Here is a 71038-nt window from a genome sequence, read left to right on the forward strand (position 1 = left end):
CTGAGAGCTCTACCAGGCTACTGGAATTGGAGAGAGTTCCCCAGAGACTGAGGAAAGGGGAAAACAAAGTCTGCACAGACCAATGCCTTTTGTCCCAGGGAAACAGATCTCTCCATGGAGGATGAAAGAGACGTTTGCCCCAAGAATGAATTAGCCCATAAGTTACTGGTCTTGATTTAATGGAAACTCATCTTTTTCCCTCCTGCTCTTGAACTCTCAGTGGCTTTGGAGGCTGATATATCATCATCATTGCCAACCACAACATCTTCCATGTCAGCCCTGACTGCATACACTGGCTTTTGCTGTTTCTACCTCCTGAATGTCCCCTTCTTGTCTCCTAACCAAATCCTAGCCTTTGTCCTTGGAGCCACCAACTCAAGAGATGCCTCCCTCTTCTGAACTTGCCACATCATCCAAAGACATTTTTACAGTAACGACTGTGTGCTCAGCTCCATGGAGAGAGACAAAGATATGCCAGTATAAGAAGGTGCATTCGATTTGACCTGAAATGCCATTTCAGAGAGGTGACTTAATGGCTTCTTGAAGGTTCGAGTTCGTGCTGAAGAAAGCACTTCACACACACTTCTACTGTGGTCCCCAGGGTTGTCTAGGGACTAAGTGAGAAGATACATAGGAAAAGAAGGCAGAGAATGTGTGGTTAAGTTTTTATGTGTTTAGACCTCCCCAGATCTCTGTCAGGTAAATACTAGTTTACAGACAAGGAAACTGGTGTTCAGAGAGGCAAAGTGGCCTCCCAAGATCACAGCCACCAGTAAGAGATCTGCAGAAGCCAGATTTAAATTGTCCAACTCTCCTGTCTTCTTTCCACCCGTTCCCTAATAAACTACCCCCCATTATTAAGTGATGACTCACACTACAGAAACGTCTCCTAATTAAATTTGAAAATAGGAAAAGCATTTGGTATGTACTCTGAGGAGGCTAGCCTTAGAATTGCTTCCATACCAAAAGTTTGTTCTCTAGCTATTTACAGCTGGATTCTTTAATTTTTTTTTATTTCTTGATGCTCCTCATGAGTGGAATATCAGAAGATAGAAGATGACCAGTTTCTACCCTTGCCTTCCTTCCTAAGATGCCTCAAACCCTTTGTGTAATAAGGACATAGAAATCCATTGATCTGTCAATTAAGAACCTATTGATGAATTTAATACCTTCCCACTTCTACCAGATATGCTTGTTTGGGACAGCTATTGACCCAAACTGCAGTCCTAGACTAGTAAAGTCCTAGTGAAGTCCTAGACTCCATCCTACAAAACACAATGACAATCCAGGGGGTAACTTGCTCTGTTTTATAGCCAACAGTCTGAGAACGCATCTGTTGTCAAGCTCCAAATCAAACCACTAAAACTGTGGAAAAAAATATGGGCTCCTTCCCTTTTCTTCCACATAGAGTTGAGATAAAATAAGCTGAGTTTGAATATCCCTGTTTCCTCTTCTTTAAGCTGAGTGACCTAAGGGATGAACCTTCTCAAAGCCTCAGCATCCCCCCCCCCCCCCCCCCGCCCAGTAGGATGGTGGGCTGTGCCAGGTTGGTCCTTTTGGAATTGGCTGTGACACTACAAGTGTCTCTCACTCTGAGTCCAGCCCCCAGTAGAAACTCAAGCAATTTTTGAGAGATTTAATTGAGTAGACTGAAAAGGCAGGGCCAATCTGGTGTTGCCTCCTGGCCATGTGTCCTCCAGCAAGCTCATGATCACGCTGAGCCTCAAATTCTTTTGTAAAATGGACCAGATGATGCCAGCTTTAGAAAGTCATGAGGATGGGACAGGCTAAGGTAAATGAATGGCACTTAGTGGTGGTTGACCCCTCCTTTTCTTTATCTAACAAAGGACAGACTCATTTCCCATGGAAGCCAATGCACAGATTTCAGCCTCCTGAGCCTCCCTCAGTGGCCCCAGCTTTGATTGCACTCAAGAAAGCCTCTGGGCTGGATGGTTGATAAAAGGGAGATCAGAGGTACTGATGTCTGGAACTCTGTGACCCCTTCCCTGGAAGAGGAGAAATCACCCCATTTTGGGGGAAATGCTGTTGGTCAGCTCACTTGAAATAAAATCCAGCTATGATGACCAACAGGGCCTGATGCTCTCTAGCTCAAACTGGCCTCTTCATCTTCCCTTTCCCTGATTCATCCCCACTAACCTTCTTGTTGATCCTCAGGGTTTTTGCACAGCTGTTCCCTCTGCCTGGAGTGCTATTCTCCCAAGTCATCAAAAGGCTTGCTCCTCTACTTCCTTCAGGGTTCTGCTTAAATGTCGTCTTGTCAAAGGGGACTTCCCTGACTACCATCTTGCCAGGTTATTCCCAACATTGCTGCTCTGCTCTATTTTTCTTTGTGGCACTTATATCTCCTGCATAGTATGTATTTATTTGTTTGTTGTCTGCCTACCACAGCCAGAATGTGAGCTCCATGAGGGCAAGATGTGATCTGGCTCAAAGTTGTGTCTCATTCCCTAGAATAGTGATTGATGGATGGCAGGTTCTCAGTAACAATTGAATAAATGGATAGATGGGTGAATGGGTGAATAGGAGGACAGAAGGATAAATGGACTGGACTATGATGGATAGATAGGAGTGTAGGAGGAGGGGCTATTAGAGATGGGTGGATGGATAGACAGGAGAATGGGAGGTTGGGTCAATAGGTCAATGGGTCAATGGGTTGATGTGTGGATGGTGGATGGGGAGATAGATGAATGTGAAGATGGTGGGTGGGTAGATGGGAAAATAGGTGCACAGGAGTATGAAATAATAAATTGATGGGTTGGGACACCTGGGTGGTACAGTTGATTGAGCGTCTGCCTTTGGCTCAGGTCATGATCCCAGGGTCCTGGGATTGAGTCCTGCGTTGGGCTTCTTGCTCAGCAGGAAACCTGCTTCTCCCTCTGCCTTCTGTTCCCCCTGCTTGTGCTCTCTCTCTCTCTCTCTCTCTCTCTCTCTGATAAATAAATAAATAAATAAAATCTTTTTAAAAATTGATGAGTCAATGGATGGATTAGGGAATAGGTTTATGGGTCAATGGGTTGGTGGGTTGTTAAGTGAATGCTAGGTGAGAAGATAGAGGGATGGGAAAATGATGGGTTGGTGGATGGGAAGAGGGGTAGATGGGAGGAAAGAAGGATGGGTTGATGGGTCAACTGATGGATGGAAAGATGGGCTCCTGATTTGAGAGGGTCAATGGATAGAGTAAAGAGAGTTCTGGACTTGGAATCAGACAGACCTGGGTTTTTGTTCTGATACTCTCCCCACTCCTCATTTGATCATGCTCTCTGAGCCTCTGTTGCCACATCTGCAAAATACACAAACGTTTTCTTTGCATCAAGTGTCTAGCAATTACTATGTACCAAGTGCAATGCTGAATGCCTTTAACCCCCTCAACAACCCTAAGATGAGATGGCTGAGGCCAAAGTAAAAGACATGGTCTGACTGTGGATATATGTTAGCAAAGACCAAGCAAGAACCCAAGCAGTTCACCTGATACCAAGATCCAGGTGTTTGTGAATGTGGAGGGATGAACAAAGGAGACTATATTATTATTATTATTATTATTATTAATTTTATTGATTATCAGGGATAGGAATTGACCAGGAAGTACCATTTGTGGTGATTTGAGATACATTTGGGGCCTTCCTATGGCTCTGGGTCATCCTTTATACCTTGATCTTCCAAGAGGATGGCCAGAGGAGAGCTGAGGGTATGCCAGCCAGGTAAAATCAAGGGACATCAGCAGGAAGCATTGCTTTCTCTGACTTTGTCTTCAAGTGGGAGACCAGACAGCCAAGACTAAAGCAGTGGGGATGGGAAAGAGGAGAGGTGGGTGGCAAAAATATTAGGAAGGGAGGTAGGATAGGACCAGTGACTCACTTGATTTGAGAGTCTGAGAGAGGGTAGAGCCTACACACGAATCTGGTAACTGGACAGAGGGTAGGACCACTTCCCCCAACAAAGGGAGGTCTACATCAAGCTGAAGTCATCCTGGCTCCCCAGCCATAGATCATTCACTGAAACTGTGTGATGATTCAGAGAGGCAGCCCAGTAGTTAGGAACAGGGCTTTGGAACCAGAGGGACTGGTGGTCAAGTGCTAGGTAGGTCTGTCTCTGTTCCAGGCAAGATGCTTCCTCTCTCTGAGCTCTGATTTCCTCAAATGAGAGATGTAGATAGAAGTCATTGCTGTCCCTCAAGGATGTTATGAGGATTCAGTGAGGCTTCTTGTGCAGATTCAATGAGGCTCTGTAGAGTGACCACAGATAGTACAGGAAACCAGCCACCACACTGCGAGGGGACACAAGCAACCTTGTGGCGGGGAACTAAGATCCCAGCCAGCAGCACTAGTTCTCCGGCCATAAGAGTAAGCCACCTTGGAGGAAGGTCTTCTTCTCCCAGCCAGACCCTAGGATCTGTGCAGTCCCAGCCAAATTCTGCACTGCCACATCCTGAAGGACCCCAAGCCACAACCACCCCGTTAAACCATTCCCAAGTTCCTGGCCCCCAGAAGCTATGTGAGATAACACATAATTGTTGGTGTCCTATGCCAGGGGTCAGTGAACTTTTTCTATAAAAGTTTAGATAGCAAATATTTTAGTCTTTGCAGGCCATGTGGTCTCTATCATTGTAGTGAAAAGTGGACCATAGACAATACAGAAATACATGTAGTCATGTTCCAGTAAAACTTTATAAAAACATCTCCACCTGTCCCAGCTCTCAGACCTATGCACAAAGAAATTGCTAACCTAACTGTGTTCTGGAAGAACAAACTAAGTAAAACTCAAGACAGTATTTGTGCCACAAGAGGGGAGCTGTCTCCTGGGGCTGTGGAAACACTCCAAGGATTAATGTGATCTGGAAGCTTCCTGAAGGAGGAGGACTTGAGCTGAACTCTGGATGATAGGTATAACTCAGATGAACATTAAGCACAAGGACAATCATTTCATGCCAGAGGGAACAGCATGAATAAAGGATGGAAGGGTAGGCACACAGTGGAAAGTTGTGTGCATGTGGGTCTTGACTGCCTGGTAAGGGGCTCAGCTGTCATCCTGGAGACCATGGCCTCTCAAACAGAGGCAAATGGGCTTTAATAATGGGCTCTGGGGAGAAAAGCTGTGACTTTCATAAAATTAGTGACCCAGAGACAATGAAGACACTGGAGTATGGTGAAGATTTATACTTTATTTTAAACAGAAGAGGGGGTATCTTGGTTTGAGTTCCCCAAAGCAGACATCTAGATGGGGAATCAAACAAGTGGTTAATTTGGGAGGGATTCAGTGAAACACAGGAAAGTGAGGCCTGGAAAAAAAGACAACCAAAATGATACATAATCAAACAGGTTACTTATGTGGGCTTTGCGAGATCCATCCCACCTGGATCTCAACTGCAGACCCCTGGATGAGCATGAAGAACATAGCTTAGCGGTATCCCAACTAAAGACAGGAAGCTAGGCATATATCCAATTCCCACTGATCACTGGCTGGGACTCTTGGCTCTGTTCATTCCCAAGCTCCTCTGGCCTTGGTGGAGACCTGCAGGTGTTTGCAGGAGGCTCCTTGAGCAGAGAAAGTCAAGTACTGAGGGAGCAATGACAGCAAGTGTCATAGGTAGGGTGACAAAATTAGTGGGTTAGGAAGAATGCTTGAGTGCCCGGCGTAGGACGGCACAGAGGGCAGGAGGAGCCCTCAGAGCCTGAGACATAGGGAGGTGGCTGCAGACACTTGGGGCCAGGCTGGAGAAGAGGGACTGAGGGCCAGCTTGGCTGCACAGATGCAGTGAGTGGGTGGATGGCTGCCTCCCAGAGCAATAAGCCAGAAGGGGAAGAAGCTGAGTCTGGCCCCAGACACCCTGGGCTTGAAGTGCCCATAGGACCTCCCGCGGAGCCGTCAGATCACAGATGGAGGGAGAACACAGCCCAGACAGACTCAGAAATGCAGCAAGTGTGCAGCAAGTGTGCAGCAAGGAGCAGGAAAGGCAAGATGAATTTGCAAAGGAGGAAGAAAGAGAGAAAGTGGTTTGGGAAGAGCGCCATTCTGAGCTGATGCCCATCAAGGGCTTCACATGGACTCTCAAGCCTTTGGTGGTGGAGTTACCAGCTTTGTTATCCCCCTTTCAGATGGCATTTATATGGGTTTATGTAAATGCCTGGTGAGGTGTGGCTGCAAGTAAACATTTGTTTAATTAGTTAGTGGATGTTCTTAACCCCATTTTACAGATGGAGTAACAGAGGCTCAGAGAGGTGAAGTGACCTTCCTCCTGTTCTGCCCGAACAAGATATCACATTCTGTGTTTCTAGTAGGTGTAAGTGTCCCCGAGAACATCTGGAAGGTGTCCAGCAGGGCAGAGGTTGGGGAGAAGAGTGGCTAAGCTACACCTAGGAGCAGGAACTAGAGAGGCCAAGCTTCCAGACAGAGTGGAGAGAGGAGAGTGAGAACACAGCCACCACAGGTGTGGGCAGAGCTTCTGAGATGTTTTGTTAGAAGGGAGAAGTGGAACGAAGGCTGGAGCAAAGATGGATAAAGAGGACAGACTTCAGGCTGACGGGGCATGGGGACAGGGCTGGGCGGGGCTGGGGCTCTGCAGGAGGGTGTGAGGGCTCACAGCTGGGGTTCAGGCTCACTCAGGACCATGAGCAGCAATCCTTCCCTCCACCTCACACCAATGAGGACCAATTAGGGACACGCAGAGAAGAGGAAGTCAGGGCTGGTGGCTGACACCTGAGGCAAGGGCTGCCAGGCATCCTCCACATCCAATCTCCCTTTCTCCTGGGTAATAACATTTCCCCTGCCTTTTAGCTGAGCCCATGGCTGCCTGTGGAATATTACATTTCCCAGCCTCCCCTGGGACTGGACATGGCCATGTCCCAACCACACTGGCTAGAATATGGATGTGTTGGGGGCTATCTCAGGCAGCCCCCAAGGAGCCATGGGTCTACCACGTGAAATGAGTAGATACCATGGAGACTTTCTGCAGCTAAGGGAGAGAGCTACACCAGCACCTCAATGAAATCATTCCTATCCCGGCTCTCTGTTCTTATACAGAAGCTAGCCACCCAAGTGAGCACGGCTTCCCACTGCCTACCCACTACTGGGGGATGGGGAATGCCTCTCTCCTAGTTCTCCCCCTACCCCTGGACATTTTCCATAACTGACCCATCATCTGCCTTTCTCCCCAACCCCCAACCAGCCAGACTGTCCCTTCCAGGAGGGCAGGGACATCACCAAACTCACAGCTAAACACGAAGGCCAGCACAGGGCCTAGGGCGTGAGAGGCCCCTCATACACAGACCAGGTCCTTGCTTTCAGGGCCACAGCCAGCAAGACCACAAACCCCATTTTACAGATGGCCAGGAGCTGGGGGCTTCACCACACACTCGTAGCACCCCTGGTCAGGAGTTGTTCCTCGGGGCATGAACTTACCAGAACTGCCAGCCCACCGGAGGGAGGCTGTTCCCTGGGCTCTGGCCAGCAGGTACCTGGATGGTGAATGCCGAGCTGGTATGTGCAGGGCAGTCACTGAAGGATCTAGAGAAGCCACAAGGAGGAGACCTGGAAGGTAATACCTTGGCCAGGACCTTTTGGGAGCTGAACCCGTAAGTCTAGAGGGATTGGAGTAGGTAATGGGAGCCACAGGGAAATGGGGGACTGGTCCTGGGACTCAGGGACCGAGGAAGCCCAGAGTGGTGGTGCCTATTACTTCCTCCTCGGTCCAACGTTGGCTGAGCCATTGGAATAAAGTGGCTAAGGACTCAGTGGGTGGGGGGAGGCTGTGGGTCCAGAGGGTCCTTGGGCTGGGAGGCCGAGGCCAGAGAAGGCGGGCAAGCTGGAGACAGATCTGTGTCCTCTCAGATCTGTGTCCTTAGGTCTCATTTCCCCACCTGTGAAATGGTTTGTTGTGAGGATTAAAAGAAAGAGTGGAAGGACCCAGAACTCTAGACTTTCTAATGCCAGCGTCCCATCTTGTCTCTCCCCTGTCCAGTGCCCCTTAGCGGCTGCTGATGGCTTTCAGAGAAGGTTGGAAACTACAGCACATTTTCCTTGATAAGAAGGACTCCTCCCTATCTGTCCTGAGCCCGGCTCTCTGGCATCTTCCCCTTCCCATCTCCCTAGAACACACTCAGACAAGGTCCTGCTCCCAACCCTACCACCCCTACGACTGCTCTGCCCCCCTTCCCACATACCCCTCACTCTCTCTGCTCCAGCCACTCTGCCTCCCTTCACTGCCTTGGCCTCAAGTTCATTCCGGCCTCCTGCCCTTTGCCTCTGTGATTCCCGTTGCCTGGAATGCTCTGCCCAGATCTCCACACAGCTTGCTCCCTCACCTCATTCAGATTTCTTCCGTGTCCCCTCTCAGAGCAACCTTCCCTGCCCCGACCTGGTCCAACTCCAGCTTTCTTCACTGCACTCACCATCACCAAGGTCACTTTCCACATGGACGTGGTTATGGCTCCCGGTCTCCCCCAGGGCCAGAAGCTCCAGAAAGGCCAGATCTGAATCTAGTGTACCGTTGTTGAGTCCTGGGCATGTGGTCCAGCCCTTAGGAAGTATGTGTTCAATGAGTGACTGGGTTAAGTCCTGCGAGCTGCTCAGGACCCAGCTCAGACATTGGCTCCTGCAGGCACCTTTCCAGCATCTTGTCTGATCTCCCACAACCCTTCCTACGTGCCTGGATTTGAGATGTGCCCCGACTTGGTTGTGATTTCTCCTCTTTCTCTGTCTCCCCACCAGTCTATGAGGGCCTCATGTCTTTAACTCTCACTGCTCCCTGGCGCACACTTGGTGCTTGGTTACGATGAATCCATCAATTCATCAGTTATCAGCCAGTAATGGTCAGAATCTAGATGGAGAATATGGGGCAAGAAAACCTAGAGGTCCCGGGGCCCTCACTGCTCTTCAGGTGCAGTAACTTTTCTAACACTGCCCCTGCATGTGGTAAGAATGCATGAAATATTTTTTGAACAGATGCTAATAGCTCCCACTGATGAGGCATTTACTCTGTGCCAAGCAGAGTTCTAAGTGCTTTGCCTGGGGTAACTCATTTAATCCTCACCTAACTTGATTACATCTCCCATTTCACAGATAAGGAAACAGGCTCAGAGGAGTTGTGCAACTTGCCTAAGGTCACACAGGTAGTAAGTAGGAGAGTGAGACCTGAACCCGGCAGCTTGACTCCGAGTCCACGTGCCACCAGCTTCTGCTGCCTCTCAGCCGACACACAATGCATACACATCATCACAAGGTCTGCAACTGCTATTAGGCACACCTGCTCAGTGTCAGACGTGGGCTGGATGCTCGGGGGCCTCCTGCTCTTTTGATCTCCAGAGTCCTCCTTGGGTGAATGGCACTGCCTCCATTTCAAAGGCGAGAAAAGCAAGGCTCAGAGTTAAGGGCATGTAGCAAGTAAGAGGCTCCGGATCTTGGCTCCTTCCATAGTGGGGGCATCTGGAGGCCTGGAAATGGGCTTTTCTCCTCCATCTTTCTGCACTCCGTTCTCTATCTCTGTGCCCCAGGGCCACATCTGTGTCCACGCAGAGCCAAGGCTGGCCCCATACCCCTGTCCCCAGCCCACCAGAGACCTGCCCAACCTTTGTTACAAAAACCTTCTCTTTGTCCTTCCCTTCTCTCCTGCAGCTAATGACTGAGAGATCAACTTGATTGTGGACATATTTTGGAAATATTTTCACTGTTTAAAAAAATTTTCCTTTGTTTGAAAGAGAGCTACAGCTCCAACCGCAGGGGGAGGAAAAACCTTATCCCCAGAGGACCAGGGCTGCACATGTAAAGCCAGAAACGACTATATTAAACAATCAAAACTGAAAACCACCCAAACAACAGAACTCCTCAGAGTTCTGGCGTCAGTAGGACATGGGTCTTTGAGGCTGCCCCCCGGATAGGGCTGGGGGCTTTGCAAACATATGAGATGGGGGTCTGGCTTCTGTGAACGGATTGTAAATCCTGCTGTGGTGCCTGGACCTTCTCCTGATGGTGATGAGAGAAGTTCTTCTCTCTGTCATTTCCTGAGTGATGGACTGGAGTCTGGGGAAGATGGGCAATTGGGTTCAGATAACAGATCCAGACTGGGGCTACAGGTAGAGTTCCAGGTTAGAGACCCCACAGAGCTAGGGCTCAGTACAGAACCAGTATCATGAGTCAGTATGGAACCAGGAGTATGACTCAGTCTATAACAAGGATCAGAGCTCACAGAGTGCCTGGGTGGCTTAGTTGGTTAAGCAACTGCCTTTGGCTCAGGTCATAATCCTGGAGTCCTGGGATCAAGTCCTGCATCAGGCTCCCTTCTCAGCGGGGAGTCTGCTTCTCCCTCTGACCCTCCCCCTTCTCATGCTCTCTCTCTCAAATAAATAAATAAAATCTTAAAAAAAAAAAAAAAAGATCAGAGCTCAGTCTGCCTCAGGGTCAGGCTCAGTCTAAGCTCAAGACCAGGGCTCAGTCTGAAGCTAGAGTCAAGGCCTAGCGGGAAACAACATTCAGGGTCTGTCTGAAACCAAGATGTGGCTAGTCTGGGGCTCAGACCATAGCACAAATGGGATCAGAACCCCACCTAGGCCCAGGATTTTATTTGGTCTAGGATCAGGGTCAAGCTTCAGTGTGTGATGAATGACCAGGACTCAGTCTACTATGAGTCAGGGTTCTATGTGTAACCAGAATCAGGATGCATCTTGGGTTTTCAAACCCCCAAAAAAGAAACACCTGACACCACAGGTGAGTCTGTTCACCTTCTAGGCCTCAGTTTCCTCTTCTGTGAGCTGGGGATAATTATAACCCCCATCCTGAATACTTCCATAGTTAAATGTCAAGCCAAACGAAATAGCGGATGTCAGCAATCCTTGCAAACTGCAGGGTGTCGGGCAGATGTTTATATAAACACCCCAGGAGAAACCCCAAAGAAGGATCGTGGAAAAGTCCAAATGTCACTAAGCCTCCTACTCCACTTTCTATCCTAGTTTCTCTTCCGCCCTGTAAAACTAATAATAGCTAACAGTTACACAGCACGGCCTTGTCTTGGGCACTCTTCTCCAAGCTTTATGTATATCTAATTTAATCTTCAAACAAGCCTATGAAGTAGGTACTGACTTTATCCCTATTTTCAGATGGGGAAACTGAGGCAGAGATAGGTTAAGTACTTTGCTTAAAGTCACACTTAGTATGTAGAAAATCTCTGATTTGAACCTTAGGTTCTTTGGCTCCCAAGTTCATGCTGAGTGTAGGCACTGGGGATGGGGGACGAGTCTGGGGGATTCTTCCTGGAGCAGACAGACAGGGGTGAGAGGTGCAAGTCAGCAGCAGGCCGGGCAATGACCCGTGGCCTCCAGCAGCTGCCTTTCCCCAGGAGGCCGTCTCTTAGCAGACCCCACTCCCACCAGGGGACATAAAAGGCTGGGGGAGGAGTTGGCGGGTGGCATTAAGGCATCTCTTTAAACTTGTTTGTTTATGGAAAGAAATTTCAGGCCAGCTGCTGAAAACCTGTATTTTATGGGTAATTTTTCAATTTATTTCACACTGGTATTAAAAACAACAACCCAACCCACCACGGAGGCTGCGATTCCACCAGGGTTGGCGAAGGAGGGGCAGCTGGCCTAAAGCAGCTCCTTTGTTTGCCTGAACAACCCAGGGACCAGGCTGTTTGCCCTCCCTTGGGAAAAACCAGATGAGGTGAAGAATCAGGACAGGATGAGGTAGAGGTTCCGGTTTAACAAGAGAACAAGACAAAGTCCAGCAAAGGAAGGTGGAAGATTCAATGCTAGTCTTTTGTTGGAGGGGAAACTGAGACACAGATAATGAATATTACTAGTGAGAATTTATTCTGGATTGGACATTGTATTTACCTGCACTACCCCATGCAAAGTCATGAAAATTAAGATATTATCTTTCTTTGGGGTTGCTGTGAAGCAAACACTGAGACAAAGATTGGAGTTCAAGAAGTTTATTTGGGAATTGATCCTGGGAAATGTGGGGCTGGGAATAAATTGTGAAACAGGGTGGGAGGCCAGCCCATGAAGGGCAGGACATCAAGACAGGTACCACTGGGACATCTGGAGCTCTCTACTCTGCTGGGGAGTTCTGGAAAAGAGCACAGAACAAGCCTAGGCTATCCCACCTGTTGAAGGAGGAAGTTGGGGTCATTGTCCATCATTGGTTATCACCACTCTACCACTGAGTCCATCCTCAAGGTTTTCTTTTTTCTATTTTCCAATTATTGCATTGTTCAGTTTTATACTTTCAATTTGGCTCTTTTTAAAATAACTTTTTTTCTTTGTTGAGATTTTCTATGTTTTCATTAATTTCAAAAGAATTTATAATTTCTTGCCAAAGCACTTTTTGGATGGCTGCTTTAAAGTCTTTGTCAGATGATCCCAACATCTGAATCATCCTGGTTTCAGCATTAGTGGATTGTCTTTTCTCATTCAAACTGTGGTTTGAGCTAGCATATTAGGCAACTTCAGGCCCTATTTAAGTCTTTTATTTTGGCTGGCAGTCCCACTTTTTAAGTGTAGTATGTAGGTTCTTATATACTTTTGGAGGCTGGAGTTACAATGACCATTTAGTTTCCAGAACCCTTGCATTTCTATTCTGGTGTGCTTTGTACTTCTGGTTCTACTGGGGTTAGTATTAGCTTGATACCAAAACCAGACAAAGATAGTACAAACATTATATACAGGTCAATGTTTTTCATGAATATAGATGTGAAAGTCCTTAATAAAATATTATCAAGTAGAATTCAGCAAGATATATAAAGAATCCTACACCATGGCCAAATGGGGTTTATTCTAGGGAGGGAAGGCTAGTTCAATATTCAAAAATCAATCAATGCACTACATCAACAGGCTAAAGAAGAAAAATCGCATGATTATATCAATAATGGATGCAAAAAAATTTTTTTTACAAAATTCAACACCCATTCCTGATTGAAAACTCTCAGAAAAATAGCAATAGAGAGGAAATTTCTCAACTTGTTAAGAGCATCCAAAAACAAACAAACAAACAAAAAAACCCTACAGCCAACCTCATATTTAATGATGAAAGACTGAATGCTTTCTCACTAAGGTTGGGAACAAGGCAAGGATGTCTTCTCCCATCACACTTATTCACTACAGTGCTAGAAGTTCTAGCCAATACAAGAAGGAAAAGGCAATAAAAGGATCACAAATCAGAACGAAAGAAAGAATACTGTCCCTATTTTCAGAAGACATGTTATCTTTGTTGGAAAACCCTATAAATGTGCAAAAATACTTCTTAAACTAATAAGTTCAGCAAGGTGTCAGGGTGCAAGATCAATACATAAAAAATCAGTTGTATTTCTGTAAACTAGGGATGAAAACATGGTGCAACAAAATTGAAAATACAATACAATTTACAATCATTTTTTAAAAGGGAAGAAAAATTCTTAGGTGCAAATCAAATAAAAATTTTAGGACTTGAAAATGGCAAAACACTGATTCTTTAAAAAATCGAAGAAGATATAAATAAATGGAGAGATATACCATGTTCATGGATGGAAGACTCAATATAGTCAAGATGTTAATTCTCCCCAAATTGATATACATGTGTAATGCAATTCTGATAAAATTCCCAGCAAGATTTTTTATAAGTATAGGCAAAATTATTATAAAATTTATATTGAAAGGCAAAAGAACTAGAATAGCTAAAACAGTTTTGAGAAAGGATAAGGTGGATGAGATCAGATTACCCAAATTCAAGATTTCAGTAATCAGGACAGTGAGGTATTGGCAGACAGAACAACACATAGTTTGCAGAACAGAATAGATAACCCAGAAATAGATTCACACAAATATGCCCAATTAATTTTTGACAAAGGAACAAAAACAATTCAGTGAAGATAAGACAGCCTCTTCAACAAATCATACTGGATCACTTGAACATCCACAGGCAAAAAAAGAACCTTGATGTAGACCTCATTCTTTATGCAAAAATCAATTCAAAATGGATTGTGAACTTAAATATAAAAAGATATAACTTCTAGAAAAAAGATAGAAGAAAATCTTTGAGACTTGAGACTAGGCAAATGTTCTTAGATTTGATACCAAAAGAATAATCCATAAAAGGAAAAACTGACAAGGTGAACCTTATCAAAATTAGATACCTTTGCTCTGTAAAAGATGCTGGAAAGAAGATGAAGGGATAAATTATAGACTAGGAGAAAATACTAGCAAATCATATACCCAACAAAGGACTTCTGTATGAAATAAAGAACTCTTAAAATGCAACAGTAAAAGTAAAAAATTACAATCAGAAAGTGCAAAAGACCTGGCGATTCACAGACCTGTACCCCTGGGGCCAATAATACATTGTATGTTTATAAAAAAATTTTAAAAATATTTTAAAAAGAAGTGCAAAAGACATGCACAGACATTTTGCTAAAGACGATATACAGAAAGTTGTAGACAAACATCCATTGTAGCCTTGTACTTAATAACCAAAAACTGGAAGTTATCTAAATGTCTTTCAGAGAATGAATGACTAAAGAAACTCTAGTACATTCATACAATGGAATATTACTCAGCATTAAAATGCAACTATTTTTCTTCTAAAGATTTTATTTATTTATTTATTTATTTATTTTCCAGAGAGATAGAGAATGAGAACACAAGCAGGAGGAAGGGCAAGCAGAGGGAGAAGCAGGCTCCACCCTGAGCAGGGAGCCCAGAGCCCAACGTAGGGCTCTATCCCAGGACCCTGAGATGATGACCTGAGTTGAAGGCAGATACTTAACCGACTGAGCCACCCAGGTGCCCCTAAAATGCAACTGTTAATCATCAAAAACTTGGACGAAACTCAAGAAATTCAGCTGAATAGAGAAAGCCAATCTCAAAAGGACACCTGCTACAAGATTCCATTATGTAACATCATTGTAGAAATGGGGAACAGATTGGTGGTTGTTAGGGGTTGAGGTATAAAGGAGAGAGTGGATGGAGTCAAAAGGGGGTAACAAGGGAGTTTTTTGCCAGTGCAGTTGAGTATCTTGATGTGGTGGTGGTTACACAAAGCTGTACATGAAATAAAATTCCATCCCAGGAAACTCTGCAATCCCTGGCAAACTGGGACAACTGGTCACTCTATCAGGAGCCCTTGCAGCCCCAAGAAAAATGAAGAAAATCCAGGTCCTCTGGCTGCTTAGGAAAAAGAACGTGTAGTGGTCAGAACCAACACAGGCAAGAACTACTGCCTCTTTAAGGCAAGAACGAGAGTGGTCCAGTGTGATAGAATGGCCCAATGTTCACCAAACTCTTTTGGTTTTCTTCCTGAGCACGTGGCTAGACTGCATTTCCCAGCCACCCTTGCAGGTAGGTGTGGCTATGTGACTGAATTCTGGCCCGTGGGAGGTGGAAGGACATCGGTACCCCCCATAGACGATCTTCCATGCCTTGCCCCATCCACAGCAAGCCTTAAGCCATGTACTGAGAGCAGAGCACAAGCTGGAAGGAACCTGAGACCCAGCTGTCCATGCAGGGGAAGGATTTGCTGATCCAGAACACCCAGTAGGACTGTCATGTGCTGTAGCCATTATATCAGTCTTCATCTATTTGTGACAGTGTCCTGCGGTTCCTTAACTGATGCCCCTAGTGTGCACACCTCCTGGGATGACCCTGGCCTTGATGTCCTCTCTGGATGCTTGTCTTGAGGGTGACCAGATGGCAGGCTAAGATTCCCAGACAGCCTCCTATAGCTAGAGAGACCCCGAAACCGTCTGTACATCTCAGAGCCGAGTAGAGGTCTGAGTTCTGGCTCACAGAATCTGAGAAATAGCAGATTCTGAAAGGATTGTAAGACTCTCAGAAAACACAAAAACCCATCCGTGCCACTGAACAGGGGAAACTGAGCCCAAGACAGCAGGAGGTGCCTGAGGTCCTACAGGGAATCAGTGGGTGAGTGAGCCCTCATTCATCCATTCTTTTATTCATTCCACACATATTTATTAAGCACTTTCTGTGTTAAGCATACAGATAATATAGAAGATTCCTGCCCTCGTAGAACTTACAAACAAGCCAACTGCAAACACAAACAAGACTATGTACTTGGTACTGTGGAGAATAAAGCAAAGTAAGGGGGTAAAGGAAATGTTCGGCTTTATCTGGAGCGGTCAGAGGGGTCCTCTTTGAGGAGGTAACCTTGAGCGGAGACAGGTCCTGAAGATATCTCAGGAAGGATTTTCCAGATGGCGGGAATAGCAAAAAGCCCTGCTGAGGGCACACAGCAGAGTCTGATAGAGAGGAGGCTGGGCAGCTGGAGCATGGGGAGTGGGAAGAGAAGGACTGAGAGGCTACAGCCTGCAGAGCTGGGTGTCTGTCCAATAGCCATGGCCTTGGCACACACCACCACCCCCATCCATGCCACCATGTGCATCGCTCTTCCCCAGCCCTGCTCACCCCAGGGCTATCCTGCTCTGGACTCTGGAGATTTCAGGACTGGGGGTGGTTGGATAGGGGCTGACTTTCCAACTTCCTCCTCCAGATCTTCTAGGGTTACCTCATTTCTCCCCGTACCTGAATTCCATGTAGAAACCAGGAGACTCCTCCATCCAGAGAGCTCATCCGTTCATTCGTTCTACAACATCCAGTGTGCCTCAGGGCTCCAGGGATCCAGATATAACCTCATCTCTGGCCTCCCAAGAGTTGACAATGTAGAGTGAGGGACAGAGACATCAATAGTTACCACCTAGGGCCAAGCTGTGATAAAGAGATTGTGGGAGCCCAGAGAAAGAACTGAACGTGGCCTGAGAATCCAGGAAGGCTTCCTGGATGAGGGGCATATCCAGGGCGGGGTCCTGAATGAGTCAGCGAAGAAAGGGGATGGGATGTGTAGGCCAATATTTCATGGAGAAGCCACACAGGAAAGGCTCAGAGGGATGGAGGGCCTGGAGGCGTGGAGGGCCTGGGACTCACTGAGGATGGAGAGAATGGGTTGAAGGTGACAAGCCACACACATAAGAAGAGGAAAGGACAGTTTTTCAGCAAGAGACTGTCCAAACTAAGCTCCACTGTGTCCTGAGTAGTGGCCCAGAGGGCAGGCGCTGGACACAGACAGGGCGCTGACCTGCTGTGTGTGGCCTTGGGCAAGTCACTGGCCTCTCTGAGCTTCTTTCCTCCCTGTAAAGTGGGGCTGATCAGAGTAGACCCTCACTGGGTGACTTTGAAGATGATATTATGTGTAAAGTGCTTAGCACAACCCCAAGCACACAGGCATCAAAAATGATAGTTACCATTATTATTACTGGTATTGGTTAAGGTGGGGAGTGTGACCGAGGCAGGAGTGCACTGTCTGCTGGGTAGGTGGAGGGATCCGGCTGTGAAAGGGTTAAAACGGCCTGAGCTGCTCCCCATCCAGTAGATAAGGTTGGAGGAAACACAGTCCAGTGAATTTATGAGGTGCCGGTTACTTGGCATCAAAAGATTAGGGGCTCCCCGCAGGCCGCGCAGGAAACATGCAGGGTCCGAGGCCAGAAGGGTCCCGGGACTCTCTTGAAAGAACAAGGCAGAGCAGAGAGGGTGCACACCAGACGGTCAGGCCTCAGGGTAAGGGACTGTGAGACACAGAGAAAACAAGAGGAAGTTCAGGAGTGGCCCCCAAAGGGCCAGGCGCAGGAGCCAGGAGCGACAGAGGAGGGAGAAAATCGGTAGCAGGCGGGGAGTGGGGTGTCAGGGGTGCCGAGAGCGCCGGGATGGGGGTCACCTGGCGGTCGCGCGTTTGTACCTGCGTCTGGCCGACCGGCGGCGGGTCTGTGAGTGGAGCAGTGCAGGGGGCGGAACTACGCCAGACCGCGGACTGCCGGACGGACCGACCTCCGGACCCCCGCCGGGCGACCCCCGCCCCCCGCCGCGCGCGCCGTCCGAGCGGGTTAACGCGCCGCCCCGCGCGCCGGCTCCTCCCAGCCAGGGCAGTGTCCCGGCTCCGCAGACGCCCTCACTCGACCTGGCAGCCAGCCCCTGGGCAGACGGCGCGTGCCTGGCGGCGGTACCGAGCCCTCGCCCCGCGGATGTGCCCGCGCGCCGGGAGCAGCCATCGGGCCTCCGGGGAAAGCCCCGCGCGCCAGCCCCGACCAGGCTGCCCAGATGCGGGCGCCACTCTGCCTGTTGCTGCTCCTCGCCCACGCCGTGGACATGCTCCCAGCGAGCCGAAGGAAGAAGCAAGGTACCAGGGGCAGCGGGCTGGTGGCAGGGCGCGCACAGCGGGGCAAACTGGGCGATGGCCCTTGGAACATCAGCATGGTGTCCCAGCACCATGGACCACTCACACCTCCAATGGCCCACTTTACAGACAGGGAGACTGAGGCCCGGGGCACCTGTCTAGCAAGCTGGCTTGCTCTCCAAGGAAGGAAGGGGCTGGTAGGGCTCTGTCACTGACCCACTCCCTATAGTAGCAGCATTGCTGAGAAGGAGGGTGGCTCTGTGCAAAGACAGGAGGCCCCAAGTGCCAGGTCAGAAGACACTGGGACTAAAGGACAGAATTAGTGGCTTAGAAGCCATGCTAAGAATCCATGCTGAACGGAGAAAAAACATATACAGTGTTGGGCTGGGAGTCCAGATGGCCCAGTCTGAGGCCCATCATTGACCCTGACTCACCTTGTCAGCTTCCGAGAGGCAGTATTCCTTCATGGGCCCCCTCTGGCAAGGATATGAGCTTTGGGAATTCAGGGAGACCTGAGACCAGAATTCAAGTCCATTTGTTCTGAGATGACCCAGTGGAAGCCCCAGAGTCCCCCCAGTTTTTCCATCTTGACTTCCTGGGAACATTCGGAAGATAAATCAAGGTCAAACTAGAAATGTAGCTGGGGCCCATAGGAGCCCCTGGCTCCCTCAGGGTCCTATGCCACAGTCGCTCACTGTGAGAGTCAGAATGTCCTCAAGAGGTGCGTTTGAGGTCATTGCTGCAGAGTGGGGGTCGGCAGAGCCCGCCCAGCTGAGGAGGATGAGCAGGGGAGCAAGTCTCCCAAGCTGGTACCAGTCTGAGAGGCAACCTTGGAATCCCAGCCACTGTGCCAAGGTTTTCTCTCATTAAGGGAATCCCTACCACTTCCTTATGACAGCTGGGTGCCAAGGCTTTACAGGTTAAGGAACTTTGCTAAGCTGTCCTGCAAGGTCCGAACAAAACTACATGGGAATAAGAAAGAGAGTCTGCCTTCTAGAAGCTTCTAGTTCGTTTGAGTGAAAAGCCCTGCATGGACACAGTCACTCCTGGAGTGGAACAGGAAGCAGAGAGGGGCTTTGGGAAAATGCGGAGGTGGGATTGGGTGGGGGTGACCGACCCAAAGGGCTCCCATCCCTGGTGTGACTGGATGGAGGGACCCAGGGGTCTGAGCAGTGGGTGGGCTTAAGGGAACTGGGGCAGGTTTGGGACTTTGTGGGAATGTTCCTCCGTGAATGGCCCTTGGATGGTGTCTTCCCCAGTGACCAGCTGAGTGACCTTGGGGAAGTCACTTTGCCTCTCTGAGCCTGGGTTTACCCATCCGACAGTCTTTTAGAATATCTCTGAGATTTTTCTCAGTTTTAAAACAGACGGAAGAAATAAAAATAAAAACTTTCTCCTCATTGACTCCCCTTTAACAAAAGGAATGATAATCTGGAACATTGGGCTCACAGACAGATGTGGGCAAGACTGAATGTGTATGTTTGTTAAGTGAGTAACCAAGTACACGGGCTCCTAGGGGCACTTGTTGGTACCAGTCATCTTCATTTCCTGTGTGTGGTGTCCCTGGCTACTCACAACAGCCTCACAGGGGTGAGGGGAAGGGCGGGCAGGGCAATGCTTATGTTCTGGATGAGGATTCAGAGAGGGAAACTGATTTGTCCAAGGTTGCACAGCAGGTAAGTAGCAACGCAGGCTGGAATCCCACTGTGTCTGTCAGGATGGCTCCTGAGCTGTGTTGGCCTTCCCTTCCCCCTTCCCAGAATCTCCATTTCCCCAACTGAAGAGGAGTTGGTTGGGGAGATCTTTAAGATGCTTCACAGCTCTAGGGGCGCCTGGGTGGCTCAGTGGGTTAAGCCGCTGCCTTCGGCTCAGGTCATGATCTCAGAGTCCTGGGATCAAGCCCCGCATCGGGCTCTCTGCTCAGCAGGGAGCCTGCTTCCTCCTCTCTCTCTGCCTGCCTCTCTGCCTGCTTGTGATCTGTCAAATAAATAAATAAATAAAATCTTTAAAAAAAAAAAAAAAAGATGCTTCACAGCTCTAAAAAGACGCCCCCCCACACACACACACACAGATTAAAGAAAAAGAAAACCTCCACTCCCTCTCCCCATCCCCCATTGCTCGGTGAAGAGGTTGGACATGGCTGTTCCCGATGCTGCCCCTGTTTGGGAAAGGGGCTCTTGGCGCCCCTCCCCACAGTAATTGATGTCTTACATATAGGACATAAACATGTCCCCTCCAGCATTTCCTGAGAGAGGCTTGCAGCTCTACTCATCAGTCAGGTACAATGGAGAGAGCCTTGGATTTCACTCCCACCCTGGGGCCCCTTTGCACCCAGACAGTGGACTCCCATGCTCCTGCCAACACCCTCAGTTTCCCATTGGCTCTGGGTGGGGGGAAGGAGGGGTAGGAAAACCCTTCCTATAGCATATTCGGCAAGTGGTCTTAGGAGTCCTGACCAAATAGGTTTGAGAAATGCTGGGTTTAGCAGATTTCTCCACTGCAGGACTTATCAGAGCATTCATGGTAAAGCAGTGGGGCTAGACAGCAGGACGTTTCCCAAACTAATTATGCAGCAGAGGGCCATTTTTCATGAGACAGCTACTTGGAAAACTCCACACGACATCCCTGAGGGTCTTAGCGGCTTTGACATTTTGCTGTCACTGTAGAAGGAGACTGTGTCCTGAAGACACCTAGGCCCTGGCCATGCTCCATCATCCATCCTTTCACCTGTTCATTCAACAACCGCTACAGGGTGGCCTCTGTGCCAGGCTCTGTGCTGGAAAGCTTGGAGACACCAAGGTCTAAAGACCCGGGGCCTGCCCTTAAGCAGCTGTCACGGTGGACGGATACCCCTTCCCTGACTTCCCCAACCTCCCCTCCATCCCCGAGTCCTGGGCCTCGGTCTTCGGCCTGCTCTGCAAGGCCCAGCAGCTGCCCAGCCCAAGCCACCACCCGCGGGGCTGGGCACCCGCAGACCCGCGCTTCCTCAAGCCTGGCGTCACTGTTTTCCGATGAAACCCAATTTTTCTGTTTCTTTCCTTCTTTTTTTCTTTAATTTTTCTGTTCCTAAGACAAGAAAGAATGAAAGAAAAAGCTTGAGAAAGGTTCTTGGATCTCAAGTGTCTCTTACAAAACAACATGTTGATTAATTAAGTGTAAATGAATCAGAACCAGATGGAAACATTTCTCTTGAGACATGCTGGGGTGTCTGGGCAATGGGACAGTCAGGGAGCGTGAGGGATCTCCGGACTGCACCCCCCCAAACCCTGATACAGAGCTTCATTTAGGCAACAAGAAAAAGGAAGGCTGTGACAGACTTCCCAGTAGGTGCTTTGTAAAGATTCTACCGCTTCTCCCTCCCATTTGACAGCAGGCTGGGGTGCTCTCTGGATTGGGGAGAAAGGGGCTTTCATGTGGGTTGAGTCTCACTTCTGCCCTTGTCCCCTCAGTGAGTCTCTTTTTCTTCATCTATAAAAAGACTGTGGCAGCAGCTCCCTTGGGTGGGATGAGTACGATCATTCTTTATAAATTGCAAAGTTCCGCATGGACCTCAGGGCAGGCAGCACTGTCCCACTGTCCCCTGTGTGTAGCAGGGATGCTGAGACCCAGCAAACAGGTGCCTGAGGCAGTGGCAGAGTTGGGAAAGGACCCTGGCTTCTTGTCTGCAGGGCTGGGCCGGGGCCAGGCAGGCCCAGAACAAGGGGCATCTCCCTCGCTACCGGCCTCCAGGTGACACCAGGTAAAGACGCCCGTCAGAGGCAGCTCTGGAAGGGGAACCAGTTGCTAAAGGATGGAGTAAGGGGTGTTACCCATACCCAGAGGGCTCGGGAAAGGCACTGCGTGTCAGTAGAAGGCTACCAGCAGAATGCAAGTCATTTTTGCCCCTTTGGGTCTGGGTTTCTTCATAAAATAGGTCTGCTTGAGAAAAGGAAACCAGTATGTTTGGCACTCAGTAAACTTATCTCTGATCCCATGCCCTCTCGCTCTGCGGCCAGTTCTAGAGCCAAACTTGGGCTTGAAGGAGATGCTGCTTTCATCTCATACATCCCCCATCCTTGGGAGAACCCACCTCCCTCGGCAGGGATGGGAACCACCCAGTCCCCACCCAGTCACCAAAGGAGAGCCTTGAGGCCACTTAGCGAGGGCTGGCCACGTGCCAGGAGCTCTGCACCATGGGAATCCTCGCTATCACACTGCCTAGTGGACACCCATTTCCCAGACAAGGGAACTGAGGCTCAGAAAGTCCGCTGACCTATCCAGGAACATTGGGGCCACGGACCCAGCATCTTGGAAGCTCCAGAGCCTGTGCGTAGAAATATATTTGGGTCTTGTTGATGACTTGCCAGGGGCTGCAAGGATGATGGCATCTGAGAGGGGCCTCATCACAGGGATTTTGTCAGGAGAGGTGGGAGCAGGGACAGGGCTGGGGACTCCAGCAGGAGGAAGAAAGGGTCTGGTCAGGTGGAAAAGGCCAAAGGGGTTGTGTGGCCAGAGGAAGAGAGGTCCAACTGCAGACAGGGTGAGAATCCAGTCACAGAGGGGCCTTGGATGCCACTGGCATATCACCTTTATCCCAAAGAAATACTCCCTGAGCCCCTCCTCCAGGCCAGGCTCTGGTCTCGGTGTTGACAAGGATGGTAGAGATGCGCTCCGCCGTCCCCGTCTGTCAGAGGGCTCGGTCTCTCCTTGAGATGTCAATTACAGACCCATCAGGAAGACTGACACAGACAGGACCCCACTGCCCCTCAAGACAGCCTTCAGTGGCAGGTCTGGGGTGTTCCTGGTCTCAGCTGAGCCATCTGACACTCAACAAGGGGACATTGCTTGGCTAAGGTCACTTTACCTGTTTCCTTCTCCTGTCTTTGCGTCCATCAATCAGTTCACTGTTTATTCACCCATTTTTCCGTCTAGTGAGAAAACAGACTCTGGTATGAATGCAAGGTTTTCAAACTGAGGTTTGCAACCCCTCAGCAGATCAGGGAATTAATTTAGTAAGTACAGCCGAACAGTGAATGAAGTGGAGTACAGTGCAGCCGAACAGAACACGACAGTGTAGGATAGAAAATATGGGGGGGGGGGGGGGGGGTGTCAGCAAACTTTCTTTGTAGAGGGCCAGACAGTAAATACTTCCGGCTTTACAGGCCACCAATGCCATGTCCCATACTCTTCTTTGTTGTTGTTGTTGGAAACCCTTCTCAGTTCACAGGCCATATGAAGAGGCCAAGGGCCAGATTTGGCCCAGAGGCTAGAGGTAGCTAACCTCCTTTTTGGAAAATATCAGAACGTATTGCAAGTATTAAGATTAAATATTACTTTGAGAGGTGTGTTTCCATTTACACGTATAGGTTGAGTGTGTGTACGAGGAAGCGAGTGTGCATGCTCGTGTGTGTGCACATAGATGGGTGTGAGAGCATGGGAGTGTTTGTACTGATGTTTGTTTTCGGAATGTTGTGTGTGAACTGATAATATGGGAATTTTTACCGCCGTCAAGGAAGTGTGGAGGCTGTCGGATCAGCTGAGCCCAATACAGTCTTTGTAAATCTCTCAGAGACAGGTTCCAGGAGGTCCCTGTATCACAGATGGGGACACTAAGGCCCCATGGGTCCCAGAACAGAGGGCCTGTGAACCCAGGGAGCCCGGCTGCAGAGTTCCACCTGCGACACCAGATTGCCTCAATGAGCAGAAATGGTCCCTGACACATTGTGCAAGCTGTATGCTTATTTTTGGTGGACTTGAATTTGGTGGCCTTGTCCTTCTCAAGGCATGTGGCTTGTAGCCCCAGAAGACAGAGCAATCAGTCAGAGTCCTAAATATCCTTCTTCATCAGACACTCCTGAGCAGCCAGTGGGCCCCAGACATCGTGGGAGCCTTTCTCACTGATCCTGCCGGGCCAGCGTGGTTGCTCCCTCTGCCCTTCCAGAAAAGGAATGCTGGTTGAGAGAGGGGACATGATTTGTCCCAGGTCACGTAGGAAACAGATGTGTGGCCTCGGTCTTCCAGGTTCCAGACCCACATGGGGGCAAATCCTGTCTACTACAGACTTCTCTGGAAAACCCACGCAATGCCATGAACCGCCCTGTGGGTCACACAGCACTTTACACTTTGCGGAAGGGTTCCACTTTCCTTTTTTATAGAATAATGGAATGCTAGGGCTGAAAAGGCCAGTTGAGACCTTTGAGACCAAGACTTGTACAAATGGAGGTTCAAGCAGGGCAGTACCTCACCCCACCCCCAACCCCCAGGACCCGGCACCCATCACCACAAGAGGCCAGCCTGGGCTTGGGAGCCTCCAACGGGCCCCTGGAGTGACCTGTGTGCCCCACAGGTTCTGTGGCTTGGCTGTGTGCTTCCATGAGCGGGAGCCAGCTGAGGCCCCGGGCCAGACTGGAGCCATCACAGCCTTGAGGCCCATCCTTCCCTTAGAACGGCAGGCTGTGGACCCTGGCCAGACACAGGAGGCCCTGGGCATGGTGGATACCCAGGACCAGGCCCCTCGTGCATTTCCACACACATGCATGTTCCTAAAAACATACATTTTTTTTCTTTAAAAATACTGAATTTTCATTGGCATCCAAGGTTTTTAAGTCTGTTTTTGATCTGGTTTTACTGTCAAAAGATTACTCTATGCCAGATGCTGTTACCTGTTATTTTATTTTATTTAACAACATCAGGCACTGTTCTAAATACTTTATATGTATGAACTGGTTAAATTTTCTTAATAAACCTATGAGGCAGGTCCTATTATTATCCCCGTTCCACAGATGAGAAGACTGAGGCACAGAGAGGTTAACTAACTTGCCCAAGGTCACGCAGCCCAGGTTCAAATCCTGCCTGGTCTCAGAGCCCGCGCTCTACTGAGCTCAGTTGTCTCCCAGCCTTACTTAATCCTCATAGGTTGCTGTGAGGACTATTATCCATATTTTACAGTGGAGGAAACTGATTTAAGAGGAGGGGGTGTTAGTTGAAGAGTATGAAATTGCCATTTTTATAGGTCAAAAACAGCCCAAATATTAGCAATTTCATATACTTCAATCCACTAGCTTGGCAAAGTAAGTTTGGCAAAACCAGGATTTAAACCCAGACAATTAATTCCAAAGGAGGGTGCATAACCACCCCGCCAGGCCTTCTCCCAGTTTGGCCACAGAATAGCCCAGGAGGTGGTGTGACCCTATTTATTCTACAGAGGAGGCCTTCCAAGCTCCGAGAGAGCAATTGACTTGCCAAGGGCACAGAGCCAGGATGGGGAGAGGTTGAGATGTGCCTCCAGGTCTCCATGGGCTAGAGCCTCCTTTCTTGGCCTGTGCAGCCAGCGGTGCCATTCAGACAAACGCCTTCAGCCCCAACCCTGGGGATCCCTCCAGGTCCCTCAGGGAATGATCTGGTTCCCATCGAGGGTGGGTGAGGCCCTCCTTTTGGGCATGGCTGCTGCAGGCTGGGCCACCACCGCCTGCCCTGGGATGATTTCTTGGAATCACACCACATGATTCACAGGGCCCCCTTCTCTGTGGTCCCCGCTGGGGGCCCCAGTCTGCCATTATGGTGGGGGTTCTGTTTCACCAGCTCAAAAGAAAGGCATTCCCGAGCCTGGGGGACCCAGACCACATGGGGAAAACCACTCACTTTTGCCAGAAGCCTCCACTTTCCCTGAAGCCCAACAGCGGTGCCCACATCCGCAGGGGTGGAGACTCGCAGGGAAGGAATGTCACGGCTGCCCTTCCGGAGCCTGCCCTGGTGTTGGCACAGGGGCACGGCTGTCTCTAGCAAGCCCCAGATGAGCAGGGGGTGGCCAGCAGGCTGTCACGAAGGCCGTGGGCTCTGCCACTCACTAGCTGAGTGACCTTGGGCATGTCATCTCTCCCTTCTGTGCCTCCGTTGGCTGACTTGTAAAAGACATTTCTAGCAAATAGGGGGAGCTCTCAAGAGTTCCAGCGCCAGGCAAGGAGGGTGGGATTTGGGCTGTGACACACCTGGGCTGAGCTCCCATCTCCACTCCTGCCGTGCTTGGGTGAAAATATTCCATTACCGAATCTCAGTGTCATCTGTCAGCACCCTGGGAAAGATCAGAGCATCTATATCATACGGTTGTTTTGAAGATCAAGGTTATGCATGTACCCCACCTGAGAGATAGTGGGTGTTCAATTAATGGTGGTAACCCTCATGCGCCATGGGAGGTTGGCTCTTGCTAGCATCCAGAACATTCCAGCCTGATGTCAGACCTGTCCCTGCCTGTGTTTGGAAGTCCTCAGGAGCCCAGATTCAGAGGGTAGAGTGGTCCTAAATGCTGTGTGACTGTGACATAGGATTATCCTCTCTGAGCCTCTGTTCACTTCTCTATGAAACCAGCCCTCAGAGGACAGCAGTGAGGACGGAAGGTTGTTTGTGGTACGTGTTCATGGTGCTGGCATGTTTTAAATGTATAAATGATGTGATGGCTGTTTGTGGATGAGGCCATCGTGGGGCCTGACGTCCTATCCTCTGCCCACAGCAGGCTGGAAAAACCCAGTCAGATGCTGTATTTTGAACATGCTTTTCTTTCCTCCTCCACCCTGCCCCCCTTCTGGCAGGCATTTGAGTCAATCAGACTCCTTAATTCATAGCATATTATCAGTACGGGGTCGTGTAAAAACCTGCTTCTGTTTTGTATTTTATTTTCCTTTTTTCTTTTTTAAATCGTTATGAATTGCCAACTTCTTATTTTATTCTTAAATTTGTTTCACTTACTTAAAATTCTTTCTTTTTTACTTTATGTAAACCCTTCCATTTTGTTTTTTAGGTTTTCATTATTAGTAGTTGTAATGTCTAATTGTAATTAAAAATAATTTTAATGCATTTAAATTTACGTTATAGATGCAGTTTTAGTTTTACTCTTTTGTTTTTCTAAAACTTTTACTGTTTTAACTTTAAAATGCTATTTCTTTTCTATTTTTGTCAAATTTTAATTATTTTTACCTGATTTTCATTCCCCTTATTTTCATTTTTTTTAATTTTTAATATATTTTATTTTTATTTTGCCCACTTTTTTATTGTGTTTCCTGAATTTTTCTTGTCAATTTATAGGACTTCCTTGTGTTACCTACATATTGACCCCCTGTTGGTTTTGACCTAGAAAATATTTTTCTTCAGTCTGACACCCATCTGGTAACTTCGTATGTCCTTTAGAGAATAGAAATCTCTACTTAGGATACCGTTCACGTGATCAAATCTCATATGAGCTTTTTGGGGGTGGGGGTTTTCTTCTGCCTTACAGTCTGGGCATTTTGGTCTTAGAAAATGTCCTTATAAGCCCCCTGGAAGGGCTCAGTCAGTGGAGTGTGCGACTCTTGATCTCAGGGTTGTGAGTTCGAGCCCTACACTGGGCATAGAGATGACTTAAAAATAAAATCTTTAAAAAAGAAAGAAAGAAAGTGCCCATATAAGAGGTCTCAGTAGAAGGGTGTGAGCCCCTGGTTCTCCATCCTTCCAGCGGACCACCCTTCCTGTGAGCCATGCTTCCTTGGCAATGCTGACAGTCTTGGTACAGCAGCCCAAGGCCCCTCCCAGAAACATTTCTGGAAGTCTCAATGGCAGGTAGTGCTTCTCTGTTCACTCTTGTCCTTGAATGTCCTCTCCGTCACTGCATCCCAGCCGACACCTGCTGTTAGCCTTCGGGGGCCCTGGACTGAGGGAGGTGGTGGGCCCCCTTCCTTCCTATGAGGAGGAAAGATGGCAGCTGGAGTCCCTGCCCCTGGAGATGGGGAAGTTGGCTGGCAGGGCAACCCAGGAGGGCTCAGAGTCCTCGCCATGGGCTGAGCAGCCCCAGCCCGCGGCTGCCGCTCTCCCAGGGCTGCTTTGGCTGCAAGGTCACAGTTTGTGGATCATCTGAGCTCCTGCGTCCACACCCTACACCCCCACCACCACCAAAGAAGAAAGAATACAAGCACCCAGGACATTTGTGTGCAAAGCTGGCTACCCTGAAGGTCCTCCCTTCTTCCTGGAGTCAGTCTCCCCCTGTCTGTCCTCACAAACAGCTCAGAGCCCCCTGTGGTTGACCTTGGGCCCTAAGGGACATATGACTTTCAAGGGATTTCATCTGCTTTTGGAGAGCCACAGGGCAGGAGTCCACAGGGAGTGGCCAACAGGCCATCCGGGAGGCCATCCAGGAGGTGGGACCCCCAGCAGTCCGGAGCTTGGAGTCAGGTTTTCCTCCACCCACCTCCTCGTTGTGAGCTCATGGGTCTACCACTTTATCTCACAGAGCCTCAGTTTCCTCCTCCGTGAAAATGGGGCATCTGTAACCCCAGACTTGCAGAGCTGTGGTGAGTGTGAAAGATAGAACACAAGGACCGGGGTGAGAGGCTCAGCCAACATGAGCTGGGCTCTGCACACTCACAGCCCTGGTGCCTTCAAGCACTTGCCAGAACTAACAGTGACCAGTCCCTCTGGCCCCACTCTACCCGTCTTGGTTCCAGACCTTTGTCCTGGTTTTAACTGGGCAAGAAGGATGGTTCCATTTTGCAGATGAGGAAACTGAGGCCCACTGACAGTGGCTGTTAAATTTTCAGGCCTGTGCAAGCCCAGGTTTCTCTGACCACCTGGGTTTCAGTTTGGCAGAGACGGTGCCTTGGGGCCGGGAGAGGGTTAGAGCCAAGATCATGAACCTCCCCATTTCCCTGTGCTCCTGCTACCCCCACCACATGCTGTGCCTGTTTCCTCTTCTTCCATTCAGTCCCTCCCCGCCGGCATCATACCATTTATTGAGCACCACTGTGGGCCAGGTTGGGTGTGTTACAACCTTAGAAGATGGGTACCCATTTTACAGAAGGGAAAATGGGACCCAGATGGGGGAAGTCAGTTACCCAGGTTCCCACCACCCTCACAGAGTCCGGGTTGGAATCCCAGCTGGGGCTCCCAAGAGCTCCTTTTCACTGTGCCAGGAATTGGTTAGGTAAAACCCAGGGCAGAGCATAAGGCAAAGTCTGGCTCCCGCTTGGTGACGGCTTTTGTCATATATGCCAGGCACACAGCCAGGTGCTCTGTGGGTTATCACCCCCGTTTACCCTCCAGACAAACCTTGGATAGCATCAATCTATTTTGCAGGTGAGACACCGAGGCTCAGAGAGGTCAAAGGGCCTTCCTAGGTCAAGGTGGCAAAGCCCCGGGTGTGTGACCTGGGCTCCCACCTCCCTGGCGCTGTCTCCCCTCTCCCCATTTCTCGCTTCTAGGCAGCTGTTCTGGGGGCCTGGCCCAAGCAGATGGCCACTGTGACTCACCACTATTCTCAACTTGGAGCCCAACTTAGGAAGCCACTGTGGTGGGGCCTCAGGTTCACGCCATCTGGAGGGTAGGGCGTGGGTGGCAGAGGCAGGGAGCACAACTGGAGGGCAAGGCTGCTTCACACCCAGAGGGGACCCAGGTGGTCTGGATGAGGCTGGCAGCTGTGGAAGCAGGCGGGGGGACAGGCAAGCTCTGCCCCTGGGCTACTACAAGGTAAGTGGCCCAGTCCTGGCGTGGCGCATGTAGGGGCTTACAGATCCGCTATCCAGTCTCAGATCTAAAGAGACCTAATCTGAGAATCCCAGGACGGGATCTACCCCACGGCCTCCCCATAAATGCCAAATTGCTTCCGCTTCCCCTTGCCATCACTTCCGGTTGGGCCTCCTTGCCCTGCTGTTGCTCTTGACTTCCCAGGCCACCAGGACCAGGTCCCTGTCCTGGGTCCCCTCTGGGTGTGAAGCGGTTTGCATGGTGCTGGATCTTCCTAGAAGCAGGTGAGGGTCTGCCTGTGCTCCAGCAGGTGCTGAGGGTCCGCTTCTGAGCCCACGCACCTGGGCTGGCCCATCCGCCTGTCCGACCTCACCTGCCATGGCTCTCCCCTGACCACTGCCCTCTTCCAAAACAAGCTCTTTCCAGGCTCTGACCTCCATGCTTGCTGGTCCCTATGCAGGGATACCTCTCCTAACTTTCGTTCACTCCTGGTCACTACCACAAATAATCGCTCTCTCCTTCCGGCTGCAGACTTCATGAGGGGAAGACCCTCTTGTTCACTGATGTGCCAGTGCCTAGAACAGTGCCTGGCACAGAGAGGAAGGTCTCTGATAGGAGGGAACACATTTTCCAGTGAGTGGATGATTGTCTCCATTTTACAGGTGAGCAGACCGAGGTTAAATGTCTCAGGAAGTAAGCTTGGAGCTGGAATTTGAGAGCAAGGTTGTCTGATCCCAAACCTCGGGATGTGTATCCATCAGGATGAAATGCCATTTCCATGGTCTTCGGGTCCCCTCTAAACGATGAGTGATTCTCAGCTGGGTTTAGGGAGATGGGGAAGTGCTCAGCCCTGCCCCAGCCCCTGTGGGACAGTTTTTTAGGGATCCTTTTCAGAAATCCATTTACACAGGCTGCAGAGGCAGGGGGTGGGGTGGTGGGGAGGATAGGGGATGCAAAGATCATTGCCCCCTCCCCACACTAAGCCCTGGAGCCAGCTACCAGGCCCCAGTTTCATACTCATGAGGCAGCTCTCTTTAAAACACTGTGGCAGGGATGGGGAGGACTCAGAGACTGTTTCCACCCTTTGTCACCAATTTTGGCACTGCAAGATAAGTCCTGTTCATTCATTCATTCAACAAACATTTACAGAGCACCCTTGTACCCAGCGGGGTGCCTGGCACTGGGAGGAGGGCTGAAAAAGAGTGTGGGAAATTTACCTTTCAACTAGAACCATGTTGTGCGTCTTTCTAAAAGTTTCAGCGGGTCTAGGATTTGTCTTTTGATTTTGTCTAATAAATCAAATGAAAGCAAATGAGAAGGGGTTTTTTTGTTTGTTTGTTTCTTGTTTTCACCCTTGTGTTCCTGGAGGTTAGAAAAGGGCCTGGCACATTGAGGGTGTTCAAGAAATACCTGCCCAACAGGTGGATAGATCATGAATATTGGACCCTTACGCACAGTGGGTTTTGACAGATGGGGAAACTGAGGCTCAGAGACAGGGAGGACCTTGCCCTAGGGTCCAAAGATCTGGGACAAGAGTCCACATCTGGGGCTCTCTCCCTTTGCTGGGATTTGAGAGGGGAAGGGAGCCTGTGAGAAGAGGCCAGACCCACAATCAGATCTGTAAAGACACTTAGTCCGTGCCTGGAGGTCCCACTGGATTCCCGATTCTATCACCCCTCAGAGCCTCCTGGTCCCCAGGGTCCTGGCTGAGAGGAGCTGGGGCTGTCCCTGAACATTGACAGGGTTTGGCATGAGGACTAGCCCTGACTTTTAGACCTGGTCGCCTTCCCTGATGCTTACTGGCAGTGGAGCCCCAAGATTTCTCTGTGCTGAGCACCGATCATATACCCAACGCTTCCTTGGGCTTAATTTTATGAGGCGAGGAGGGTATTTATGTTGGGCCTATTCTGAGGGCTAGAGTCTCCCTAATGCTTAATAAAAACCACCAGTTCTTAAGACCACCTGGCTTTAAACCTCAGCTTGCCACTTATCAGCTGTGTGATCCCGGGCAACTTACCTGCCTTCTCTGTGCCTTAACTTCTTTGTTTTAAGAGGACACTTCATAGGGTTGTTGTGACAGAGCCCGGCCATGTAGGCGCTCCACACCGCTCACACCTACCATCTGCTAGACCCTGTTTTAATTGTGTCACACACCAACGAACTGCACCTTCACAACAACATAAGAAGACAGGTAGTATCCCATTTTACAGATGGGAGAACTGAGGCTCACAGAGGTTAGGTTGAGGCTTGAACCCAGGCTGTCTGTCTCCAACCAGTGCTGCTAACGGCTCGGCCGCTGCTCCTCCTGCCATTGGCACTGTGGGCCTTTGGGGCTTGAAGGTCGTTAGAGATGCTCCAAGCCCTGAGGGGCTGCCTCCAGAAGTGGGGGATGGGAACCAAAAGGATCAGACTCAAGATCCTCGTCCTCACACCCAGCCAGGTTTCAGCCAAAGCAGCTCCATCCTTACCTGCCCTATTAACTCAGCACCCATATCCCATCTCATTATGGGAAAAAGAAGGCTTCCGTGGCTGAAAATATTTTAAAAGTCCTTTATCAAGACGCATCCTTTGTTTTCCTGCTGGGGAAACTGAGGCATGGGGCGATGAGGAACTCTGCCAAGATCATACAAGGAGTCTGAGTCCACCGCGAGACAGGTGCCACTGTCCTCGTCCCTAGCGCTGGACTCTGGCAGTCACAGGGCTTCCACAGGACAAAGGAAAGGACGTTGTAGGTAGAGTTCTCAAACCTGGTACCCTCCTCAGATTAACTTTCAGAATCTGGGCTTTCCAGTTCCTCTTAGGAAGTTTCTCCTGAATACAAAACTAAGGATGTACTGTATGTTAGCTAATTGAATTTAAATACTTTAAGAAAATGAAAGTTTCCACTACCTTCCCGGGTATCCTGGCCCTTACATCTTCCCCCAAAGCTTGTGGGAGCCTCCGGGTTTAGCCAGTGGGCATGGCCCCCCTCCCATGCGGCACTGGGTCTCCAGATTGGCTGGAGGAGTCCCAGCAGGGTCCTAACTGCTGCAAACATCCTCCTACTGGGCCAGAGCTGTATAGCCTCTCAAAGAGCCAGAAGAGTCCTTCACAGATAAAGAGCAATGGGGAATCAAAAGCACCCCAGGGCAGGGAGTGGGAATAAGCAGCCAACTCAAGCCAAGCATCACCAGGTACTGTACACACGGGTCTCAGAGTACTTCACGGCAGCCAAGTAGGTTTGGAGAGGATCAGAGAAGAAAGAGGCCTGCCCGAGGTCACATAGAGAACCACAGAGACCCAGAACTGGAAGGAGCCAGAAACTGTCTAAGTCCACTCCCAGCTTACAACTCCTCCCTGAGCACCTACTGTATACCAGGCACCTGCTGTGCCGGGTGTAGGGCTATAGCTGGGAGGAAACATGCCAGAGACACGCGTGCTGCAGAGACATGCCATTCACGGGGAGTAGGGGAGGGGCCGTGAGTTTCCTGAGCATCTGCTCTGCCCTGCTTTGAGCACAATGCATTTGACACCCCTCCCCGCGCCCCGCAACAGCGGTGTGAGTTAAAAACAGAAGAAACTCAGGCACAGCATATTTCAGCAGCTTGTTCAGGGCTCCTCCCACAGCAAACCTGTGTCTGTTGCTGGAAAAGAAAAGGCACTGTTTTCTCAAGATTTTTTTCGAGGGGGGTAACTGTGCCTACTTGACAATTTTGTGGCTGTTTTAAATGTAGGACAAGACAAGACTGTTTCTTCTGCGATTCCACACGCTTGACAACACGACGACACTTTGACCCACAGATGGTTTTGTGACAAGACTGTAGGCAGATTGATTTTCTGACGGTTTCACACTCGGGCCAGTCGTGTGATGCTTCTGTGTTCACGGATAACAGGTAGCTGCACTCTGGCAAGATGGGTCCTTGGCTTCTGGCTGCACACGCAGGGCTCCCACAAGAATACAAGCGGGACCCTCCTTGAGGAGCGGTTAATGGAGGGCAGAACGCATCTGCCCAGGCCAGGGTGGCTCATTAAGGGATAGGAAAGCAGAGATTTGGCTTGGCGAGGGGCAGGGGGCGAGCCTGGCACCAGCAGCCTGCTCTGAAATGGGTCTGCCCCGCTACCCGGCCAGAGGGCCAAGCAGAGACAACACAGGGCGAAGACTTTGTGCTTCAACCCTGAGCAATAGAATTCTCTGGAGGTGGGGTTTACCATCCAGCCCGCGCCTGCCACTGCCCTGGCACCACGCCCATGTTTGGGTGCAGACGAACCCGGCGCCTCCCTTTCCTGCCTCGCTGACCTTGGCACTGTCCCCAGCTCCGGTTACTTGGGAAAGCCTTCCAGTGAGTGATAAGAGGAGCTGGGTTGCCCCTTCCAAATATTACCCAATATTACCCCGGCGTCTCATCCATCATCAGGCCTCCGGGGCAAGGTACTGTCTGGGAGCTCTGTCTAGCTCTGCTACCTCCGGGGGTTGGCCTTTGAGCCCCAGTTGGCTCATCTGTGTAATGAGGAGTGGTAACAGAACCAACTTCCTTGCTTCTTTAATGAGGTCAGGAACCAATATCGTCAGCATCCCCGGACAGCTTTGTAGAGACGCAGCAGCTCAGACCTCACCCCAGACCTTGAGCGTCAAAATTGACCTTTGAACCAGTGGCTTAACCCACTGAGCTACCCGGGCGCCCCAATTGCAGAGTGGTTTTTGAAGATCGCCTGAGCTCAGACATCTATGACACCAGGCACAGCACCAGAAGCTTTCAACCAAGCCCCTAATTGAGAGGGGGTAGTGCCTTGGATTTTAAGCAGCAGCACTGGGTGATTCTATGTGGATTGAAATCTGAGGAAAGAACAGATGTGGGTGTGAACCTGACTCCCCACCGCACTCCATCCCGCCTTCTCTCCCAGGGTCTGGAAAGGATTCCTTCTGGATTCCAAGCAGTGGCTGGGGTGGGGCAGGACGTTTCCCAGCCTCCCGAAGCCCTGGTGGGGGGAACAAGAAAATCCCCCAGAGAGAGTTTGGGAGGGACCTGACAGAAGAGCGACAGGGACAGGGTCCCTGGGTGAGGGCACACGTGCTGACTTGCCCCACATCCCCGAGCTGAGCACAGCACAAGGGAGAATGAATGAGATACGCCAAAGAGGCAGGCTCAGTCCCCAGACGGCTTGTCCTGGGCAGCCTGGCCAACTTCCTGTCTTGGTCAAGGTCAAGTGGGCATGGAAAGAGGCAAGGGCCTTAGCACAGCCCTGGGAACTTAGCAAGGCCATAGTAAGGGGACAGGGGGATGTTCAGTGTGGAGGACTGAAGGAGGCATGGGGTACACAGGGACTCGGGAGACAGTGTCGCCTCGACGTGAAGCTTTCAGCTTCTGGAGTCACCCTGCCCGGGTCTGACTGTCCACTACAGCTCCTACTACGTGCCTTTGCGCAAGCAGCGGCACTGCCCTGAACCTCAGTTGCCTCGCCTCTGAAGTGGGTGTGACGATAGTACTTAAATGAATTTTGCAACATCTCCACGCGGGATGGTGAGCAGCTCTGGAAAAGAGGGTCGCGAGGTGCAGTATTTGCCAGGATAATTTGGATGAGCAAAAGCAAGGTGCAGACTCGCCTGTTGGGGGCACTGTGGTTTTGCCCTGCCCTGCTGGGGTTCATCCTTCCCTGGCAGAAAAGGAACATCATCAACTTCCTTTGCCCTGTATGAGCCTGGCCCTCCCACCGCAGCGACAGCTCTCTGAGGCCAAAGTGCAAAGCTATGGAAACTTGAAGGAGAAAACTCCAAACTGCACTCCAGCCCTCGAGGGAGCACCTTGGGGCCCCTCCCATGCGTCTCACAGAAACCAAATAATAAAATAGTGCCCATTTGTCTGCCACGAGTGGTGCTAAGCACTTTACACGGATGAGCTCGTGTCAATCAGACAAGTGCCTGGGAGCCGGTTGCTGCTGTTGTCCCCATTTTGCCGAAGAGGAGACTGAGGTTCAGGGTAGTGAAGCCTGGTTGTCTACACTCACCCAGCCAGGAAGTGTTGGTTTGTCAGGCTCCGAAACCAAGACCACCTCAACATTCTGCTGATCGTGAGGCCCTCTATGTTCCCTCCCCAGGGTACTGAGAAGAGGCTGGGGGGCTGGAGACCTTTAGTCCTGCACCCCGTGGGAGACTATAAGCTGGGAGTCATCTCCAGGGCCCCTCCCTTGCTGGGAATGATGCAATCTGCCCCCCAGGCAGGGATGTGCCGTGGGGCTCCTCTGAGCCAGCTTCCAGGGGCAGCAACTGCCTCCCATATGTGGGGGCCTGAGCGGATAGGCGGGAGCCCAGATGTTGTTTATTTCCTTTGGTCATCGGTGACATGTGTCCCCCACTGCCAGGCAAGGATCAGAAGATGCACTGCCCAGCGCTCTCTGCATGCCCCCCACCCCCACCGTGGTTCTGGATCATCCCCAGGGACAGAGCAGGACTCAGGGCAAGGACTGGCCCTCCTCAGCTTGCATGGCCTTGGGGACAAGGGGCAGCCGTCTCTCTCCATCCCCATCCTTGGCACCCCCCAGGGAGGCCTCCGGGACAGCTGTGTTAAATCCTCAGTCAACCATGACACAATGTTCTCATGCAAGGCGCACTTCCCTGGGCACACCCCAATTAGGAAGAAACTCCACCCCCCAAAAAATGTTGACATCAAAATAAAAAGTTCTGTGCCGATTGCCCAAGCGAGCCCCGAACCACAGACTCCCACAGACACGTGGCAGGTAGCGATGTAACAACCCCGAGCCTTTCGTCAGTGTCCTGCCTGCTCGGGTCCTCACGACTGGAAGGTCAGCCAGTATGATGCTTGTTTAACAGGTGGGAAAACTGAAGCTCAGAGAGGTTAAGGTACGAGTTCAAGGTCACACAGGCAAGGCTAAGGGGCAAAGCTGGGATGTGAACCCACACAGCCCAGCTCTTAACCCTACTCCACTCTTCAAGTGTGGTCCCAGGTTCCACAGCACCAGCAGCTCCTGGGAACCTGTGGGCGATACAGGTCCTCGAGCCCGGCCCCACCCCACTGAATCACCAGCTCTCGGGGACACCCAGCCAGCGGTGTTTCAACAAGTCCAAGGTGAATCTGGTGCATGCCCCCACGTTTGAGAACCCCTGCTCCACATTGCCTCCTGACACCAGTGACTGAAGTGGGTGTGAGATGAACGGAGGCTCAAAGATGATAACACAGGGCATCTGACCTTTGCCCTCAGTGTCAGGGGTCATTAAAGGGGATGGGGGGCAGCCTGGTGAGCCTGTACCCTGTCTGTGTAATTTCAATTATTGCCTTATGGGAATGCAGGCCCAGTGTTAGTGGATACTCTGATTTTTTCCAGAGAGGTACAAATTCTGGCTTTCTATGTGAAATCTGTTTTTCTTTTTTAATGTTAGCCGTCTATCCAAATGAGCGTTTTTGTTTGTTTCTTTATTGTTTTTTGTTGTTGGTTTATTTGTTGTTGTTTTTTTTTTTTTAAGTATGGGGCTGCATTTCTCAACGTGGGTATTAAGGATTTTTCAGTGACAGACACGCTGTGGACTGCCGAGGACATGAACCTGTCTGGAAGAACATGTAATCTTCAGGGTCTTAGATGTCACCCTGGGCATTTTGACCCCTTCCAGGAAAGCTCTGCAAGCTGAAAGGGGGTGGGAGGCATGATAGTGCAGATGACCCTGAAGCCACTTGAAATTCCCAGATGGAAAAAATATGGAGCTTCCTTGCAAACGTCAAGCCATTGACTCCTATTGCAGTGAGGTTGCCTGGGGTTGTTCTCAGGCTGTGGGTCACCCTGACATTGGGAACATTTGTTGGAAGACCCAGGTCATTCCCTGATCCCAACAGAAAGGATAAACCTGCCCTTCACCCAAGACCAAAACTGCCTCCTCATGTCTGCCTGAAGACCATCTCCTTGGACCTTCTGTCCACCAACACCTCTGGCCTCTGTTTGCTCACCTGTGAAAGGGAGGAGGGTCCAAATATGGACTGACCAAGTGTGGGCAGGCAAGGAACTTGAACTTACATTTATAAAGAAGTACCTGCTGTGTGCCAGGCACTTGCTGGTTTGTTTGCACACATCTCATATCCAGGCCCATGAGGGGAGGAATTGCTGCGACAGGTTTTCAGATGGGGAAACTGAGGTCCACAGAGATGAGGGTACTTGTCCAAGGTCATTGCATGAGTGGTGGAGCCAGGACTGGAACCTGGGCACCTGCACCATAACACACTTCCTTAGATTTTTGAGGGCACAGAACAGGTCATCGCTTCAATATGACAACAATAGACACAGTGTATCAGGGGCCTGCTTTGTGCTGGGCTCAAAGCCAAGAGTTTTTCAGGAACTGTCTCCTTTAATTACAACAACCCTGCAAGATAAGCCTTATTACACCCCTTTTACACTAGAGTAACTGAGCCCAGAGAGCTAAAGCACTTTGCCCACGATCACACAGCTGTGCCCCAGAGCTCATAACCATAGAACCCCTCAGAGTAGACGTGACGCAGTGATATTGGTTGGATGCGTGGGTGAATGAATGAATGGATCGCTCAGCCCCGGGCTAGCTCATGATCTCAGAGTTGTTATAAGCCTGCCTCCCTTTGGAAACCGCAAAGCTTGATGTGATCCATTCCACTATCATTTTCTTGGGAAAAGACGAAGTGACTCAGATGTCATTCCAAACCCATCCAACTGCTGGAGTAAAACAGGCTCATGTATTTGGGGCCTGGTATTTTGAGTAGGGGAGGATGGTCATGATCATGGGAGACCATTGATATAGGAAATCGTGTGGGGTTCCATCTCTTCTGATGTCCCCTGAAAACCCAAGGTATTGCAAGGAGAGCTCTAATGCTTTCCTTTAGAAATGTGCATCTAAGCTGGGAGAGGCCAGTGATGAAGGCCAGGAGACAGTTGGGGTATACAAGAAGCCATTGGCGAGCCACGGTAAGCAGGCTGGGGGGCTGGGGCTCCAGGCCCCTTGGCCTGGAGGGAACTGGAACCTGGACTTACATCATGGTCAGAAACTCTGTCTTTTGGGACCCATGAGGTTTCTGGTTGCTTTACTCTATCTGCATCTGATGTGTTTCTTTCTCTCTCTGCTTCTCTATATTAGGAATCTAGTTGCAAGTGACAGGAAACCTACCATAGAGTGGCTTGAGAAAAGAAGAGAATTTGTGGACCCTCACAGGGGGGCGTCCAGGTGCACACATAATCTCTCGGCTTTGCTGCTGCCTTGTGGCCTCTATTCTCAGGACTCCCTCCCACCCTGCAGTGCCCACCAACCCTGCTCTACATCTTCCCAAATCCAAATAGAGTGGAAAAGAAAAGGCACACATGTGCATGCACACACACATGCCTGTCAACGACCCCCGCCCCAAAATCTGAAGACTAGCTCTTGCTGAGACATGTGCCAAGGTTTGAACCAGCCACCAGAGTCAAGGGGACCTGTGGTGAAGTGTATCTGGCTGGAGAGTCTCTCCATGAACCTCAAAGTCAGAGAGTGCGGATGGATGGGGCCTCTATTAGCACAGAGAGGGATGACAGATGCTAATGGCCACAAAAGCTTCTCATACATGGGCACTAGCCTGCCTTCCTGCAAGTGTCCTTAGATCAAGAGCCCAACACAGACCATTGTCTGTTGGCCCAGAGTCAAAATTCCCAAGAAAGATGGTCTAATTCGTTCAGCCAGAAAGAGCAGTCAGTCCCTACTTAAGTCTGTCTGGCATTGACCAAGGGACAGCGTCATGCAAGTCAAGCATGGTTTCCACATCTGGTTGTCAGGGAAAGGAGTTCGTGAGCAGAGAAGACCCATCCAAAATGCCTATTACATTTATTTTGGACTTATTATAATGCACATTCCTGGGCCTGAACCAGACATTTTATAAGCCTCCCTGAGAATTCTTAGGCTCAGTCAAGTTTAAGAACTATCACATTTGGATCTTTCTAAAGCAGCATTGTACAAACACTAGTTGTCATCACTTATGATTCATAGAATTATCGTTCAAGTCTCTACACCCGTGACCTTGGGGAGGAGAAATAGCATTGCCCTGTCCAACAAGTTGCAGAGATGTGATGAAAAGCCAGAGGCCATCAGAGTTCTAAGTCAGGCATGCCATTACAGTACAGAGCCACTAGAGGGCGCCCTAGCCCACCACCAGGACCAAGGACACGGCAAGACGCAGAGCTAACTCTTCAAAAACCTGAAAGAAGCGTTGAGATCTGTCCCCTGCCTGCACACCCATGTGTACACACACACACACACACACACACACACACACACCATCCGAGGTCACGGGGGGGTCCTTATCAGGTTCTGTCTTCTGCATGTGGAAATGTCACTCTAGAAAAATGCTGTAGCTCTAATTGCTGTTTGGCTGTCTAAGCTTGGGGAAGTCTCCACCCCTTGTGGCCTCAGAATCCCAGGTGCACCTGCAGGGGTCAGGCTGAAGGATTCCTAAGTTCTTCCCAGAGACCAGTTAGAAAGAGTTTACTTTGTCTGTCTGCATTACATTCAGTCCCTCCTGTGGGCTTCAGCCCTCTCAGTGACTGTGAGGTCCTCTGATGGTGGGGGCCATTCGCGGGCCATCCCTGCTGCCCCAGGCTCTGCCTGACACGGAGGAGCCTTGAACAAATGCTCCACGAGGGCAGTAGGGGGCTGGCTGCCCAGGTCCCTGCCTCCACTGATGCTGCAGGACCCTGGGACCCCGTGGTCTCCTCAGCTGCAAAGTGGGCAGAGACACCTGAGTCGGGTGTGAGTCTCTGTCCACGCACTCAGTATGCAGCAAATGCTATTCTGTTTTTCTTAACTGGACATAATTTCTACTTGGAACTCCTGTTCTGCCGGGAGGCAGAGATCACCTCAAGCCAAATGAGGGTCCCTTTGCCTTTGTTGTGGGGCCGCATCTCAGGTCCAGTGGGATGACATAGCACCGAGGCACTGAGGAGAGAGGTACCCTGTTCTCCACTGACATCACCCTGTGCCCACCTGTGAGGCTGAAGACCCCACAGCATCAGTCATTCTCATGCAGTCCTCAGGATCTGATAGAAAGGTCCAATGGCCTAAACAAGAGGGGTGACACTTTCTCCCCTCTCCTATACAAGAATCTGAAGTAGACCGCCCTGGGTTAGCATGGCCATGCCATGGCCTCTCTGCCAGGTCCCTCTGTCCCCGGCATCTGCCCTGGCTCTGGCTTCCAAGTCCACAATCCCACCAGCAGAGGAAGAAGGGGAGGAGAAAAGAGCCACCCTTCTTTAAAGGTCATTCCTGGAGTGTGGACAGGACCCTCCCACTTGAAGCCCATTGGTCACAACTTAGACACTGCACCATATACCTCTGCAAAGGAGCCTGGGAAATGTAGTCTTCATTCTTGGAAGACATGACTTTGGCTAAACATAAGGTCCCTTACTGAGTAGAGAAAGGACCTGGGGGCATAAGTAACATAGGGCTCACAGCTGCGGGTCTCTGCTGCTCTCAGAACTTCTGTCACCTCCTGCCCAAGATCTCAGCTTGAGGATGGGCCAGGGCTTGGGGAAGGAAGCTGGGAGGGGTAGGAGTAGAAGATAGTCCTCTTTCCTTACCTATCCCTCCCCAATCCACAGACACGATGGAGGCTAAACACTTCTAAATATATTCTTATTGTAAAGTATTTTGAAACTACAGTCAAGAATAAAAAACACAATGAACATTTGCATACCTGCCAGCCACTTGTTGCAAATCTTGCCATCTTAATATTTGCTTCAAATTTGAAGAAATGAACTATTACAGATTCAAGAGGAGTCCCTGGCCTTCTTCCTGAATCCCTTTTCTCACCCACATCCTGAATCCAGTGTTTATTAACCCCTTATGTCTTTCACTCTTGGTACAAATTTAAGTATCACACATGTCCAAGAATATTGTCTTGCAGGGTTTCGAACTCTACACAAATGGCTACTTCCTCTGTGATTCATTGTGCAATCTGCGTTTTCGCTGTCACCCTTGTCTTTGAGAGTATCCATGAGGTCGGCTGCAAACCCTCCCCAGTCACGTATCGTGGGTCATATATGGGACTGCACCCTAGAGAGCTTATCTCTTCTTTTGATAGTCAGATTTTTACACTTGTTTGCTATTAAATGATGTCGCAGTGAACATCTTTGCTCATGCTTCTTCGGGCACAGACACAAGGGTTTCTCTGTGCTGGTGGTTTGAGAGCATGGCCACGGTTCAGCAACAGCAGTGTCACCTGGAACCTGTTAGAAATGCCAAGTCTCAGTCCCCCCACCTCCAATCTACTCAGTGGGACACTCGGACACTCGGGGTGGAACCCAGCGCTGTGTGTTGTAACAAGACCTGTAGGAGAGGCTGAGAAAGGGTTTGAGAAGCACAAATTGAGCCAAATTGCTGTGCTCAGAAAAGGCACATTCTCAAATTTACTAGATGCTGCTGGACTTTTCTCTAGGGCTTATTTACTCTCCTCCTGTCAGAAGGGAGGGTTTTCCTTTCATTCTTGCCAGCACTCTGTATTATCAGAATTTAAACTGTTTCCCATGGGGTGGGAGGTCTGGGCGCTGTTTGCTTCTCAGCTGATGTTCTCTCTCTGGCCCTGGAGATCCCTCTTATGACGTCGCGCACACTCTCTCTCTGCCCTCAGGTCCCTGCGGGGCTACAGCTTTGGAAACACACAAACCTCTACTGTGCTCTTCTGTGGCTGTTTCTCTTCCCAGGGGCATTAGCAAGCCCTCTGGATCAGTCGGGGTTCTCGGGTGTAAGCCACAGCATTGGGAGTTATCAGCAAGTTGTGGGGGGCTCACCGGATCCAGGCAGCTGGAGATCAGGCTTGGAGAAATGGCAGGACCCATCCCAGAGTGGGAGGGAGGGGAGGCAGAAAAGGCCCAGACTGGTCTGGACAGTGACCCTTATCCCCACATAGCCCCTCACTCTTTTTGTCCAACTCCCAGAACTTGGGGTCACGGGAATGAGCATCTGATTGGTCAATGCCCATCACTGTCAACTTGAAGAAGGGCTGAACTTCCTTGGTTTCTGTTCTGGGGGGTGGGGGCAGGAATTGCCCTTCTCCGGGTCCTCACACAATGGGGAATTCCTCTAAAAGGCAGATGAAGCACGAATAGACGGGGGGGGGGGGGGGGGGGGGGGGGGGGGGGCAGGTAGATCTGGAGAGTCAAGAAGGTCCTATGCTGGGTAGCTGTGGGCTCAGGGGGAGTCAAAGTATGTAACTGGTTTATTAAACAGTCTGACATTGATGGGGTATAAATGCGGGACAGTTTCACGTGTCCCCAGTTGCCTCTAAGAAGCTGCTCGGTCTTTCACGGACTCTCCCCACCTCCTACCTCCAGTGGTTTTCCCTGCTGCCTCTCGCTGAGACATTTGCCAGGAACCACCCTGCTTGGGTGAGGCCGCAGCCTCAGCCCTGAAGCCCGGCTACTTCTAAGGGGCCCTCGCCACTGAGAAGCCCCCCAGGCTTGCCGTGAAGGATGCACAGGTTCTTCGGCTGCTGCCTCTTCTCTCTGCTCTGCCCATCTCTCTCCTGGCCTCTTTATTCTGCTCAGAGAGACACAGGAAGGAGCAGATTGGCAGGGCTGTGACAGAATTGAATGCCCAACAGGGGCATAAGAAGCTGGCCACCCCTTGTTGCAGGTACCCCGTCTCTAGGAGGGGCACCCTGCCCCTCTTCTCACTTGGTTTCGGGGGTTGGGAACAGAGGGAAAGTCACAACCCCCCACCCCCACCCCAGGCTGACAAATCCCATCTCTCTAAGTGGTCGGCTTATCAGGTAATGAACAGGAAAGCAGAAACCCCCTGTGAGCCTTGGAGAGGCTCCCTTTCTAGAGTATTCTCTGCCTCCTTCCCAGCTTTGGGTCCTGGCTGACTCTGGGGCAACAAATTTTCCTTCCCTCAACTCACTACACTTGATGATGCTGGGAGTGCTTGATGATGGTGACAGGGAGGAAGGGAGTCTTGTTCAGAAACACAGCAGGAGGATGAGGGTGTCCCCCACCCCCACATGCATGCACGCCCCCCACACACTAGAGGACAAGGGTCTCCCCTACCCCCACCTGCATGCGCACCCTCCACACACTGATAAACACACACTATTCCCATGAAGGCTAAGTTTGCCTGTGAGTTCTAGAAAACTCCACGTAACAGTGGTTTAAATGAAACAGTGATTTCTCTCTCCTGTAAGTCTACATGGGCAGTCCAGGGCTGGTATAGCATGGTTCTACCTTCCTTGGGGACCTGGGCTCTTTTTTCTTATATCTCTATCATTCCACGATAGCACTTCATGATCCAAAGTAGCTGCATGTGTTCCAGCCATTGTGTTCACATTCCACTCACTAGGAAGGGTGAGGGGAGACAAAGGGCATGCCCCTGCCCTTTAAGGCAGCTTCTTAGAAGTTGCACACATTGCTTTAGCTTATACACTGTTGGCCAGATTGGGATCATATGACCGTATCTAGTTGTCTGGGAAATGTAGTGGTTTGTCCAGGTGACCATGTGTTCAGTTAATATGTCCCATGAGATGGTCCGTGCTGCTCACGTACATGGTTTGACTATTTCTCTCCCACTTTCCCCCACCTTCCTCCCTGGTCTGGCTGGCAGTGGGCACTGGTCCAGGGGGCAACTGCACAGGCTGTGTCATCTGCTCAGAGGAAAATGGCTGCTCCACCTGCCAGCAGAGGCTCTTCCTGTTCATCCGCCGGGAAGGCATCCGCCAGTACGGCAAGTGTGTGCATGACTGTCCCTCTGGCTACTTCGGCGTCCGTGGCCAGGAGGTCAACAGGTGCAAAAGTACGTGGCTTCCCCCTCATCCTGTGCTAGTGCTGGGTTCCTGAGACCTCTGGCCCACACCCCACCTCTCACCCCAACATGACCGCAAGCAAGCAGTGTGTGCCTGAGCCCAGACTCCAAGATACCGGCTTGGTTTCAGGCTGGCTCAGAAGCCCTAAGCAAGACAGCGCCCTAGCAGCTCTTGGCACTAGTAGAGCAGGAAACCTTCACCTCTATCTACCCTAGCTTGCTGTGTGGCCTTGGGCATGTTACTCCCCTTCTCTGGGCCTAGCTCAAAGGGAAAAAGGGGTCCTAACTCCTAACTCTGATTTTCACTGTGACCTGGGATAGATCATGCCTACGTTTGAGCTTTGATGGAAATGCAGCAGAAGTCCTCCATCACAGCCCAGACTTGCTATGTGACTCTAGACAAGTCACTTGCCCTCTCTGAGCCTTGGCTCAAATGAGAAAGGGAATCTTGACCTTTCAATCCAAGTAAGCGTGTTACCTTGGATGTGGCACCTGCCCCCATTGAGCCTCAGGGCAGACAAGGAAAGGAGCTCTGGAATGTAGTTCCCACACAGGTCTGGGCTTCAGAGGAGACCGAATCCTGATCCCAGGGCTACAGAGCTTGGGCTGCTCAAAGGCAGAAGGGCCCCCCTTCTGCATGGCCACCCGAACCACTGGTGGCCCTGGCTTTCTTGCAGAATGCGGGGCCACGTGTGAAAGCTGCTTCAGCCAGGACTTCTGCATCCAGTGCAAGAGGCGGTTTCTCCTGTACAAGGGGAAGTGTCTGCCCTCCTGCCCGCTGGGCACCACCGCAGAGCCCAGCACTCGGGAGTGCCAGGGTGAGTGGGGGCCTCCTCGCCCCACCTCCTTCCCTAAGGGGCTGGTGAGGGCTGTCAGGAGAACAGGAAGAACCACAGGAGAATGTCCCAGGGTGCTGGGAGGCCCAATAGGGGACATGAGACACACACAAAGGGACCCTTCTATACATTAGAGCCATCATGAGCACCATTATCACGGTCACCATCACTACCAACATCAGATTCGTTGCTATTACCAGGGGAGGCCCCAAAGTTCACAAGAAGAACACTGATTTTAGAATCAGACAAACCTGGGTTCAAATCCTTTTCATGTCTCCCTTCTGCCCCTCCCTGAAGCCTGGCTAATCTCCCCACCCCTACTTCAAGCTTCAGGTCAGGATTCTCCTCCTCCAGGAAGCCTTCCAGGTCCCCCAAGCCCCCAGAACCCAGGCCTCTTCCGGGCTCCGGCGGCTGCTTGTGCTTCCCCCATTATGGCCCAAGCACCCTGCCGTCCCAGCCAGACATTTCTTGGTGGTGAACTCCGGGAGTCGGAGCTGGATCTGTCTTGTGCCCGCTGCTGCTCTGCACCTAGCAAAGCACGAGGCATAGAATAGGGGCTCTGTCCCTACTTGGCAAATGAACACATCAGCAGAAGGACCACTGTTCTCAGGTCTGGAGACCTGGTTTCTGGGCCCAAGTAGGTCTTAAACACTTGCCATGTTCTGATGCAGATTCCCTTTTGTGTTTCCTTAGCAGGCCCCTTACCTGCTCTAGGCCTCACTGGCCTATTCTGCAAAATGGGGGTATTAACAGCCGCCTTGTTTTTTGCCTACCTCTTGGGAACTCTTAATAGAATCAAATGCGAAAAACTGTGTGTGTGTGTGTGTGTGTGTGTGTGTGTGTGTGTGTGTGTGTGTGTATTTTAAAATTGTTTCCTGCTAAGAACTTCCTTGGCCTGTGACCTCATTTTTCCTCAACAATAGCACCGAATAGCTTCTGCCTTCCCCAGCCCATCAGAGGGCACATGATCAAGGTCAAAGCAAGTCCTGGCCCTGAGGGCTCCCAGCAGACCTTCTGGCCTCTTGGCCTACCTGTCCTCCCCACAGCTGCCCTCCCTCCCTCACTTTTGCCAGGCCCCGGACTGCATACACCTGCCTATATCCTTCCTTCTGCTCCACTGGATCGCCTCCTCTCCCTCTAGCTCCTCAGTAACCTCCTCCGGGAAGCCCTCCCCTCTAAAGCCCACTGTCACTCCCACTTCCGGCCCTGGTGTGCTTTAGTATGGCGCCCATCCCAGGCCCTCATAAATAGATAGTTAAGTGTCTCCCCTCTGCTCCTGGCGAGAGCTGCTGTCTTCAGCGACCCGGACCGCTCCGACTTTGCCCTTGGATCTGAAGGACACTCCCTGCCTACTGACCCAAATTGTCTGTCTGTGTCTCCACCCAACAGAAGAATGTGAGCTGGGCCCTTGGGGGAGCTGGGGCCCCTGTTTGCACAACGGGAAGGCATGTGGCTCGGCCTGGGGTCTGGAGACCCGTGTGCGGGAGGCCAGCCGGGCCGGAGGGGAGGATGGCAGCAACCTGCCAGATGCTCTCCGAGTCAAGGAAATGTCTCCATCCAGAGGCCATGCCCAGCAGTGAGCACTGGGCCGCATTCGGGCTACAGCAAGCAGGGCCCCCCGGGGGAACGCTGTGGGACTGGGGACATTGCCTGCCCAAATAGCACCCATAGGGCGGCGCCGAAAGTCCAAGATTAGCCATACCTTCCTGTGGGTTAAGTCCTGCCCTCCCTGGTATCCTTTTCAAACGCAGGCGGGATCAGTCCCAACTTCGGGAGAGATACGTGCCTGCCTTCATCAGGACTTCTCTGCCCTTGCAGAATGACCACCTCCTCCTTTAATAGCAAGGATTTCAGAACGCCCCTCTTTATTGACTCCAAAGTTCGTGGATAATGTGATCTCCTTGCACGGGTCATTAAAAAAAAAAATCAGTTGATGCCCTGTCATATAAAAGAGAAATTCCCCCACGTGGTCACACTTGGGCTCAACACAACTTTCGAACACTTAGAGGAGTCAGGGCAAAGGTGAGAGCTCCCGTCCGGGCACAGAGATGCGACTTCCCAAGAGGGGACCAGCTCTTAGTAAAGCCCAAGTAAGCCCTCTGATCTCTAAACGGGCCCCCACGCCGCCGGCAGCCTCGGGCCATTCAGCAACACGCGAGTGTTCAAAAGCAAGTGGATGGAAGGGCTTCCCCGGGCTGGGCCGCGCGGGGCTCAGACACAATGCCCTGTGCTCTTGGTGCAGGGAGGAACCCCAGCCAGAAGAAGGGGCGGAGAGACCGGCGCCCGCGCAAGGACAGGAGGCAGGACCGCACGCTGGACGTGAGGCCCCGCCCACCGGCCTGAGGAGTCCCGGGGCTTGCCGCCCCGCAGCACCCCACCCTCCCTCAACCTGCAGCCCTTCCAACACCCACACCGCCACCCGCTCCTGCTGCGGCCGCTGGGACCGCATCCTTCTCTCTCCCCACCCATCCCTTCCTCCCCGCGTCCTGCCTTTCCTGCTCTCCTTCATTTCTATTCTTCCTTCCGTTTCTCCTCCCTCCTGTCCTTTTCCCTTCTTTCTCTTTAATCTTTTATCTGTTTGCCTTTCTTTTCCTTGTCTCCTGTTTTCTTTCCTGTTCTTCCCTGTGTCCTGCTCTCTCTACTTCTTAAAGAAAGCAGACGTCTTTCTCTAGGCCTTTCCCTGACCCTGTTGGGACCCCTGTTCGCAGAGAAGGGGTGTCCAAGGGCGGGGCCCAGGCCGCCGTCCAGGCAGGCTGTGGGAGTCCTGAGGGCCCCGCTTCTGCTCCAGAGGAGACCCCAGAACCCAGGGCTGCCAGTGCCCCCTGCTCCAATCCCTGGAGGCCATCTCCATGGCCCTTGGTCACCGGCTCCTGTGGGAACCCCCAGGAAGAGGCTCTGGGGGCTCCCCATTCCCTGTGTAGATACAGATGGGGCCTCCGGCTGGACAGCCAGCCCTGAGCCTGCCTGTGGTCACAGAGTTTGCCCTTGGTGCTCCCTCATGGTTCCCTGCCCCCTTCTTCCCAAACTGACTGTATTCCCATGTCCTTTGGGGGTCCAAGCACTGCTTCCGACAGGACTGTCATCCCTGGGGGAACCACGGGCCCAGCCCAGAAGAGGCCATCGAAGCCAAAAGGAACTTTGAGATTATCCAAGCTGCTCTGTTCCCCACCCTGGTGCTTCCTGCCCCTTGTACCCGTGGGGAAACTGAGGCCCAAGAAGGGACTTGCCCAAGGTCACCTAGGAAACCCAGGTGCTAGGCTTTCTACTTATTGGCTGCCCAGCGCAGCACACCCACAGGAAACTTTGGGGGCCTTTGGGGAGGTGATGAAAGAAGGAGCAAGGGAAGGGTCAGGAGCGAGGGAAGATTCCTCCATCCCCCAAGCCCCCAGAGAACCCTGAGCACTTGCATTTCACTGGGACACCCCCACCCCCCACCACACCAGGCGAGAAGAACATGGAGAAGAACATCGGCGAGTCTCAAATAAGACTTAGCTCAGAAGTCAGTTTGTTCTCACTGCCTGTCATTTCAGCATCACAGTACCTAGCCCCTCCTTGTTGGCCTCTCTGAGTCCCCAGGAAGGGGTGCTCCCAATTTGCCTTGGCATGGTCATGCCAAGGCTAGCCTGAACTCAGAAGGTCCCAGAAGCTAGAAGCATTGGGAGCCTGAGGCCCAGGAGGGCCCCCTGGGGTGGCCTGCGGAAGGGGGATGGGCCCGCAGGCTGGAAGAGAGGTTAAAGGTGATGAGGTAGCACACACCCCCACCCCCCCCAAGAAGTGCCTACCCTCAGGCTTCCCTCTCTCCGGCATAATCCCTTGATCCTCTCCCCCCTCCACACACACACACCCGCCAGGCCCACCCTCATAGCTGCTGCCTTTCCTCGCCTGGCCAGACCACCAGCTTCTCCTGCAAAAGTTTGTGCCTCTGAAATGCTCTATTGTTGTTGTTTCAAGACCCCAACTTTTTTTTTTTTTTAATAAATGAGAAAAGAAAAAGAAATTGCAAGTGTCTTCTTGGGCATGGGGTGGGTGTTATAAAACCATGACGCTGATGAGTTTGGAATAAGTGAATCTCAACCATGTGGGGCGGTTTTCCCTGGAATGCTCAGGGCTGTGAGGATGAAGGGAGGGCTGGGGACGAAGCGGGCACTGAAAGAAGAGGAGGGACCCTCAGTCCCCACAGCCAGGGTCCTCTCAAGAAGGGGACTTAGCCACAGGCTGATGACAGCAGTGCTGTGCTCCCCACCCAAGGCCTCTCGGCCCCATGAATCACAGATGTGGCCCCAGGAAACCATTTGTGCCCTGGATGACATGTCCAAGGGGCCAAGGACACCCAGGAGGTGTGACCATCCCAAGGAGCCATCTGAATAATGATCTCACTGCTGGTGTGAGTGGCCTCAGCTCTGGGGGCCTGGGTTTGAGTCCCAGCCTGGCACCAGCTATCTGCTGGCTCTAGGCCAAGTCCCTTTTTATTTCCTGACCTCGGGCCTCCCTCACCACCCCCAGTTTGATGGAGTACATGACTAGATTATATCCATTGCCCAAATCTGGGTGGTCCAACAGCATCCCTGGGGCACTTGTCAAAAATTCAGATTTCAGCGTCCTACCCCAGGCCTACTAATTGTGAACAAGTTTGGGGGCAGACAGGGAGTGCTAACTACTCATTCCAGGACCAGCTCAGTGGAGATGATGGCTCTCTTGGGGGCTTTGCTGTGGCAGTGCTCAGTGTTATGCCCCAATAATGGGTCCGTGATTAAAGGAGCGAGACTGATATAAAGCAAAGGTCAAGCAAAGCTTTATTTCGTGCCAAGCATCAAGAATCTAACCAAACAGGGGCGCCTGGGTGGCTCAGTGGGTTAAAGCCTCTGCCCTCGGCTCAGGTCATGATCTCAGGGTCCTGGGATGGAGCCCTGCGTGGGGCTCTCTGCTCAGCAGGGAGCCTGCTTCTTCCTCTCTCTCTCTCTGCCTGCCTCTCTGCCTACTTGTGATCTCTGTCTGTCAAATAAATAAATAAAATCTTAAAAAAAAAAAAAAAAGAATCTGACCAAACGTTCGGGGATGCACCTCTTACAAGAGAGGGTGACCCTTCTGTTTCAGACTAGCATTTAAGGGCAAAAGCCATGCGGTCCGGACTGGCCACGCACAAGTGGCCAATGAGATTGTAACACACACAGGAAACTCCACAGTGATGCTAGGTGACCAATTGAATTACAATTTACCCTAGTAGATATTTGAACCAGCCTATTACACCTTGATTAGGATTGGCGCCAAAAAGGCTCCCAAAGGGCGGGGGGGGGGGGGGGGGGGGCTACTCCCTGGTAGCTAGGGAGACAGTATGCAACCCCCCACTGATCAGGTGTCTCCACCTGGCCTGACCCACCCCTGTATTTGAGCCTTGTTACCTGAGGCTGGTTTCCAGGACTTGTCTCCAAGTAAATCCCCTGGGGGAAGGGAGGCAGGGACAGTTTCTAAATAGGTCCTTACACTCAGGCCTAAGTCTGAGGCATCTGCCTTTCTGCTTCTGACCGCCAGCCTCTACAATCCGATTCTATAGGGTTCCAAATATAGACCTCTTCTCTAGTATGTTTTCTGGTGAGATTTGAATTCTAGGATGCTGGAGGTTCTAACATCCATCATTCTAAGAAATCAAGATGGGAGAGGAAGCTTCACCTCCTGCAATCCCCAAGCCATGTTCTTTCCCTCAGGGGCCTGGTCCTCTGTTCCCAGATGAGGACTGTGGACAAGGTTGTCCCCTTTTTTTTTTTTTTTTTTTAAGTTTTCAAATTAGGAGATTAGTTTCTTGAGGGCCTATAAACTGGATCTCAGACGTTCCCTCCAGCTCCTAAACCTTTCTCACCCAGCCTCTCCCACGTTCCCTGGAGGATCAGGCCACCTTACTGCGAAGGAGAGCCTCCCATGTAACTATCTCTTACAGATGAAGCTCAGAGAGAATCTTTGAAACTGGCCAGGATCACCCAGCCAGAGAGGGACAGAGCCCAGACGGAAGCTTGGGGTTGACCAGATGCTACTCCCTGGCTTGGCGCATGCTGAGAGCTCCCTGCTCAACTCTCCCCCAACCTCCCACCTCGGCTCCAGAGGCCACGAGATGGCCCTCTTTCAGGCAGACACCCCACCCCAGAGCTTGCTTGCTCTGTCCCCAGCTCTGCCTGCATGTCCTTCCCACCTCCTGTCCCTAGAGGGCGCTGCCCAGCTATGAACACTGCAGAAGCCCGGCTAGTAACCACGCCCTTTTCAGAAATTGGGGGTGGGGTGGGGTGGGGGCGGGGACTTCTGGCTGGCTTCTCACTCCCAGCAGGGTTGGTGGGGGTGGATGAGGGGGAGGGTGCCTCCCGCTTCAGGCTGAACAAGGACCGTTGCGAAGGTGGCTACAGCAAAGAGGCTCCAGGACTCTGGCTCCCCGCCAGGCACTGAGCGGACGTGGATTCAGAGGAGGACCCGAGTGCTCGCTTTGGCAGCACATATACAGAGGAGGACCCGAGCCCCACATCCCACAGCAGGTCACCCTGACTGCCGCAGTTCCTACCTCCTGCCAAGACATCCTGGCCCCGGGCCTCCAGGGACTCGTGGAGTTAAAGTTCTCCCATTTTCACTTAGAGGAACATTTCAAACGATACTGTGTGGCCCCTCAGACTCAGGAAATGTGCGTTCTTGTAATAACAAAACAACAGTAATGATCATAATGATTAATAAGAAGAACATCTAAATGTATGAGCTGGCTAAGGGCTCTAAGGGCAGTGGCTCATTTCCTTTGCTTCTCTCCCCTCCCTACAGATCATCTTTCTGATTTCCTCCTGTGCTCCGGCCTGGTCCCAGCACTCATCTCCTGCAGCTTCATGGCAGCTCTGCCTGCAAGCTCACTTACACAAGAGGAGACGGAGGCGCAAGTTAAAGCCATTCAAAATCTTGGGGCGCCTGGGTGGCTCAGTGGGTTAAGGCCTCTGCCTTGGTTGGGCTCAGGTCGTGATCCCAGGGTTCGCAGCGTTGGGCTCTCTGCTCAGCGGGGAGGCTGCTTCCCCCTCTCTGTGCCTGCCTCTCTGCCCACTTGTGATCTCTGTCTGTCAAATAAATAAAATCTTAAAAAAAAAAAAAAGCCATTCAAAATCCACCGGTCTCATTCATCATCCGTTCAGTAAATATACACATTGGGGTTGCTGGGTGCCTGGAACTGTGCTGGCTGCCAGTGATAAACACCTAGGTCTTGTCCCAGAGCTTTCTGTCTGTATTCAAGTCAATTACAATGGGGCAAGAAGGCCTCCTGCAGAGGAGAGGATCTGGGATCAGGGACAGTTAAGCTATCTGCAGCCTGCAGGGGGTCGGGGGGCGGGGAGCCCTCAGGGGGCACCTCCTCCAGGACCAGTTAGGCAGGCTGAGAACTGAAAACTGACAGGAGTTTTCAGCTGGAGGGGAGGATCCAGCTATAGGAAACAGCACATGCAAATGCCTGGAGCAGAAGCTGTTCGTGGGGGTGCCAAGCCCAGAATTTGCAAGCCTCCTAGGCTGCCCGACTAGGGGACCAGAAGACTCAGCCCTGGGGTCTGCTGCTCCCCCACCTTGCTCTCCAACTCCCAGCCTCACCCATAGTGGTCCATTCAACCAGCCATCCACCACCCACAAGGTGGCACAGATCGGGCCAGCCAGACCTGGGGCTGAAGAAGCTGGCTGGGAAGGGGCTGCTGCCACCCAGCCTGTCCCACCCCCAGCTGCTGTCCTCCTAGCTCACACGCCAGCAGAGAGAAGCTGGCCCCACTCTGCCCTGTCTGAACTCCTGGGCCTCAGAACCCACACATGTAATAAAATGGGTGTTGCTTTATGTTCCTGAGGTTGGAGAGGTTAGTTTCACAGCAATAGACAACTGGACTAGGGGTTGATAGTGGAGTCACTCTCCTAGGGCGGAGGGCAGGGAAGAGGCAGGGAAGAGCTACATAGCAAAGCCACAAATGTCATCTCCACCACTGACCAGCTTCGAGCCCTTGGCCAAAATCCTGTACATCTCTGTGGGCCTCAGTTTCCTCATCTGTAAAAGGGGATAAGAAGAGTATCTCTCATGGTGTCTCTGTGAGGTTTAATTCAGTTTTAATAACACATGAGAGTTAAGACACAGTAACTGCTCAATAAAGGTTTTTATTTAAGATCTATTTCATTTATTCACTCAACAATCATTTCTTAAGCCCTGAGTCTGAGCCCAGAACTGTATAGGGAATTTCACATTACAAACTTACATTCATCCTCCATCGCGCCCTCAGAAGTAGATTTTATTATTATTCCTACTTTTAATAGATGGGGAATCCAAGGCTGAGAAAGATAGCAGGAGTGGGAACTCAAAAACCTCACCCTCCACCAGGTGGCCACTTACTGCATGGCCCCCCCACTGGGGGGGCACATCCTATGCCACCCCGGGGAGACCCGCATCCCTTGGGAGATGCACCTGCAGCCCCATTGCTCTGGGTTGCTCCCGGACAGCAAAAAAGCTTCATCTGGAAAAGGAACTCCAAATGGCTCTTACACATAGGACAGAAAAGATGGTCCACCTCACTGAAATTAAATGACAATCAAATCACACAGAGTGACCCCGTTTGACCTGCTTGAGTGGCAGAGAGCCAGATTTTGAAACCACATGGCCTTGGCCAGGCTGTGGGTGAGTTGGTGCTCTCTCCTGCCTTCCTAGGGGGAGGAGCACGGGCCAACCTCTAGAGAAGGGAAATTGACGATGTGTATTAAAATGAAAACACTCTCCTCCCCGGCGCTCAGTCAGCCACTTCCAGGGATTTATCCTCTGATTAGCCTCACCCACGTGCAGAACAAGTGTGCGTGCACACAACTGTTCCCTGTGGCCAGTGGTTTTGATCACAGAGAACTGGAAACATTCCAAACCTCTGCAGGAGACCCCTTTAAGGTATAGTCGCATAGCGCTCCATGGGATGTCATGCAGCTGAGAAGGGGTCCTGAGGAAGGGTTTGATGTACGACTCTGAGCAATGGCCAAGACGCACGATGAATGGAGAAAAGCAAGTTGCAGAACTATGGGCAGTCTGCGAGAGGGCCAGGATGGGAGCAGGTGGAAGGAGACTTGCTGTCCTCTTTTACTCCTTTTGACCAGTAAGACATGGATATATACTACCAAGTTCAAAAAATAAAAATGAAATTCTTTGGAGACATTTGCAAATGGGACTTTAAATACCCTTTAGAAAGATTCACATGGCTTTGCATAAACATTTTTCAGAAAGGGTTTTGGAGACACGGCACTGAGCTTGAGGACGGAGGCCCTTTTTTTTTTTAAAGATTTTATTTATTTATTTGACAGAGAGATCACAAGTAGGCAGAGAGGCAGGCAGAGAGTGAGAGGGAAGCAGGCTCTCTGCTGAGCAGAGAGCCTGATGCGGGGCTCGATCCCAGGACCCTAGGATCATGACATGAGCTGAAGGCAGAGGCTTTAACTCACCGAGCCACCCAGGAGCCCCAGGACAAATATGATTTGGAGTGAAGGAGATTGATAAGCAAATGAAGGAATGAATGGAAAGACAGTATCACAAGCTACCACCGTGAAGCCCTATTATGTACCCTACCGCAACCCCTACCATTTCATCTTCTACCTCCCCTGGGAATGGGTGCTATTGTCTTTGGCCACATATACAGTTGCAGAAAGGGAGACTCGGAGGGTAAAGTGATATGCCGGCCATTGTGTTCTATATCTCCTATTTTGCTGTGGACCTGGGAATTCTGGTGAGCTTGTGCACATTCACTCCTGGGCTTTGGCGTCTACACCATGTCTCAGCAGTCTCACCCCCCTCCCCCGGCACCGCCTGCTCTGCTTCTCTGCCTACCTATGATCTCTCTCTTTCTGTCTTCTCTGTCAAATAAATAAATAAATAAAATATTCTTAAAAAGATTGTGTCTGTCCTACGGCATAGATGTTCCTCCTCCAGGAAACTTTACCTAATTGACTGTCTCTTCCCAGTAGAAGTTCCCTTCCTTGGGCGACTCAGTCCTCCTCCCTCCTTTCACACCCTCTGTTTGATACCCTGGGGAACTACCTGGGTGCTGTAACTCTTTTGGCCAGGAGAAGGCAGCACTGTCCAAGAAGCTGGAGGAGCCAGGCTCACAACATGATAGCGGGACTCCTACCCCTGAAGCCCTACTGTGTGCCAGATGCCACTGGGAGCACTCCACTTACTTTACTCCACTGGAGGAAGGCCCTACACTGGTTGCCTTTTACCATCCCCATTCCCATTTATCTCCTTTTCCCTTTTTTTTTTTTTTTTTTTTGTAAGACTGTGGCTGCCTAGAGAGTTGAGTTATTCATTCTCAAGTCAGGTGAACCCTTCTCTTGTTTTATTTAATTTCCCTCTTGATGCCCCCTGCTCTTCGCCCTTCCCTTCCTGCCCAGGTATCCACTCTCACAAGTTCATTCTGTGTCCTTTCAAGTGCATGAATCCTTGGATTTGCGTGTTTTTATTTACAGAAATGGATTTGTGCCAGAGTCCCTCCTGTTTCCTTCCCCATCGCATCCACCTGCTGTTTCTTAGATCCAGTTGTATTTCTTCTGCGCCCGCTCCCCCTGGCGTTAGACATAGCTCCCTTCCTCAGCTGTGTCGCAGTCATCATTGCCTCTTTGGGCTCCCTCCCAGGCCTGCCTGAGAATTTCTCTGGGCTACACATGCAGGGCGATGGTGGCTGGACCACTGGTAGCTTCCTGCTTACCGTCCCTGCGTCCCGCACCAGTTCTAACATCCAGCAGAACACAGAATTCCCGTCTGCCACACCCTTGCTAACCCCACAAAGCTCCAGGCTATCTCATTTGTGCCAGCCCAACTGGTGCAGGGAAAGGAGGTCTGCCTCTTCACTGTGGACTCCCATGTCTCTGATGACCGCTGAGGGTGTAGGAGCATTGATTCCCACTTTTGTTTGTGATGTTCTCCCCCATGTTACCATGCTACCATGGAGGCTCAGGCCCATAGGTAAGAGGTGGAGCCCCCGACCTTGGCCTGCCCCTCCAACAACAATAATGCATTCATTTTTGACTCAGTTAATGACTTTGCTGTTTCCTTCATGATCTCAGGGGCCTGTAGTCAAGGGTAGTGGCTTAGTTAACCCAACAACATGCAAGAGAACTTTACGAGGACCTGGGAACCTGTGTAAAGGGGGCTTGGGAAGGGTGGGTCTCATTGCTAGATGGGCCAGGGCAGGTAGGAGGCATAAGGAGAAATCAGGATGGCCAAGCTGCCCGGTGACATTGATGAATGCAGAAGAGGAATCAGGAGGCCAGGACATACCAGGAACAAGGATCTGGAGGGCATCTTGCCCTATGTCAGGACTGGTGCAAGCTAGATGTTTCTCCACTCCTAGAATAAAATCCATACTCCTCATGGCCACAGAGTCCCCGCCAATTCAGCTCCTGTTCCTTCTCTGACCTTGTCTCCTGACCTGTCCTCCTTGCCCACTCCAGCTACACTGGCCTCGTCTGTTCCTGAAAGTTGCCAATCTCATTCTGGCCTCAGGGCCTTTGCACTTGCTATCCCTAACCCTCTGCCCAGAATGCTCTCCCTCTAGATCTGGATCTCCACATGGCTTCCTCCTTCTTTTCTATTTCTTTCTTTCTTTCTTAGATTTTATTTATTTATTTATTTATTTGGCAGAAAGAGAAAAAGAGTACAAGCAGGGGGAACAGCAGAGGGAGCAGCAGAGAGAGAGGGAGAAGCAGGGTCCCCAACCTGAGCTGAAGGCAGGCACTTAACCAACTGAGCCCCCCAGGCACCCACTTGCTTCTCTATTTCTAAGTCTTTTAGTTCAAATGTCACCTTTTCACAGAGGCTTCCCAGACGATCTTATCTCATTAGCCTGTGCCCAGCCCCAAGGCATTCTCTGCTTTAGTTAGTGAATGTTTCAATGTTTCTTTGTAGCCTTAATTGTAATTTAAAATGCTCTCGTTTAGATAAGGGGTCATCCAGCCAGACATCTGTCTCCCCTTTGATCACAAGCGTTGTTGATTCAGCTGACCTGGCTGCCTTGGCCAGTGTCCCCTTCTCCCTCACGGCTCCCCATGTGTCCGTCCAGAAGGGGCGTCTTGCTGGGTCTAAGAGGATGACCCTCCCCAAAGGAGGAAGCCCATTCCTCCGTCAAGGCACAGAGTTGCTGCACTCCACTGCCGGAAGCCCCAAACAAGCTCTCAAGGTCCATTTGTAGGCGAAGGTAGGCTAGTCAAGCTTCCAGGACACAACTAAATGAGACACTGCGTGTGGCACTCTGCTTTCTAAAAGGGAAAAACATAGAATAAAACAAAATGATCTCATCTGTCTAAGTCTTGACCTCTTTATGACTGCCCCCCTTACCTGTGACTGTCTTCCACACCAGACTCTGCACGGGGGCCACGTCTGCACGGAGCACGGCCAGCCCCTTCCGTGCCTCCCCATCCCCCCGAAAAGCAGCAGGTGCATGGTAGAGAGCCAATCAAGATTCGTGGAATGAATGAAAGAGGGAAGGAAGAAAGGAAGACAGGCAGGCATCAAGGGATACCAGATCCATCACTATCTCAGTGCTTCCTCTGTGCCAGGCGCCGTTCCCTCCCCAGATAGCCTTGTAGAGAAGGAATTGTCAGTGTGCCCATTTTACAGAGGAGACAACTGAGGCACAGAGAGATTCCATCCCTTGCCTGAGGTCACACAGCTCCAGGAGCTTGAGTTTTAACCTGCGCTGTTTAGCAGTCTCTTGTGCTGTCCATTCTATACTAGGAAGGCCCCTTGCCCCAACTAGCTCCCTATCCACCCTGTCACCCTATATCTCTGCCCTTTGCCAGTGGGGTTTCCCATCTTCAAACAGAAGAGCCACTCATCCTGAATCCTGTGGCCTCTTGCAAAGACTCTTCATCTCGAATACCTCCTCGTCTTTCCTTCTCAAAGGCCATAAGGGAATTTGGTGGGGGGTGATGAGAATGTCCTATAACTCGTTACAGTTGGTGGTGCCATTGGAGGATTTATTTGTCTAGGTTCATCCAACTGTACAGTTAAACTCTGTGTATTTCACTGTATATAAATTACACTTCTGTTAATAAATTAATGAACTCTAGGATACCTTCTACAATCTCTCTCCATCTGTTCCTGACACTAGAGTGACAGATATTGGGCGCAGCCTACCAAATACCATCCCCCACTTCTGCCTTGCTAACTGAACACAATTTTCTTCTTGGCTTTCCCAGATACTCACTTTCCCAGCCTCCAGTGTAGCCACTAGTGGCCATCAGATACAATTCTGGCCAATGAGACCTCATTGGAGGTCTGCCTAAGAGGAAGTAGATGGAACTATTCTTTCCTGCCTCACTTAATTCCTGCCTTAAGTGTAGATGTAATGTCTGGCGCTGCAGCAGCCATCTTATATCCATGAGGTGACAAGTTTGAGGGAAAGACCAAGAGGGTAAAGCTGTCAGCCCTGACTTTGTTGAACTGCTGAAACTTTACCAGTTGCCACTCACCTCCAACCCTCCATTACATGTGGAAAATAAGCCCCTAATTATTTAAGACTCTGTTAAGTGGGGAATGATTTGACTGTAAGCACTGAAAAACCCAAACTCATAGAAGCGTCAACAAATAAGCAAGATGAATATGCATGCAGCACACACATGTATGGTCATGCCAATTGTCCAGTGTTTACAAATTATTCCCCTGCAAATAATGGTTTGCTTTTCACATATAATATTAAACTCTGGAGGTAGGTGGCAGCTGGTATTGATTCAGTGATCCAGTTATGTCAGGAACGTGATTCTCTTGAACTTCTCCTCATGGTTGCAAGATGGCTGCCTTCGTGCACACATTCAAGGCAGGAAGAAAGAGGCAACAGCAGAAAGAGCCTACATATATGCCAAGAAAGCTCTCCCAGAAGACTCCCTGCTCCTTCCCATCTCTCTTGTCCCCCACCCCCACCTCACACACATAGCAGACTTCTGTTGGCATTTCATTATCCAGAATTAATTACCGCTCCAGCTGGGAAGTAGCAAGTGGGAATTGGAGTTGGGCTGACCTCAAGGGACAAACACTTTATCCCCTGGTCAGAGACCCAGCTCAAAATGCAGGGGCAACTAGGTGACTTGGTCAGTTAAGTGTCTGACTCTTGATCTCAGCTCAGATCTTGATCTCAGGGTCATGAGTTCTGGCCCTATGCTGGGCTCCATGCTGGGATGTGGAGTCTACTTTAAAAAAAAAAAAAAAGAAATGCAGATCCCAACTAGAAGAAATACTGGTAGGAGGAGGGGTGTGAAAATTCACACTAAGGAGTCAATAAAGGACTGATAATAGACCTTTGTTTCCTTTGAGGCAACATCCCTGAACTTGAGAGCATGAGGACTTCCTTTTTGGGTCTGAGCCTGTTTCAAAGGGGCTGCCACCAGACTTTCCCATAGCCCCTCCTCCTGACCCCCAAACATTCTTCCCCCTCTTCCTCCCGTCATTGTTGCAGACGTCACTGTGCATTGGCTACTTGTTACACATTATCTTGAATCATCTCAACCACTTGGGGAGGTTGAGGTTATGGCCCCATTCTTCTAATGAGGAAATTGGCTGCACGTGAGGGGACCATAGTTGCAGATTGCGTAAACCAACCCCCAGGGCTCCCTGACCCTGACCACACCCCTCACCTCCTTCACACAGCTGTGCTCCCCACCTGAAGCCCCCTTCTTCTCCTCTTCACCTGGTGAACCCAACCACCTTAGAGGTTTCTGCTCTGACTCTGCCTCCTCCTGGAAGACTTCCTTGACAGCCCCCCAGGCAGGCCAGGTACCTCTTCCATGAGCTCTGTGCCAACATGACTGTTGGCCCTGACTCTGTGTGTCTCTTGCCTAGATCAGGGCCCTGTGACTCATCTCTGGGTCCCCTGTGCCCAGTCACACTCTGACACAGGGTGGGACCTAGCCACTGCTGAAGGGATGAATGAATGACCCCAAGGCAGCTCTGAGTGGGAGTGAGATCGGTGTTACCTGGCAAGCAGCAGCCACTGCCCTCAAGGCCCCAGTAGACAGTCTCCAGTTTGGTCATTGTGCCCCATTCCCCAACCCCCTCCTGGTCCTTCAAAACCTGGCCCTCACTCTCACACTAGGAAGGTGGACAAAGGAAACCATACAGCCTCTACCTCTGTGGGGCATTTGGAATAGTCATCATATTTACACACAGATATACGGTTTTCTTAAATATAAGGCTTATTTAAATATAATTTACTACAGTAGAAAAACCCATCCCTCTGAGATGTAAAGCTGATTGTGTTTTGACAAATGTATACAGTTGACCTGGAACAACTTGGGGTTTAGGGCACCGAGGCTGGTGCAGTAAAAAAATCTCCTTTGTTACGAATAGCCTACAGTTGACCAGAAGCCTTACAGACAACATAGACAGTGAACACCTACTTTGTATACTATATAAGGTATATAGAATATACTGTATTCTTACAATAAAGCTAGAGAAAATAAAATGTAATAACAAAATCATAAGGGAAAGGAAATACATTTATAGGGTTGTACTGTATTTATCCCAAATCCCACATATGTGAGCAGCCTGGGGGAAGCTCCAACCTGTGTTGTTCAAGGTCAGCTGGAATGTCTGTCATGTTACCCACCCCCCCCCCAATCATGCTCTAGATCAATCCATCACACCCTTCTACACTTGGTCTCCCCCACACTCCCACATGCTCCTGGTGAACACCAACTGGCTTGCTCTCTGTCCAAATGGTTTTGCCTTTTCCAGAAAGTTCTATACATGGAATCCTACAGTATGATGCCTTTTGAGTCTGGCTGCTTTCCTCGCACACCTTTGAGATGCATCTCTGTTTCTGTATGTATCAATACTTCCTCCCTTTTTACTGTCCCGTTAGTATTCCTCATGTATCCTATTCGCCTACCGGACAACTGTTTATACAGCGTTTGGTGATTATGAGAACAGCTATGCTAAGCATCTGCGTATGATTTTTGTGTGTGGACACTGTTTTCCTTTCGACTGGGTAAATGCAAGGGTGTGGGATGGCTGGGTCGTGTGGTAAGTACATGTTTAGCTTTCTACGACATCGACAAAATGTTTCCTAAATTCCCGTTGCTGGGCCTCCTCGGCCAGTGCTGGGTGTAATCCCCTGTTTTTCCATTTTAGCCATTCCTGAAGGTGTGCCGCGGCACCTCACTCTGGCTTTCGCTGGTGTTTCTGATACTGTCAAATATCTTTTCCTGTGCTCATGAGCCATATCTGTTTTTTGAGGAAGTGTCTTCTCAAATCTTTCGCTCACTTCTTATTGGACTATTTGTCTTCTAATTGAGTAGCTAAAGCTCTTAAATATATTCTGGACACGAGTCTTTTACCAGATAAGACTTTTGCAAATATTTTCTCCCGATCCATGGCTTGTCTTGTCATTTTCTTAATGGTGTCATGAGAAAAGAAGTTTCACATTTTGATCAAGTCAAATGTATCATTTGTTTTTTTTCTTTCGTGGTCCAGACTTTTTGTGTCTTTCATGGTTCAGGCTTTTTGTGTCTTGTCTAAAATATCTTTGCCTGATCTAAGGTTTTTGTCTGGATGTTATGGATTTCGGTTTGACATTTAGCTGTACGGTCCATTTCGAGTTAATTCTAATGTATGGTGTGCGATGGGAGCTAAAATAATTTTTTTAACATATGGATGTAGAATGCCATTTCACTTCCAGAAAATCATCCTACCTTCTACTCTCCTACAAATGTGCAAAATGGGTATTCCTTGCAACCCTGATCGAAAAAGTAAAACATTGGAAGCAGCCCACATGCCATCACTTGAAGGTGCTAGTGAATTACGCGTGGGCACATCTGCGCGATGCAAACACTGCGCAGGCGCAAGGCTGGCTCGCGCCCCCAGCCCCGGCCACTAGTATGCCTGCGCTGCCCGCTGGGCTCCATCCTGGTTGGTCAGTGCCCATGCTGAGCAATTGTCTGATGTTTGGCTCTCCTCGCCTTCAGACGTCAGAAGGTAGGCGGCACTCTTTATGGTATGAAGTAGAAAGATCTGTAAAGTGTATTATCAAATAACAAAAAGAGTACAGAAGAGGATGTGAAGTTTGCCATCATTGGGGAAAAAACTCCTATGTGTATTTCCAGCATGCACATAAAATATCTCTGGACAGATTCACAAGGAATTAGTGACAAGGGTTGCCTCAGGGAAGCGGGGGCAGTCTGGGTGTCTGGCGGACAGGGGTGGGAGAGAGACTCACTTTTCACTCTGTCCCCTTTTGTACCTTTGAGATTTTATACTATGTCTATGTATTGTAGAGTGTGAAATAAATACAAACAGATAAGTAAAACCAACTTTAAAAGCCCCACTTTTCCAGGGGTGCCTGGTCTGGGAGATTTGGTCCCATGGGCACAGCCCTCCACAGTTTGGGAAATCTTCTCCTGCTCCTTCTCAGCTTTCCCAGTACACAACAGCTCTCCCAGCCAGCTTCATGGAGAATGCTGGTTTCTCAGATGGGGAAACTGATGCTCTGAGCAAAGCAGACCTTCCCCAGGTTGCCTGGCCCAAAGCAAGGTACTTTGTCAGGTATCTGCCAGGACCAGAGGGGCTGAGAGTAAGGGAGGAGAGAGACCTGAAGCTCTGCTCCATGGGGAACCAGATGGGATCACTCGAGGGGCTGCTCAGAGCCAGGCCCATCTGGAAGCTATCTCTACCCCTCATCCTGGGCTGCAGAGGAGGGGTGGGCGGGGCCCCCGACTCTGTGTGCATCTGTTCCTCATCAAGACTGGTGCTATGGCCCTGGCTCCAGCCCTGAAAATCCCATTTCCCAGGCGGGCCAGGCTACCCTCATGCCAGCCACCCTCCCACTGGGACCTGAACAAGATCCCAGGAGCAGCAGGCAATGGGTTTCCAGTTTCAGGCCTCCATGTCCCTTTACCTTTCTGTGCTTTGGGCTTCCCAGCTGGAAGGATTAAAGAAGCCAGTTCATGCAAATTGCTTGGCACAGTCCGCCCTCCATAAACAATCACTGCGATTCTCTTCTCATGCTCCTCTGGGTTTCATTATGATACTACAGGAGCCCATCAATATCAACAGCTAATGTGCCCTGTGCTGCTCGAAGCACGAGTATGTACTAACTCATCCAAACTTCACAACCACCATCTGAGCTAGGTGCTTCTATTGGTTGGGTTTCTTTGATAACACAGCTGAGGCTCAGAGATGTTGAGTAACTTACCCAAAGTCACACAGCCAGCAAAGGGCATACCAGGATTTGAACCCCTGGGCTATCCGTCACCAGAACCCCCACTCCAAAGCTCTCCCTCTACTGCCTCTGTGGATCCAAAGCTCTTCCCCACTGATCCCCAATTCCTGTGGGTGCCTCTGATACAGTCCCCTTGGGTAGAGATGAATGCTGATCTCAACCAGGATTGGCTGACCAAGAGACAAGCAGCAAGAGGATGGCCAGGAGAGGGTGCCCAGTCCTCTAGATGCCTCCAACGGAACAAGAAAATGAAGGGGACAAGCAGGCTGGGGACTGCCAGGACAGGGGAGTGGGGCAGTGAATGTGCAGGTAGAGAAGAGCCTCCGGGGACGTGGAATGTGGCGGCACCCCACACATAAAGAGCACATGCCCTCTGTCAGCTCACATCCAGGAGTCTGTCTCAGAGACAGTCCCCATGTGGATAAAGAGCCGCAGATGAGGGCTTTCCCTGCAGCCCTGTTAGAAACAGAAGGACACAGGCCGCAGCCCAGCGATCCATCAGGAGCACGGGCCCCACTGCCGGTGGCCCCACAACACTGTGGCCAACTATGCAGTGATGAAAAAGCCTGACGCGGGGCACCTGGGTGGCTCAGTGGGTTAAAGCCTCTGCCTTCGGCTCAGGTCATGGTCCCAGTGTCCTGGGATCGAGCCCCACATCAGGCTCTGTGCTCTGCAGGGAGCCTGCTTCCCCCTCTCTCTCTATCTGTCTGCCTCTCTGCCTACTTGTGATCTCTGTCTGTCAATAAATAAATAAAATCTTTAAAAAAAAAAAAAGAAAAAAAGAAAAAGCCTGACGCAGGGCTGCTCTGCTGACGGCCTCTGCCGGGGTCCCATTGTGCAGCGGACAAAGGGCGCTGGAGGGCAGCATGCTTGCAGGGCGCCTGGGCTGTCCGTGCGCAATCAGGGAGGGGTGGGAAGGGGCCAGGAGCCACTGGCTGGACAGTTTTAACTCGTGGCTGGACACCCTTTTAGAACCTCTTTCACTGAATCGATCATTGTTTTATTGGAACAAACAAACAAAGAACACCATGCATCTCAGAGCCCAGTGCATGGAGAGGGCTTAGCCAACATTGGCAAAGGCATTTTGAACCCCTGGGTCTGCTGAGTGTTGGGGTAGAGCTGAGAAGAGGACAATCAGAGGTTTCTCCCCTCGGCTGTGGCCTCAAGTGCCCAATTAACCGTGGTCTCCAAGGACAGTGGTGGGACAGTGGGGGAAAGCCATGTGAGGTGATAGTGGGAGTCTGAAGGCCAAAATCTTACAGAGGATTTATCAAGTACTTACAGTGGACCAGGCACTGTTCTCAGCATGAACTCTTCCCTTATTGGCTCCATTTTGCAGATGGAGGGATGGAAGCCCAGGGAGGGACCAATGAGCTGCCCACCGCACCCTCCCCTCACACCGCTTCTAGGCCTGCACTGGACCAGGAGACTGAAGCCTAGCTTGTGGTCCACTCTGGCTTCTGCTCCCTTGTCTCCAAGTCCTGTTCAGTCTTGGATGAGGGCAGCCAGCAGCCAGAGGCTGCGCAGCCAAGAAGGCTGGGAGCGATTAGGGCCTAGCAACGTTTTTTGGACCAAGGCACCTTCTGCATTTTAATCAAGTGGGGCATCAGGAGACAAGGCGGCTGCTCTCCAGCAGCTGAGGCAGGATGGAAGGACAGAAGGACCATCCTCTCAGGAGAGGAGAGGGAAGCAGTGGGAGGATGGGACAGGAGCCAGGGTGGGGCGGGGAAGCACAAAGAATGTAGGGGAGGCTGCTCCCTTGGACCCTGATGAAGACCAGGAGTGGTGGCTGACTCTGGGGCCCATCTCCATGTCCTCCCTAGCTCCTTCCTGCCCCCTTCCTGATCTCTCTGGGCTCTCACAAAATTCTACCTGAGTAGTCATTCCGGTCTCAGGGATGATTTCTGGTCCTGTTTTCTCCTCTTGTGGGAAACCATCCTTTTCAAGGGAGTAAAGCTTGGGTCCCTGCTGAAGGGTGCCAGGCCAGGAGAGCTGCAAGGGAGATAGGGGCTGGGTCCCTCCACAAGAGGGACATCAATCCCTGTTCCCACCCCTGCTCCAGACCGAGCACGGGTGAGGTCGGTGAACGCTGTCCCTCACGCTGGCAGAGAGGGAGAGGTGGAGGCGACAAGCCAGCCACGCTGAAAGCCAGAAAGGGCCTCAGAACAGATCTGCGTTAATGCTAACAAAAAAAATAACAAAAGCAATAGCATGTTAAAATAGTAGTACTGGGGCGCCTGGGTGGCTCAGTGGGTTAAGCCGCTGCCTTCGGCTCAGGTCATGATCTCAGAGTCCTGGGATTGAGTCCCACATCGGGCTCTCTGCTCAGCGGGGAGCCTGCTTCCTCCTGTCTCTCTGCCTGCCTCTCTGCCTGCTTGTGATCTCTCTCTGTCAAATAAATAAATAAAATCTTTAAAAAAAAAAAATAAAAAAAAAATAAAATAGTAGTACTAATAGGAATTCCTAGCAGTTATGAGCACCCTGGCCATTGTACCCTGACTTCTCACCATAGCCCCGAGGACTGGGCCATCTTCACTGTGCAGATGTGGAAACTGAGGCACAAGGAGGTTAAAGAGCTTGCCCAAGGACAAGGAACTGGGAAACAGTGGAACCAGACCAGCCCCGTCCTCAAACAGAGGAGAAAACGGAGGCCCAGAGAAGGTCAGTGACCAGCCCCAGGTCACAGGTCACAGCAAATGAGAGGCAGGGGAGGGGCTATGAGGGTCCTTTCTCTCAACGCTGCCTGTCCCTTCCCTCTGTTCCACGTCAGGCTCTCCAGGAGGGCAGGAGTGTGCCCCCGTCATTCCAAGGGCCTGTGGATCCAAGCCTGGGCCTCATCTTCCCAAGGGATGTAGCTTCCACTGTGCCAAGGAAAACACAAAGACAAGACAAGTCAAGCGGGGCAGGGGAGGTAAATTTGGGCTGAGACCCCTCTCTTCTCTCCTGCTTTCGTTCCTCCTTACCGGCACCCTCAGAGCTAACACCCAGACGAATCCCTGTAACAAACTCCTCAGCCCCTCCCACCACTGCCCACCCAGACTTGTCCTTTGTGTTATCTCGGTCTCCTCTGCAGCCTCATCATGCCCCTCCCCCTATACTCACTCCACTCCAGCCACCCTGCCCTCCTCTGTGCCCTGAGGACAAGCTCATTTCAACCTCGGGGGCCTTTGTACTCACATTTTTCACATGCTGTTCCCTCTGCCAGGAACACCTTTCCTCATATCTTCATGTGGCTCCCTCCTTTCCCTCTCAACTCTGTGTCGGGGGCAGGGGTGGGGGTTTCCTCTGACATCCAAGTTCACGGCACCATGTCTTCCCCTGGCCCACTCACAGCTTCCTGACTTACTGTCTTTGTGTTACTGGTCCTCATCTGAACTCCTCTTGTTTATTTGCCTGTGTGTTTATTGCTTGTTTTCCCCATGAGAATATCAGCATCACGAGGTCGGGGATTTCCATCTGTTTCTTCTGCTGCTGTGTCCTCAGCCCCACGAATAATGCCGGCACATAGAGGAAGGAGGGCCCAGCCGCAGAAAGGGCAAAGGAAGCTAATGTCAGGGAAATGCCGCTCCTCCAAAGGACTCCACCCTTTGGAAAGCTTCCCACAGACACCTTATGGGGCTCTTCTGCAAAACGGGGCTGACACCAGCAGTGCCTTCCTTTGCTGGGTCATCATGAGGATTCCGTGAGAGAGATCAGAGTCTGTAGCCATAGCCCAGCGCCTGGAAAGTGGTGAGAGCTCTCAAGAAAGGGCAGCAACTCCCATCATTACTACTGTTGTTCTTAGTCTTCACACTGACTCACTCGAGGCTTAATGTCACGCCTGGGATCTGGCAGTCCTGGGAGGAGGACTCTCCTTGAGAGATGCATCCCCCATCCTCCGAGCCTTTCTAGGTCACCTCCCAGGCATCGGGTAAGTTAGGGCAACGTTAGTAAGCCCAAAGTGTGAATGCACCAAACACCATAGAGGTTTATTTCTTACGCATCAAAAGTCCAACACGGTAGGGCACCTGGGTGGCTCAGTGGGTTAAAGCCTCTGCCTTCGGCCCAGGTCATGATCCCAGGGTCCTGGGATCGAGCCCCACTTCTTGCTCTCTGCTCAGCAGGGAGCCTGCTTCCCTTCCCCTCTCTCTCTGCCTGCCTCTTTGCCTACTTGTGATCTCTGTCAAATAAATAAATAAAATCTTAAAAAAAAAAAAAGTCCAACACGGGAACGCCTGGTGAGTGAGCAGCTCTCTCGAGCAGTGATCCCAAGACTCAGGCTCTTTCCATCCCATAGCCCCACGTCTTGTACCGTGGCTCCGAGGTCTCCAGGCCTGTGTGCATCAAGCCCAGGGAAGGGGAAGGTGTGGCATGGGATGGAACTCAGTCACGTGACCGCTCCTACACGCAAGGGAGGCTGTGGACTATGGTTTAGCCATGTGCCTGGGTTTGCTCACCACTGGGTGGTTCGTGCTTCAGGCAGCTACAGATTTTCTACCTGTGATCCTGGGATCATCAGGAAGGGTTTGCAGGGAAAGTGCTCTAGGCATCGCTGTCAGTCACAGGGCCACCGTGGGCCAGATACTTGGCCCACTCTTTCTCATGCTGTCCTCCCCCGTGGAGGGTCTTTCTGCCCCCTGAAGCCCCTGTATTAGAGATGCAGGTACAGAGAGTTAAGATAATATTCTGAAGCTGCCCACTTGCTGACATGATGGAGGTGGGTTTGAACTTGAACCTGTCTGGAGGCAAAGCCTTACAGGAAGGGAGAGGAATGAGAAGGGGAGAGGTTTGCCTTCCTCTTTTTTCAGGGTAGCAAGGATGAAGGCGTGATAGGATGTATTCAGGCAAGGTTACGGCCTGGTCCTGGGGCACAGAAAGGGCACTGTTGCAAACATTGCATTTAAGGCAGACTGTGTGGCTTGTCCTTTATCCCCAGAAAGATCCCCTATTATCCCCTCTACCTACCCAGTGAAAAGCCTGGAAGCTGAACAAGCCCCATGTTGCAGGAAATGACAGAAGAAATCTTAAGCCAAGAGCAAGGTGTCTGCTGTCTCCACAGATCCTGGGGTGGAGGGAGTGTAGCCAGCATTTCCTCCTCTGCTGGCAGACCCCACACTTCCCTGGGGATCCGTCCCTGCCCATGCCCAGCCTATGGGGTGAGGGTGCTGGCCGCAGTGGTCGCTGGCATATCCCATCCCTGCCGGCCATCATGGTTGGCTCAGCAGCGGGAACAGGATGCCATAGAAGCCAATGGGGCACCTCCCCAAGGATTTTATGGGGACTTGACAGAGACGTGTAGCAACAGGAATGCTTTTAGCTACAAGTAACAGGGAATTTAATGCTTTGGCTTAAACAGTAGAGGTTTATTTTTCTCTCTTAGGAAGAAGTCCGAAGGTAGAAGTCCAGCAGTTTAGCCATGTCAAGGGTAATGTGGTTTCCCGCCCTCCTTTCCTCATGGTTGCAGGATGCTCTATGCTCCAACACCAGGCTTGTGCTCAAGACAAGACAAAGTGGGGAGGGGCTGCTCTGGCCACAGCTGCCCCTGTTATGGGAGCAACGCAAACTCTCCTGCCAGCTGACCCTAGTTTGTCTCATCACCTAACACTGTGTCATGAGCCCCACCCCACCCCATCCCCCCAGCTGTAGAAGAGACTGGAAAGGTCAGTTTTTGGCTCTATAGTCTCCATGCTGGGAGGAGGCTGATGGGAATGGGTGCTGGATTAGCCAACCCCAAGGCCTGCAATGAGATGCTCTTTTCCCTCAAGACTTGGTTCTTTGGGGCTTGTTTTTGGTTCTGACGGTTGGCAGAGCAGGCATTGAAGGCAACCATTTTGCCCCCATGACTTGAGAGGTCATCTGGGAATGGAGCCAGTTTGTTGTTTGATGTTGTCTGAGATACTAGAACCAGCTGTGCCTGAAGGCAACTATTCTTGGATATAGCTGTTATATCAATAAATAATAATAATAAATTATTACATTTATATTCTAAATTTTTATATTAATGTAAAACATTAAATATGAGAATATATTTGATAAAATACTTAACAGAGTAGTTTATGTACAAAATGCCTATATTTTATATAAAATGGTATATATAGTTTTTTGTTTGAGCCCCCTTAGGCTCGACTTAACTTCTTTTTCTTGAGCAAGAGGGGCCTTGGTGGCAGAGGAAATAGAACTCAGAGTTTAGTATCTGGCCACGCAAGTCCCATCCTGGTGCTGCTGTGAATTTTATTTTTACCCCAGTCATTTCACCCTATGATTAATCTGTAGAATGCACTATTGTGAAAACTGAGTCAGACGTGACATGTGAAAGGTCCCACCATGGAGTAGGCTCTCGGCACACAGTCCTGCCTCCCTCCTTCCTTCCACACACTTACATGAAGATTGCAGAAGCTGGAAATGGAATCCCCAGCAATGTTTTACTATGGCATTTGTCAAAAATCCCTTTCCCTTAGACAAAGTGCTCTTTGGGGCCAAGGACTACATCTGATTTATTTCCATATCCACAGCCCATAGAGCATAGGTGCTCAGGAAATGTTCGGGTTAGAGCATACTGTATTTCATCCATCCATTTAACAACTCTTTATTGAGTACCAGCTGTATGCCAGATATGTGGTAGGCCATGGAGATACAGAAATGAATGGCTTAGAGATGGTCTGTCTCTTCAGGGGTGCACGATCTGATGGGAAAGACAGAGAGCGGTGCACGATCTGATGGGAAAGACAGAGAGCAAAGAGACAAATACATTTAAAACGCAATGTCAAATAGTAAAAGGACCATCAAGAAACCACAGTGGGGAAGGGATAGAGTTTGTTTTATAGGGTGCCCAGGGAAGACCTCTCTGAAAGCAGATATTGAGCTTAGCTAGAATGCTAAGATGCCCACAGGGGAACAGTGATCCAGATGGAAGGAACAGCAAATACAGAGCCCCCAGGTTGGTCTTACATGACCTATGCACCGGGAATGCCTAAATAAATGAATGAACCTAATACAGCACTCCTAGGCCAAGAACATTCCACTCAACCAATGTGAAATGAAAAAAATACCCTACTTAGGAAAATAGGCCAGTTTGAGATTTTCTGTCACCATAGAACTTCATCTTGCTGCCAAACCCTCTGAGAACGGTTTCTGTCAAAGAGATGATATCTTGGGGGAAAAATGTGCCTGCCCTCCAGAATTTCCAGGCCTGGCCTTGCTTCACCTGCCCCATCAGTCCCACTATGCGCCAAGCCTCCGGATCTGTCTTCCCATCCACCTCACTCCTTCATCCTCCCACACAGCCTCTTCGAGGTAGGGACATTATTCATCTTCCAAAGACAGACGCTGAGCTCAAGCAGGTGAAGTACCTAGCCAGGATCTCTCAGGGTGAAGAGGAAAGAGCCCAGGATGTCTGGCCTAGAGACTAGTGAGCCCAGCGCCCTCCAGCTGCCAGTGTGTGCAGGAAAGTGCCCTTGGGGGCTCAGAGTCTGCTGGGACATCTTCCACGCAGGCTGGCTTTGCTGGTCCCACTGTGGTACCTCGAGCCCATGCCTTAGTTTTGCTGAAACTCAGTTGTCCTACTGTGGTTGCCACGACACCTTGTTGGCTTGTGTGATCTTGGAGGCAGTGGTGCAGGCTCT

General features: G+C 50.7%; 1 protein-coding gene across 1 annotated transcript; it reads left to right on the forward strand.

Annotated features, from left to right (window-relative positions):
• Nucleotides 1-18051: 18051 nt before the first annotated feature.
• On the forward strand, nucleotides 18052-47703 carry RSPO4 (R-spondin 4). The gene is given in 6 exon segments (XM_047747169.1): nucleotides 18052-18162; nucleotides 44186-44374; nucleotides 45061-45201; nucleotides 46609-46730; nucleotides 46732-46795; nucleotides 47462-47703. Coding segments are annotated over 6 exon segments (696 nt in total). The 5' UTR covers nucleotides 18052-18083; the 3' UTR covers nucleotides 47563-47703.
• The last annotated feature ends 23335 nt before the right edge of the window (nucleotides 47704-71038 follow it).

Source organism: Lutra lutra, chromosome 9, assembly GCF_902655055.1.
Source record: "Lutra lutra chromosome 9, mLutLut1.2, whole genome shotgun sequence".
NCBI lineage: Eukaryota > Metazoa > Chordata > Mammalia > Carnivora > Mustelidae > Lutra > Lutra lutra.